This window comes from Cucurbita pepo, chromosome LG10, assembly GCF_002806865.2.
Source record: "Cucurbita pepo subsp. pepo cultivar mu-cu-16 chromosome LG10, ASM280686v2, whole genome shotgun sequence".
Lineage (NCBI taxonomy): Eukaryota > Viridiplantae > Streptophyta > Magnoliopsida > Cucurbitales > Cucurbitaceae > Cucurbita > Cucurbita pepo.
In genome coordinates, this window is record NC_036647.1 from 6,104,910 (window position 1) to 6,164,506 (window position 59,597).

At 36.9% G+C, this 59,597-nt stretch overlaps 8 protein-coding genes, 2 long non-coding RNA genes and 1 other non-coding gene across 12 annotated transcripts in view; 7 read left to right on the plus strand and 4 right to left on the minus strand.

Moving 5' to 3' along the window:
- The first annotated feature begins 2,455 nt into the window (after window positions 1-2,455).
- LOC111803298 (spermidine hydroxycinnamoyl transferase-like) lies at window positions 2,456-5,506 on the plus strand. The gene is made up of 2 exons (XM_023687636.1): window positions 2,456-3,131; window positions 4,650-5,506. Exons 1-2 carry the CDS (start codon window positions 2,469-2,471, stop codon window positions 5,355-5,357), a joined length of 1,371 nt encoding a protein of 456 aa, XP_023543404.1. The 5' UTR covers window positions 2,456-2,468; the 3' UTR covers window positions 5,358-5,506.
- A 557-nt stretch (window positions 5,507-6,063) lies between these two features.
- LOC111804363 lies at window positions 6,064-7,768 on the plus strand. The gene is made up of 3 exons (XR_002816507.1): window positions 6,064-6,588; window positions 6,708-6,765; window positions 7,603-7,768. It is a non-coding gene; the product is annotated as an uncharacterized LOC111804363 (long non-coding RNA).
- A 2,759-nt stretch (window positions 7,769-10,527) lies between these two features.
- Window positions 10,528-18,324, plus strand: LOC111803651 (importin-5-like). Its single transcript, XM_023688161.1, has 20 exons — window positions 10,528-11,751; window positions 12,051-12,254; window positions 12,614-12,718; window positions 12,958-13,023; window positions 13,103-13,267; window positions 13,471-13,545; window positions 13,641-13,792; window positions 14,107-14,242; window positions 14,326-14,395; window positions 14,505-14,632; window positions 14,779-14,835; window positions 15,462-15,647; window positions 15,760-15,852; window positions 16,259-16,344; window positions 16,410-16,476; window positions 16,564-16,630; window positions 16,725-16,861; window positions 17,304-17,395; window positions 17,486-17,552; window positions 17,662-18,324. Exons 1-20 carry the CDS (start codon window positions 10,528-10,530, stop codon window positions 17,824-17,826), a joined length of 3,342 nt encoding a protein of 1,113 aa, XP_023543929.1. The 3' UTR covers window positions 17,827-18,324.
- A 2,948-nt stretch (window positions 18,325-21,272) lies between these two features.
- LOC111804462 (ethylene-responsive transcription factor RAP2-11-like) lies at window positions 21,273-22,256 on the plus strand. Its single transcript, XM_023689269.1, has one exon. The coding sequence runs from the start codon at window positions 21,273-21,275 to the stop codon at window positions 21,951-21,953; it is 681 nt and encodes a 226-aa protein (XP_023545037.1). The 3' UTR covers window positions 21,954-22,256.
- A 1,381-nt stretch (window positions 22,257-23,637) lies between these two features.
- LOC111804408 (5'-adenylylsulfate reductase-like 5) lies at window positions 23,638-28,257 on the plus strand. The gene is made up of 4 exons (XM_023689202.1): window positions 23,638-24,348; window positions 25,685-25,866; window positions 27,461-27,585; window positions 27,660-28,257. Exons 1-4 carry the CDS (start codon window positions 24,181-24,183, stop codon window positions 28,028-28,030), a joined length of 846 nt encoding a protein of 281 aa, XP_023544970.1. The 5' UTR covers window positions 23,638-24,180; the 3' UTR covers window positions 28,031-28,257.
- Window positions 28,258-32,572: 4,315 nt separating this feature from the next.
- LOC111803976 lies at window positions 32,573-34,338 on the plus strand. The gene is made up of 2 exons (XM_023688605.1): window positions 32,573-33,731; window positions 33,862-34,338. The coding sequence occupies exons 1-2, from the start codon at window positions 32,994-32,996 to the stop codon at window positions 33,976-33,978; spliced, it is 855 nt and encodes a 284-aa protein (XP_023544373.1). The 5' UTR covers window positions 32,573-32,993; the 3' UTR covers window positions 33,979-34,338.
- A 985-nt stretch (window positions 34,339-35,323) lies between these two features.
- Window positions 35,324-35,415, minus strand: LOC111804596. Its single transcript, XR_002816559.1, has one exon. It is a non-coding gene; the product is annotated as a small nucleolar RNA snoR138 (small nucleolar RNA).
- Window positions 35,416-38,436: 3,021 nt separating this feature from the next.
- On the minus strand, window positions 38,437-44,208 carry LOC111803159 (glutamyl-tRNA reductase-binding protein, chloroplastic-like). Its single transcript, XM_023687446.1, has 12 exons — window positions 43,985-44,208; window positions 43,744-43,809; window positions 42,915-43,007; window positions 42,641-42,739; window positions 42,420-42,515; window positions 42,006-42,071; window positions 41,815-41,905; window positions 41,556-41,623; window positions 41,401-41,466; window positions 40,221-40,271; window positions 39,822-39,886; window positions 38,437-38,700 (listed from the first exon to the last, which is right to left on the minus strand). Exons 1-12 carry the CDS (start codon window positions 44,144-44,146, stop codon window positions 38,646-38,648), a joined length of 978 nt encoding a protein of 325 aa, XP_023543214.1. The 5' UTR covers window positions 44,147-44,208; the 3' UTR covers window positions 38,437-38,645.
- A 940-nt stretch (window positions 44,209-45,148) lies between these two features.
- LOC111803206 (transmembrane protein 18) lies at window positions 45,149-47,583 on the plus strand. Its single transcript, XM_023687511.1, has 4 exons — window positions 45,149-45,468; window positions 45,559-45,664; window positions 46,905-47,053; window positions 47,210-47,583. Exons 1-4 carry the CDS (start codon window positions 45,328-45,330, stop codon window positions 47,303-47,305), a joined length of 492 nt encoding a protein of 163 aa, XP_023543279.1. The 5' UTR covers window positions 45,149-45,327; the 3' UTR covers window positions 47,306-47,583.
- A 7,268-nt stretch (window positions 47,584-54,851) lies between these two features.
- On the minus strand, window positions 54,852-56,671 carry LOC111803502. Its single transcript, XR_002816383.1, has 2 exons — window positions 55,755-56,671; window positions 54,852-55,231 (listed from the first exon to the last, which is right to left on the minus strand). It is a non-coding gene; the product is annotated as an uncharacterized LOC111803502 (long non-coding RNA).
- A 1,278-nt stretch (window positions 56,672-57,949) lies between these two features.
- LOC111803501 overlaps window positions 57,950-59,597 on the minus strand; it is an 8,739-nt gene continuing 7,091 nt past the window's right edge. For both annotated transcript variants that reach the window (XM_023687935.1, XM_023687934.1), the window contains exons 10-11: window positions 58,644-59,189; window positions 57,950-58,533 (exon numbers count right to left, since the gene is read on the minus strand). In XM_023687935.1, the coding sequence (XP_023543703.1) occupies window positions 58,303-58,533; window positions 58,644-59,189 (777 nt within the window). In that variant the 3' untranslated portion in view covers window positions 57,950-58,302. The remainder of the gene's footprint in view (window positions 58,534-58,643; window positions 59,190-59,597) is intronic.

Consider the following 59,597-nt stretch of genomic DNA (forward strand, 5'->3'; position numbering starts at 1 on the left):
TGAAAAAGTTGGAATACATTATAATTATTATACCAACCCCTTTCAATAATAAATAATAATTTTTAAAAAATTGTATAATATAATTATGAGCAAAATAATTGAGATCATAAATCTGCCACATAAGTTTTGTAGTATTATTTTATTTTATTTTATTTTTATCTCCATATTTTAAAATATATAAATTTAATTAATATAATTACTATTATAAAATATATCCCGTGGAACGTCGAATCAATAAAAATAATCCTCGATTTTACCCTTTGTTTCAAAAAAAATATCATTATAAGATCGGATATTATCTACGATTTTTATTTACATATATTAATGGTAAAAAAAATTAACATGTATTTTTAAAATTTTAAAATTAAGAGTAAATAATTTTTATATTGAAAATTCAAAAATATTTAGAATATATTTTATTTGGGATAATATACAAATTTACTAATTTAATATTTTAAGTCTAAAATAAATTTAAATATTTAAAAATAAAATGGAAGCTAAGGGTAAAAAATTGATATGGGTAAGCGAATTAAATGGTAATAAAGGTGACAAAGAATTATTGATGGTCGGTGGAACATTATGGGGCCGCCAGCCGATCAAAGTACGAGTGTTGGTGGATTGGATGGGATCGGGTTAAATTATTTTTTTTCGATTCAATTTTTTGAATCAAATTTACTCTAACCATAAATTTCTTTGTTTGGATTGGTTCGAGTTGTTCGGGTTCGTAAAAACATCTATTTCTTTATTTTCAAACACCTCGCACATCGACGAAGTTAGGTTCAGGGGTATGTATACGAGTCTGCCTGGTGGATTCATGTGTGCGTGTGTGAGTCATGTGTAAGGAAGTACTACACATCCAACCCGTTCATGACAATGTTACAGTCCCATCATTATAGGTGTGTTATTGCATTATTAACTCTGCTGAGTATTTGTTAAAATACTCGAGCCACGTGCTACGGTTATATTTTTTAAATAAAGGTAGAACGTCCACCACGAATGACGGTGAATGCTGGAATGACCATAGAAGTCAAAATAGAACAATAATATGCATTAAATTTCGAATTAAATGTGTTATTAAAGGCATACATGTAGTGATCTTTCTCTAGTCTAGACAGAAAAATTTGGAACCTTACAAAAATGTATATTTTAAAATTAATAATAAATTCGAATTGGTATAGAAAAACCCGTTAACCAATTCAATCTGAACACGACCCAACCTAACCCAACTTAAACCACACGTATTTGGTCGGGATGGATAGGTTGAACAGGAGTTTCGAGCCATCGGGTTTTATGAACATCACCATCACAAAGAAAAGAACAATAAATACTTTTGTAATCGTGGTTGTTTTCTTCATATACAAATCAACGACAATTACATCGACGTTTAAGTCGTATCACATGCTCGTTAAACGTTGTTCGAGATGGAAAGCATGGACTTGGTGGCATTTTAGGCACCTCAAACTTTTTTAGACTTCAAACACGCCACCACCTCATTAAGTCCTGTTCTAGTAGTTTATAAACGTGGCAAATGGTGAAGCCACAAAAAAAATTAAAAAAAATAAATAATAATAATGATAATGTGTGGATATGGGCAGCCGTTGTACCATTGGGGCCCATGGAATGGAGCAAATAGGAGGAAATGGCTCGGTGACGGTTGCCATGAAACTCGAGCCATTAAAGATGCATTCTCTAATAGCTCAAGCTTATAAAGAATGTTTTGTTCTCCTCCCCAATCGATGTTGGATTTCACAATCCACCCCCTTTCGAGCCCCAACATTATCGTTGGCACTCATTTTCTTCTCTAACCAACGTGGGATGTCACAGATTGAGTTGATTACACAAGTAACCCGAATAGAGTTTGTGATGTCTCACATTGGTTTGGGAGGAGAACAGAACACCCTTTCTAAGGGAGTGGAAATCTTCCCCTACCAGACGTATTTTAAAGCATTGAGGGGAAACCAAAAGGGAAAAAGAAGACAATATCTGCTAGCGGTTGATCTGGGTCGTTACAATTGGTATTAGAGCCAGACACTGGACGATGTGTCAGCCTTCTCGCCCTTCCACCAAGTGGGGTAGACACGAGGCGGTGTGCCAGTAAGAACGCTGGACCCAAAATGGGGGTGGATTTGGTGGGGGTCCTGCATCGAATTGGAGAAAGGAACGAGTGCTAGCAAAGACACTGGGCTATGAAAGGGGGTGGATTGTGTGTCCCTCATTGGTTTGGGAGGAGAACAAAACATCATTTATAAGCAATCTCATCTCCTGACAGATGTATTTTAAGAGGACAATATCTCCTACCATTGGATCTGGGTGGTTACAGAGTTCGTAATCCAACCCAACCTTCTATTTTCGAGATGGGTATGTTGTCCGGTTTTTTTATTATTATTATTTAAAAAAATTACAACTTGCCACATCTCTATATATGGTGTAGAATTGGAGCTTGAAGTTTATGTGCACTAAGACTATCAATGGCTTCCTTAACCATTCATTCTTCCACCACCGTCTTCCCCGCCCACCCTACTCCCATTGCCACCCTCTCCTTCTCCGAGAGCGACCAAATCAAGCCATGGACTCACTCCCCCACCGTCTATGTCTACCGATCCCCCGCTGTCGCCACCTCCACCGTCGTCGAGTCCTTGAGAAACTCCCTCTCCCAAATGCTCGTCCCTTACTACCCTCTTGCTGGCCGCCTCCACTGGATCGGTGGAGGCCGTCTTGAGCTTCATTGCTGCAGCGCCGGAGCTCAGCTCATTGAAGCCTCCTCTACCGCCACGCTCGACGATTATGGCGATTTCTCCCCCACTGATGCTCTTCGAGAGCTCGCTCCAAAAGTCGATTATAGTACTCCCATTGAGGAGCTGCCGGTGTTTTTGATTCAAGTGACGAGATTTAGCTGCGGCGGGATTGTGATCGGTACCGGCCTTTCTCACATTCTTGTCGATGGGGTCTCGGCGATTACGTTTATCAACTCGTGGGCGAGCATTGCACGGAAGGAGAAGACGGTGGAGAGTATTGTCCAGCCATTTCATGACCGGAGCGTTCTACAACCGCAGAAGCCATTGCGGGCGCCGAGGTTCGACCACCGTGAATACGACAACCCGCCATTTCTTTTAGGTTGCTTGGATGCTAAGGTATGTTTAACTAAAAAAGCTGATAAATTATTAGAGAATTTGAACTTTTTGTCGTCACACATTGACTTATTAAGGGGTCGATCATGAGTTTATAAGTAATGAATACATACCAAAAGTAAAATCACGAGAGCTTATGCTCAAAGTGAACAATATCATACCATTGAGTAGAGTCGATTCCTAACATGGTATCAGAGTCATACTCTGGTTAAGCCATGTGATGTCCCACATTGGTTGAGAGGAGAACAAACCACCATGTATAAGGGTGTGAAAAACTTCTCCGAGAGACGCATTTTAAAGCCTTGAGAGGAGGCCCAAAAGGGAAAGCCTAAAGAGGACAATATCTGCTAGCTAGCGGTGGATCTGGGCTGTTACAAATGGTATGAGAGCAGACACCTCACGATGTGCCAGCCTTCTCGCTGTTCCCCGAAGGGGGGTAGACACGAGGCGTTGTGCCAGTAAGGACGCGGGGCCCCAAAGGGGGGGTGGATTTAGGGGCGGTCCCACATCAATTGGAGGAAGGAAAGAGTTCCAGCGAGACCGCTGGGCTCCGAAGGGGGTTGGATTGTGATGTCTGACATTGGTTAGGGAGGAGAACAAACCACCCTTTATAAGGGTGTGGAAACCTTCCCTTAGCAGACGCGTTTTAAAGCCCCTTGAGGGGAAGCCTTCCTTCCCTTAGCAGACGCGTTTTAAAGCCCCTTGAGGGGAAGCCCGAAAAGGAAAGCCCAAAGAGAGACAATATCGGGGAGGAGAACAAACCACCATTTATAAGGGTGTGGAAACCTTCCCTTACCAGACGCGTTTTAAAGCCCCTTGAGGGGAAGCCCGAAAAGGAAAGCCCAAAGAGAGACAATATCGGGGAGGAGAACAAACCACCATTTATAAGGGTGTGGAAACCTTCCCTTACCAGACGCGTTTTAAAGCCCCTTGAGGGGAAGCCCGAAAAGGAAAGCCCAAAGAGAGACAATATCGGGGAGGAGAACAAACCACCATTTATAAGGGTGTGGAAACCTTCCCTTACCAGACGCGTTTTAAAGCCCCTTGAGGGGAAGCCCGAAAAGGAAAGCCCAAAGAGAGACAATATCGGGGAGGAGAACAAACCACCATTTATAAGGGTGTGGAAACCTTCCCTTAGCAGACGCGTTTTAAAGCCCCTTGAGGGGAAGCCCGAAAAGGAAAGCCCAAAGAGAGACAATATCTACTAGTGATGGTGGATCTGGGCCTTTACCAGTCATGCCAATAAAATACTCAAATGTGCATTTACCAATCATGTCAATAGAATACTCAAATGTCGAACATTGAAGTTGTAAGTCTCGAAGGTGCAGTCAAAAGTTGTACTTTGTTCGAGAGCTCCAGAGAAGGAGTCAAGTCTCGATTAAGGGGAGGTTGTCCTAGTCAAGCTCGATTAAGAGAGGCTATTCGAGAGATTCCAAAGAAGGAGTCAAATCTCGATTATCAGAATTCAAACACCCGTCACTTTTATTTCAATATATTAATACATTTCTATATTCCCAACAGGAGGAGCGAAAGAAAGAATCCATACCCACATTGCTGAAACTTTCCAAAGAACAAGTCGAAAAACTCAAAAAGAGAGCAAATTCGAACAAAGTCAACCAACTCTACGAGCTACCATCACGACCATACACTCGATACGAGTCTATTGCAGGCCATATGTGGGTATGTGCATGCAAGGCTCGTAGCACCGGCGACAACTCCCAACCAACAATGGTCCGAGTCGCAGTCGATGTACGACGACGACTTGGAACACCAGTCCCCAACAACTTCACCGGAAATTCAACCCTAGTAGCCGTGACACCAAAGTGTCAATTCGGTGATCTAATATCTCAACCATTGAGCTACGCCGCAGGAAAGATTCGAGAAGGAACTTGGAAAATCACGGACGAGTACGCGAGGTCGGCGCTCGACTTCCTAGCAAGTCAAGAGGACATCAGCTGGGTCAGAACCTCGTACCACACAAAAGTTAAGGTTGAAGCTCCATTTTGGGGCAACCCCAATTTGTCTTTGGGAAGTTGGATGTCGCTGCCGTTGTATGAGGCGGACTTCGGCTGGGGGAAGCCGTGTTATGTGGGGCCGGCGACATTGAATGCCGACGGGAAGTCGTTCATCATGCCGGCGCCGGACAACGACGGTGGGTTGATTATAGCTATACGGCTGCAGAAGAAGCACATGGATGATTTCAAGAGACACTTTTATGAAGATCTGTGATTTGAATCAATTGGGAGATTTTATTGTCGCGTGTCGTTGTGTTTGAGGTTGTTTTTTGTTTTGTTTTTGTTTGAGAGTTTATTTTTAATTATTGATCATTAATATATTAATACCAGTGTTTTAAAAGTGTCACTTTTTTTCATCACAAGGATATGATATTGTCTCTTAGAACTCGTTTCTGTTAGAAGAACACGACTCTCCACAATGATATGATATTGTCCACTTTGAGTATAAGCTCTCCAGAATATACCAATGGAGATATATGCCTTCGAGGAGGCTTGACTTCTTTTATTTTGGAGTCATTTGTTGGACATTTGAGGATTTACCAATCATGATTAGGATTTTTATTTATTTTAGATTTTATGCTGAGATTTTATTTTTCCTCCTAAAAGAGATATTATACTAGCATTTATTATAGCTAGGAGGGTGCACGATTTTTTATCAGGAAATTACTGGAAAAGTCATAAACATCTTTTATATTTTTATATTCAACTTTTTTCCTTCTTTGTAAACGACTTTTGCTCACCAAACTTTTTTGGATTTTCGAGGGTGTCTGAGATGGAAAGTCTATTATCGCTAGGAGAGTGCACGATTTTTTACCAGGAAATTACTGCCTCGATGGAAAAGTCATAAACACCTTTTATATTTTTATATTCAACTTTTTTCCTTATTTGTAAACGACTTTTGCTCACCAAACTTTTTTTGGATTTTCGAGGGTGTCTAAGACGGAAAATCGAGAGGGTTAACCAGAAAAAACGTGCGGGGTGTTTCACTGGGTTTTTCTTCGGTGAGTGGCCGGAGGAAGAATCGACTGAAGCTATCGGTGTTGAATACCGTTGCGAGTCTGTCGGAATAGGTGAAGGGTGTCGTCGCATCGTCGGAATCGGGGTTGTGACGTCGTCGTCGGCGGCGCAGCAATGATTAAGGTTTTCGCGAGATTTCGGGTAAGGAAGACGAAGGAAATGGGTCGGGTTTCACTTTTGGTCTCTGAACCAACCCACGGAACGAACGCGGGCCTGGTGCGTTTTGGCCCAACACGGACGCGCGCTGCGGCCTTGGTCTCGGCTCCACACGCGTGCTCTCGGCTCGGCTTGTCGTGTACGGCGGCTCGGCTCCGTCAAAACCCACGGCTCGACAGCTCGGCTTGGTGACTCAGTATCTCTATAATATATCGATTCCAAGGTTTTCGACCCTTCCGAAGCCGTTTCTGTCCTTAGTTTTACCATCCGAGGTTAGTATGGTTCCTAAACGTTAAAGACAGATTAGGTCGGGGTTTTATTTTGATAAATAGCATGAGGTTTAGCTAGGATATGTTATGAAAGGTTCTAAGTTTTTATGTGGTTATCATAGGACGTATTTAACCGCTGGAATTAGCTCGTTGTGAGTGACTTCAACCAAGACCATCGAGGTAAGTGACCTTACTGTTGGAGTTAGTTTACTACGTGTTGTATGATGGTGCATGTCGTGTGGTCCCTGCATGCACCATGTTTTATTATGTGATATTGTGATATGACTATATGATGTATGAATTATGTGACTGTTTATGCTATGAAACGTAATGGGTTATGTTGACTGTTGACTGTTTATGTTTTGTAAAGTTATGAATGATATGTTAGTAATGTATGCCATGAAAATGTTAATCGATGTCATGGATACACGTAGTATTATTGAGTTATGTCATGAGTTGTTTATGCAACTGGAATGTACTTTCATGATATGTAATATGCCATATAATGTACTTTCATGATATGTAATATGCCATATAATGTACGTCATGTGAGATGCCATGTAATGTAAGGAACGTATATGCGATGTTAGCAATACTTATGTAATGTCATGTTAGATATGTTAAAGGACCTCATGCATATATGTATGTCACGTGCATCGAAATTCTTCCCCTTTATGATACGAAAGAATGAATTACGATATTTATGCTCGCCATGATATCATGCGGGCCCTTTTCTGTTCTGTGGTGTCCGGCGACGTGTAATACATTGTGCCCGACCAAGCTAGGCCCAGGAGGTATGTATATGAGCCTGCCTGGTGGGTCCATGTACGCATATATGAGCCATGTGTGAAGGAGTACCACACATCCAACCCTACCCGGAATAGAAAAGCGCCCAAGGCTATGAAAAGTTAGGTCCCGCTCATATGTTGCATGTGTTTGCATTCCTAACCCCAACAGTGGGGCGACTTACTGAGTATTTCATAAAATACTCAAGCCACGTGCTACCACATTTTTCAGGTAAAAGCAAAGTGTCAATGTACGGTTGACGGCGAAGATGAGGACACCATGGAAGTTGGAGATGAGATATTTTTAGAAGTTTACATTTATTGGACTGTTTTAAGTTATAGCATTGAGTATTGCTCTATTTAGGGCATGACTCTGATACCATGTTAAAAGAATATGACTTTCCACAATGATATGATATTGTTCGGTTTGAGCATAAGCTCTCTTGTCTTTGATTTGGGCTTTCCAAAAAGGTCTCGTACCAATGAAGAAAGTATTCTTTCACTATAAACTCATGATTATTCTCTAAATTAGCTGATGTGGAACTTTCATCATTCAACCGTTTCCCTAAACTTTGGCTATCTTTGTACATATGTTGTGTATTCCAGTGCATCTTCTTGGCTTGATCGGATCGTTCGCGACTTGTTTCCTCCAGGATCGTCCCAATCTTTTTGATCACCTTCGTGCAGCATCGATGTTCCATGGGGTCATCTTCGTCTCACCCTTGACCTATAATACAAGTTGTCTGTACAATGATGCCTTACCTTTAGATGAAAAAAAAAATAGCACGTAGCTGAGTATTTAAAAATACCGAGCGAGTAGTTCCAGTGTTGGGTCAAGAAATGAAATATAAGCAATCATGGTGGGACCTATGTTTTCTTATAGACTCTACTTTCTGGTCCAAGCACGGGATGTGTAGACTAAATACTTGAACCAAAATTTTGAAGAAACCTTACGTGCATGCGTGCTAGATTTTATAGGAAATTGAGACTCTAAATTACATTTAATGGAGTTTGCCTACAAACAACAGCTTTCATGAAAAATGATATGGCACCGCTCTAAGCTTAAAGACAACTATCGATATGATACCCTTCGAGGCCTTATACGAAAAATGGTGCAGGTCCCCCGATGTGCTATGATCAGAAAGGTGAACGGGAACTATTGGGACCAAAGTTAATATAAGCTACCAATGAAACCATGCAAAAGACACAAGGTGAGGATGTGCACGACTCAAAATAGACAGAAGAGTTACGTTGACGTGAGGCGTAGGAACCTGGAATTCAAGGTAGGTGACACGGGATTCTTGAAATTGGCTCCGATGAAAGGTGTCCTAAGATTTGGATGAAAGGAAAAATTGAACCCATGTTTCATCGGACCCTTCGACATACTACATCAAATCAGACAGTAGCGTACATACTAGCCCTACCACCATCCCTCTCTATGATGCATGACAAACTCCACGTGTCCATACTCCGAAAGAACCTGACCGACTCGATGCATATGATAAATTACGAGTCTCTACAAATAGACGAGAGAGATAAATAAAGATTTTAACCGTGATGTGAAGGTTCTACGTTCTAAATAAATATACAAAGTAAAACCTCAATTTCTAGGAAATTTTTTACTTTGGGCTGAATTTGAATTGGACTCAGGTAGGTCTTTGGGCCTTCGGCCCATGGTTAAAATTTCATGGTTTACCGTGATGCAACGAATCAACCCAAATTTATTTTTAAATAAAAAAAAAAATACTTTTATTTTCGATAAAATTATACAGATATATTTATTTTATTTTTATTTAATTTGGAAAATAATTTTTTATAATATATTCTAAAAATAAATAAATAGATAAAAGTTAGTTAACGGCTAATTAACCGCTAGTAGATATTGTCTTCGTGAGGTTTTTTGAAACAGTGTTAGATAAAAGTTTTCATACCATAATGTTTCGTTTTCCTCTACAACCGACGTGAGATCTCACATTTTGAAGAAAATGACTCGTGTTACGTGCTTGTTGGTAGGTTTTAGAAACCAGAAAGTGAAGAGAAGATGAGAGAGCAACCGAACAAATCGAGTTCAATTCACATAATTCGAGTTAAATTTTTATATTTGAAAATTTCGGGGTCGAAAATTTTCATTCGAGGGTTTAGTTTTTGGGTTATTGTAAAAAATAGCCCATAAATCTTTACATATATTTAAAAAGTATGAACAAAATTAAATGTAAAATTACGATTATACCCTCACTCATAAATATCGATTGAAAAGCGACCAAAATTGATTTTTCAGTTGGATCGCTTGAAATTCATCAATTTTAGCCGAAAATCATTGGAATCAACCGAGATTCAAATATATATATATATATATATATATATATATATATATTTATTTATTTATTTATTTATTTATTTATTTATTTATTTATTTTGTAAGGTTGAATTTTCGTTAAATTGAAATTTTTGATTGGTTGGTGGGTTGACTTTTTTTGTCAGGTCAATCAAACTAACCTAAAAATACCATACTTTTAAGATTGTTATGAAAATTAAGACTAATAAGGGTTGATATTAATAATACGTTGTGACCGGTGAATATTTGATATTTACATTTTATAAGATTTAATTATTAATATAACATATATACAACTAAACTCAACTCAAACTGTTTGGGTTGAGTCGGGTCTCAGGTTGTGAACTCTATTCGAGTTGTTCGAGTCACTAGACCATTTGGGTTGTTTGATATTTTATTTTTTAATGTTTGTTTTAGTTCCACGGACCATATATTAAAAAAAAATAATAATAATAACAAATTTTATTCCTATTTCATAAGGTAATTATCTTTTATCCTAAGATTAAACATTTAATTAATTTATTATCTTTTATCCATACCAAATAAGTCAACGGATAAACGATAACTACTTTCAGTCGCGTTGACTTCCGATATCCTCGGTCAAGATTTTAAAATCTCAACCGAACCGGACCGGAATTTGAACCCGAAATGGAAACCCGAACCGGAAACCCAAATAAATAAATAAAAACCCTTATTTTTCTTTCTCAATAAAGGTGAACTTCTTCCCTCCCTTTGGGATTCGTTTGGAGGCGCCACAAACCCTTCGTCTTCTTCACCTTTCTCTGTAATTCCATCCCAAAAACCTCCAATAATTCTCCATCCATGGCTGCCGATCCCGCTCAGCTTCATCAACTCGCCGTACTTCTGGGTTCCGATCGCACCCACTTCGAAACCCTAATTTCCCATCTCATGTCCGCTTCCAATGAACAGCGTTCACAAGCCGAGTCCCTCTTCAACCTCTGCAAACAAACCCACCCAGATGCGCTTGCTCTCAAACTCGCCGATCTTTTTCACCCTTCTGCTCACCCTGAGGCACGCACCATGTCTGCCATTCTCCTCCGTCGTCAACTCATTCGCGATGATTCTTATCTCTGGCCTCGTCTTTCACCTTCCACTCAATCTACGCTTAAATCTGTATTGCTTTCTTCACTTCAGACGGAGGAATCTAAATCTATTTCCAAGAAGTTGTGTGATACTATTGCAGAGCTTGCTTCTGGGATTTTGCCCGAAGGGGGATGGAATGAATTGATGCCGTTTATTTTTCAATGTGTTACTTCTGATAATTCTAAGTTGCAGGAATCTGCGTTGTTGATTTTTGCGCAGTTGGCTCAGTATATTGGAGAAACCCTAGTTCCGCATTTGGATACGCTTCACTCTGTGTTTTCGCAGTGTTTGGGTTCGTCTAAGACTGGCGATGTGAGGATTGCGGCTTTGGGTGCTGCGATCAATTTTATTCAATGTTTATCCAGTGCTTCTGATAGGGACAAGTTTCAGAATCTATTACCCTTGATGATGCAGACATTGACTGAGGCTTTGAATTCAGGCCAAGAAGCCACTGCCAAAGACGCGCTTGAGTTGTTGATTGAATTGGCAGGGACTGAGCCCAGATTCTTGAGGAGGCAATTGGTTGATGTGGTTGGTTCCATGTTGCAGATTGCTGAGGCGGATTCCCTTGAAGAATCCACTAGACATTTAGCAATTGAGTTCGTTATAACGCTTGCTGAGGCTCGAGAGCGAGCTCCTGGAATGATGAGGAAGTTGCCGCAGTTTATAAGTAGATTGTTTGGGATACTCATGAATATGTTGTTGGATATCGAGGACGATCCTGCTTGGCATACTGCAGATTCCGAGGACGAGGATGCAGGCGAGACTGATAATTATGGGTTCGGGCAAGAGTGTTTGGATAGGCTTTCTATTTCATTGGGTGGAAATTCTATTGTTCCTGTTGCCTCTGATCTGTTTCCAGTCTTCCTGGCTGCACCTGAATGGCAGAAGCACCATGCTGCACTTATTGCAATGTCACAAATTGCAGAGGGTTGCTCAAAGGTTTTAGCCCTTGCTTTGAATTTTCATCTTTTCCTTTGCTTTACCTTTTAAATTTCCTGAAGTTTGCATTTATTATACTAGCTTTATTTCATTGTTATATGTTAAAGGCATTGTGGATCAATTCAGTTTCTTACACATGAGGACTAAATGTTATATTATTGTATCTATCTAGCATCATCTGGGCTATTATTTGTTGTTGATTCCTTACAATCTGGTGATCTTAGAGCTTTGTTTGTTTGTCTTTCTACTAGGTGCATTGGTTTGTCATTCTAACCACATAGTTCTCTCTATTTGTGCAGGTAATGATAAAGAATCTCGAGCAAGTACTCTCTATGGTTTTGAATTCATTCCAACATCCGCATCCACGTGTACGATGGGCAGCCATTAATGCGATTGGCCAGTTGTCTACTGATCTTGGCCCAGATTTGCAGGCTAAATTTCACCATCTAGTTGTGCCTGCTCTAGCTGGAGCTATGGATGATTTTCAAAATCCACGAGTACAGGTTTGTATACTCTATCCTTATGAAATTGCTGCAGCCGGTTAGTCATTTGTTCTACAAATGTTTTATCTTTTGTTGTTCTATGTGGTCAGATAACATTTTCTTATGTTGAAACTTGTCACCACTAGATGATAAGCTACATTCCGTTTTTTTTTTTATGAAGTCCATTGGCAAATTGATCTTTTTAACCAGGTTAAGCGATGGATATATGCGATGTTTTGTTCCTATGGCTGTTTCGTTTTACTTGAATAAGCAGTCCCTCAATGGGATTTTTCTTGCTTTTTTCTTTTGAAAACAGTGCACAGTATATTACTTTTCCTCTGAGGTAACATTGCTCTATTTGTCTCTCTTTAATCTTACAGGCACATGCTGCCTCAGCAGTCCTCAATTTCAGTGAAAATTGCACCCCAGATATTTTGACGCCTTACCTAGATGGAATAGTGAGCAAACTCCTTGTACTACTGCAGGTATTCTACTAATGGAGGAAGCTTAGCTTCAATTTATAAGATCCAACATTTCACTACTTGTTCCTTCAAATAAATCATTTGATTGAAATTTCCTTTTCCTGCTTCTGATAAATGTTATTTGTTTGTTTTTGAGGTATAATGGTAAAAGCAACTACAGTTGCTTTTGTTGCAAATATGGTGCGATTTTAGTATTTCATGTATTTTTTTGTTAATGTGCCAATAATTTGTCTGCATCTCAGAATGGAAAGCAGATGGTTCAGGAGGGTGCTTTGACAGCTCTTGCATCTGTTGCTGATTCTTCTCAGGTTTGTTTACTCTTAATCTTTAAATATTTTATCGTTCTTTTGTTGTGGGTATGTCAAGCTTTATTTTTTGCATGGACAGGAGCACTTCCAGAAGTATTATGATGCTGTAATGCCTTACTTAAAAGCTATTCTTGTAAATGCAAGTGACAAATCCAATCGTATGCTTCGTGCCAAATCCATGGAGTGTATCAGTTTGGTTGGCATGGCTGTTGGAAAAGACAAGTTTAAGGATGATGCCAAGCAGGTTATTTTCGATAATATTTATCCATTGTTTGCTTACTCTATTTAGCCTTATGTTATCTTAAGTGAATTTTGTTATCGTGAATGTTGTTGTTGTGTCTTTTAAATCAAATGGCTGTTCCAATCAATGTTTCTGCATACACTAGTAGTTTCCATTCTTGGTCTCCATAGTGGACTTGAACATTTATCATCTATGCCATTTTGAAGGTCATGGATGTTTTGTTGTCACTACAAGGGTCTCCAATGGAAGCAGATGATCCTACAACCAGCTACATGTTGCAAGTATACCTTTTATCTCTAATTCGATTTGTTGTATGAATTTGGTTTAAATTTATTGGTCCAAAAAGAAGAAAAATAATTGCTTACCTCTTTTGCAGGCATGGGCTAGACTCTGCAAATGCCTGGGGCAGGATTTTCTTCCTTACATGAGTGTTGTGATGCCACCTTTGCTTCAATCTGCTCAACTGAAGCCTGATGTGACGATCACATCTGCTGACTCAGATGCTGATATTGATGACGATGATGATAGGTTCAGTTTTTAACTTTTTGTTTAGGTTTTAATACGAAGAAATCAATTTAAATTCTAGTGAGTGGTACCCTGCAGTATTCATCCATGTTTTAGGATCCTTTTTTCTCTTATTTATTTTTTTTAAAAATGGAATACATCCAAGACATTGTGGAAGCATACTTGTTATCTTATGTTAACTAGCATGTTTAATGTAATGTCATATTTTGTGCTACTTTTCTTTTGGGTGTGTTCAAATTTTCACCAGTTTTCAGTTAGTTCTTTGATCAAGGTGTTTTTTTATAAAAAAAAATAAAAGTTTATTGTCTTTATTTCAGCATTGAAACAATAACTCTCGGTGACAAAAGGATTGGCATCAAGACTAGTGTTTTGGAGGAAAAAGCCACTGCTTGCAACATGCTATGTTGCTATGCTGATGAACTAAAAGAAGGATTTTTTGTCTGGATTGATCAGGTTGCTTTAATGAATTACACTTTCGATCTTCTAATGTAGCCTGTTGTTTACTGCTGTACTAATGATTCTTCTATATTACATAGGTTGCTCCCACTCTAGTTCCACTCCTTAAATTTTATTTCCATGAAGAAGTTAGAAGGGCTGCTGTTTCAGGTAGGTATTTTGTTTTTTTTCTTCTGTATGCATTTGTTCTACTTCAAATTCATTGGAAGAGTTTTATTTAAATTACCTTCTTTACACTTGTTGATTATTATTTAAAAAGCCATGCCGGAGCTCCTGCGATCAGCAAAATTGGCTGTTGAGAAAGGGCAATCTCAAGGTCGTGATGAATCCTACGTAAAGCAGCTGTCAGATTATATTGTACCAGCTTTGGTGGAGGCATTACACAAGGTTCTTATTTATTAGATTTGTTCCTGCAGGGATAGATCTTTATACTTTCAAATTGAAATCCACCTTTTGTTATTTAGTGCTCTTATGTACTCGAGAGTGAGGAATGCTAAGTTATGATGTTTTTTTTTTCCGCAAATGGTTTACAGGAGCCTGAGGTGGAGATATGTGCCAGTATGTTGGATGCATTGAATGAATGCATACAGGTTAGTATGATGAAGTTGAGATGTATATCTTCATCGCTAAACAAATATAGTTGTCAAATATATTGTGTAGAAGTTAAATGAAGTTTGCAGTAATGATCATTTGAGTCAATGATCAATCTTTCTATATCTGTTACGAATCTAGTTTGGTGCTTCTGCAGCCTTATTCTTTTCCCTCCTCTAGCCTAGGAATTCACGTTGTTCGCTAAGAAAATTAATACTTTAGGAACTCCAATATCAGTCATTGAGTCTAAAAAACTAACAAAATCCATAAACCTTTACAGTTCATAGCCACCCCATACATATGTGATATGTAACTCCAATTTGATTACAACGCTTATGCATACCCATTAAATTGGTCTTAGTGTTCTATTTTCCCAATCCTCATTGAGCAAGGAAATGCTAATTGGTATCCTAAGAATTCAATTTAACTGTACCATGTTGTTGAGTTTTTCATTCTTTCTTTCATCGGTCTTGTTTCTTTTCTTCATTTATTTCTTTTCTCCTTTCTGCCTTTTCTGGTGGTAGTTGGAGGGATTTGGATGATACTCAGCTGAAGTTAGCTTGTTTCCCCCCGAAGTGCGAATCATATGCATTGCTGAACTAAATATAACTTTTTATTCTGTTAGATCTCTGGACCACTTCTTGATGAAAGCCAAGTAAGGTGCGTCGTGGATGAGATTAAACATGTCATCACTGCTAGTTCATCAAGAAAGCATGAAAGAATGGAGCGAACAAAAGCAGAAGATTTTGATGCAGATGAGAGAGAATTGCTGGACGAAGAAAATGATCTAGAGGAAGAAGTTTTCGATCAGGTAACTCATCGTGATGGATATGCCATCTTATGCTACTTGGTAGTTTTTTGAGGTCTATTTAAGGATCAGTTTGAGAATAAGGTCGTATACCTTATTTTTGTATTTTGATCAGGTTGGTGATTGTTTGGGAACTTTGATCAAGACTTTCAAGGCCTCATTCTTGCCTATGTTTGATGAGCTCTCATCTTATTTGACACCTATGTGGGTAAGTTTCTTGAACACTTTCATCTTTCTATAACGTTTCATAATTTTGATTAAAAAATAGCCACCATTCTGAATGTACACGAGTTTTTCATTCTCTACGATTTTTGTTCAATGACTTCTGTTTTAATATATTACAAAGGTGTCAAGTTGTGGGCACAAAGTAGTCAATCACTTCACTTGATAAAAATGACATATAATTTGTTTTTAAGTGGACGATTCCAAAATATGTGAGGCTTCTCGCATTTATTCCGTCAACTTCTTCATTCACTGTTTATAGCTAGAACTCAAAAGTGAATGATGTGTTCTTTTGATTTGCAACTCGTACATATTGGGTAGTGGAAACAAATTTATTTTTTGTGTATCTGAAAGTACTTGACCCCCTAATATTCAAGATATTCGGTGTGCAGGGTAAGGATAGAACAGCAGAGGAGAGGAGGATAGCAATATGTATTTTTGATGATCTTGTTGAGCATTGCCGTGAAGCGGCCCTCAGGTAATCATTTCGTCGTAATTTACTCTCTATGAGCATTTTATCTTAATTTTTCAAATGTGAATCAGGTATTATGATACCTACCTTCCTTTCTTGTTGGAGGCTTGCAATGATGAGAATCCTGATGTCCGTCAGGTTCGTTCTGCCTTCAAATGGTTGTAAGCGATGATTTTCCTATTACCTGACAAGCTTTATCTAATTCAGCCAGTATTCTATTTACAGGCCGCTGTTTATGGTATCGGTGTCTGTGCCGAGTTTGGTGGATCTGTATTCAAACCACTCGTTCAAGGTTGGATTCATTACATCCTTCGTTTTTTGAGCTGTCGAGTTCCCTTCATTATAAATGGTCGTTGAATTTGTTGTCTTCTCTTTCTTTTGTGAAGAGGCCCTTTCTAGGTTGGATGTTGTGATACGGCACCCTAATGCACAACATTCTGAAAATATCATGGCATATGACAATGCTGTTTCAGCTCTTGGAAAGATATGTCAGTTCCACAGAGATAGTATAAATGGATCTCAGGTTTGTGTCTGTCTTCAGCAGCATCTCTTTCATAGTTTTTAAACTAAATTCATTCATATTCATTTCAAATGAACTCGCTCTTTCTTTTCGTTTAGCGTAAATGTTAAGATAAAGATTTTATGATGGTGTTTTTTTGAGTTTATATTCATGCATTTCTGTGAAATATGCGAAACACGATAATCTGGAGTATCTGTTTAGGTTGTAACTCGAAAGAAAACGTTTTTATTTACCCCAAACTCTGTGAAGCTATCCAGTGAATTGATTTCTCGACCGAAATACCTCAAGCTTAGGATTTTCGTTGTGTTCTCGTTTGTCATAAAACATGCCAAGTTCGTAACTCGTATTCTATTTATTGCATCTATGGATCCCGTTCTGAACTACATCGCTTTCACGGTATTTGTACAAGGAGTTTGTACACTTATTTCTGTGTCTTATTTGGCAGTTGGTTCCTGCTTGGCTAGGCTGCTTGCCTATCAAGGGTGATTTAATTGAGGCAAAGATAGTGCACGATCAGCTCTGTTCAATGGTTGAAAGGTAGAAGTCTTGCTTCCACAAGACATTGTAGTATTCAATTTTATTCGCCTAATTCATTGCTGCTGATGTTTTCCTCCATTTAATTAACAGGTCCGATAAAGAACTCTTGGGTCCCAACAATCAATATCTTCCCAAAATTGTTTCGATTTTTGCTGAGGTATGTATATATGTATGCTATATCTTAAAACATGGTGAAAGCAATCGCCCGAGTACACAAATGTTTTGTATGCTTTGATTTCTCAATTCTTGGGATGCTGTTGATCTAGGTCCTATGTGCGGGTAAGGATCTTGCGACGGAGCAAACTGCGAGTAGAATGGTAAACCTTTTGAGGCAGCTTCAGCAAACTCTACCACCGTCCACGCTAGCATCGACCTGGTCGTCTTTGCAACCACAACAGCAGCTTGCACTTCAGTCAATCCTCTCATCCTAGTGTAATTTGGATTGGCAAGACAGGTCATTCTTTGTTCCAGATTGTGTCGAATCCTGAGTTGGATATGTCTCTTGAATTGGGTTGGCTGTGTGTGTTTTCTGGTATTTTTGGAAGCATTTTACCCCCAACAATGTCATCCCTTTTTGCATTGCTCAAGCACAGTGGTGGTCATCCCTTGAAGAAAGCTGCTGCTGCTCCTGCACTGGCGTCGAGTGTTTTTATCGTCCCGTCATTTATTTAATATTTATTTTTTGTGCGCATCGATTTTGCACGGTCTGTGAAGGCTACTACGTTATAGAGTTGATATATAGTTTGTGTATAGTACGAAATTATTGGTGAACCAGTTCCTACTCTTGAGGAAAAGAGTGAAGCAGCAAGCTAAAACAATGTCGAGTGGTTACTTATTATTGAGGCTTTGAAGTTTTGGAGAAGAGTGAGGTCGAAGCGTCGTGTCATTGAGATCCAAAAATTTAAGAAATTATTCTTTGTTTGCCATAATGTCTTGGTTTTTGTACCTAAATTTTTTATATCATTTGCTTATTAGGTTATTATAATGTGTCTCGTAGAGACTTGCCCTTGGTAGAATCTTTATTTAAACGAAGAATGGGGGAGTGGAGACCCGCTCACAATGGGGTATGGAATCCCAATTTAAATGAAGAATGGTGAACAGGGACGAGGACTTGCCCATGAGAAAGGAAGGTACAACTATAGCAGTACACTTGGAGTGCGTTAAGGTAGGAACTAGATCACTAACGTATTATTCCCTTGTTTAGCTTGGAACGACTCACTTCGGTTCAACCTTCCCTATCATAAGCCAAATGACGGCTAAGCCTCTCCAAAAGCACATTTTAGAACTTCATAATATTAAGTCGCACTAGAAGTATTGATTCATTTCTTTTCGAGGATGAACTTCGACTATTTCCTTCATACTCATACTATTACTTTACCAATCTCTCACTGTTGATATCAACTACTTAATATACGTGCATATGGATTCTAGCCAAAGCTTCCAAAAATATCTATTTAACAACTCCATTCATTTTAAATAAATTTCAAATATTTATGTTAAATAAAGTGGAAGATAGGCATATTGTAAGGAGACAACAACCAAATCCTTTTTTAATTACAAAAATTAATTTTTAAATTTTTTTTATTCCTTATTATTCAATTCTTTTATTTCTTTTCTCACTTAAAAAAAAAAAAAAAAGGGTAATTTATAAATTCATTCAATTATATTTAATAATTATTATATCAATAGTCCTCATCTTTTAAAAAATTTACTAGAAAATTAATTTATAGTCTTAAGTTCAATCGGTTAACCGTTAACCGCTCTACCACTGAGCTACTGAGGAACAACAGTAAATTAGGTTTCAGAGAATTTAATTCTCGTTCTCAACCCACAACCAATATGAGTTCGAGGTTTCCTTCGAAACTCCTGGAACTTCTTCGTAGTGGTTCCGTTCCATGCCTCATTTCATAGAGAACCTCAAAGTGGCTCTATTTCATTATATTCCATCCATATCTCAATTCCGTTCATTTAACATTTTTGTGGTATCATTGAGATAAGAGATGTCGTTTCTAGTCTATATGTTTATACTTCTATATTCGTTTGGCTCTATTTCTAAAGTATAACACATTAGTCTTTTAATGAAACGATTCGATAAACGACCCATTCAAGCATAGTTCAGTAGATAAAATTGTTATATCGAAAATTAATAGCTTGACCTTTTATCCCATCAATGTTAAACTCGAAAAGAAATTTATAATAAATTGTTAAATTTGTAATTTCATAAATATTGTGACATCGAGTAAAAGAAGAGTACATGAATGAATCGAGACCACATCCGAATGAGAGCAGTCTTGAGGATAACATGACTAAGAAAATCTTAAAAAGAAAATGAAAGTTACTACTTATACCAACAAAGTGCACGTCTCTTTTCGGTCGCTCAATTATAGAAACTTCATAGTTAAACGTACTTTACTTCGACCCATTCTTATTTTTCGGTCGCTCAATCTTAAAAACTTCATAGTTAAACGTACTTTACTTCGACCCATTCTTATTTTTCGGTCGCTCAATCTTAAAAACTTCATAGTTAAACGTACTTTACTTCGACCCATTCTTATTTTTCGGTCGCTCAATCTTAAAAACTTCATAGTTAAACGTACTTTACTTCGACCCATTCTTATTTTTCGGTCGCTCAATCTTAAAAACTTCATAGTTAAACGTACTTTACTTCGACCCATTCTTATTTTTCGGTCGCTCAATCTTAAAAACTTCATAGTTAAACGTACTTTACTTCGACCCATTCTTATTTTTCGGTCGCTCAATCTTAAAAACTTCATAGTTAAACGTACTTTACTTCGACCCATTCTTATTTTTCGGTCGCTCAATCTTAAAAACTTCATAGTTAAACGTACTTTACTTCGACCCGACCCATTGTTAAAGAGCCACCATTTTCTTTATCCTTATTCTCATCATTAATTTTTATTTAATTAAATTTTATAGAGATATTTTGAATTTTCATTCTTAGGCCTCCAAATGGCAGCATTTTGTGCATCCATGACTTTCTCTCTCTAATGCTTGACTTGGTTTCAGGTCAAGAGAGAGAGAAACTGTGTAATTACTTTCTTGCCCTTGTATTATTATTCTTGGTCAATCTTTGACTCTCCGACCATAAAAGCCATTTGGTGTTTACATCAAAATTATTTCGGAGAATACATGAGTTGTATGCAAAATTCTAGAGTTGTCCAAGGGCGAAATGGGAAATCCTAAATTTCGTCCGTCTTCTATTTCAATTTTTATTCCTACGATCTATATATATACACGTGCGTGTGTCATACCGTCTTTAGCCCAATTTCAGTAACGAGAATAAGTCTCTTCCCATCTCTCATTATTCTACGTTTAAATGAGAATTTTCACCCGTTTAGCGCGAGTCTTCAGTGGACATAAACTATTTGCATTCTCATCGATCAAATTGACCAATTTTTATAGGTTGAATGAATGTTTTTACGTCAATATGAGTTATATTTTGAACATGGTCAATAGTCGAAATCATATTATTTAACCGTAGTATAATAATAAATTTTAAAAACCGTTCAAAATCTAGAGCAAAGCACAACTTTTAGACTCAGTATTTAACTGAAAAATCTATTTAAAAAGTCAACCAAACATCAAAATGATTTATAACCGAACACTTTAAGTAGTATTCATAACTACAACGTTTTTACCCGGATAAAATACCTTCTAGAAGCCTTAGTCAACCCATAAAATNAAAAAAAAAAAAAAAAAAAAAAAAAAAAAAAAAAAAAAAAAAAAACTTTTAAAATTCAATAATTTTGAATTCCAAAAATTAAAAAAAAAAAATTAAAAGTCAAATCTTTTAATCTCCATTTCACATAAATCCCCAATTCCCAATTTTCCATCAAACAAATATTCTTCTTCTTCAATGGAAATTAACTTCCAGTCGCCGGAGACCCACGGCGGAGCCGCTGTACCAGTGGTCAAAACAAGCAAATTCAAAGGCAAAACCAGAGGGAACAACGGCAACAAGTTCGTCGGAGTCCGGCAGCGGCCGTCGGGCAGATGGGTGGCGGAAATCAAAGACACGACAAGAAAAATCCGAATGTGGTTAGGAACATTCGAGACTGCCGAGGAAGCCGCTCGTGCCTACGATGAAGCCGCCTGTCTTCTCCGAGGTTCGAACACAAGAACTAATTTCTTCATCCCACAAATCTCCACTAATTCCCCAATCGCCTCTCGAATCCGCACCCTTTTAAACAGCAAAAAGCCCCTCGAAAATCCCCCCGCCGCCGCCGCCTCCGCCGCCGTCCCTGCTCCAACAATTCAGGACGGTCGGATGTTTGACGGAGATTATAAACCAGACATGACGAATTGTTCGGAGAAAACAGAGATGGGTTCGTGTTGTTCTTCGGATTCTTGTCGATTTGTTGATGGGTTTTGGAATTCAGAGGATTTGGAGCTTTGTGATTTTGAGAGGATGAAATTTGAGAGGCAAATTTCAGGTTGTTTGTATGCTATGAATGGAGTTCATGAGTATATGGAGGCTGTTCATGAGGCCTCTGAATCCATTTGGGATATTCCTCCGCTCTGTTCGTTGTTCGGTTAATTTGTAGAACAATTCGAAAGGGTATATACGAGCTGGGTTCAGTTGGATTAGCTGGGTGATCGAGCGATTTGAATAGAGTTTACGACCCGACCCACCTTCTATTTTCTGGATTGAGTTGAATTGGGTTGTCCAGTTGTTTTTTTTATTTTATCCAATTTTGTATAGGGATTACGAATATGATCAAGGGCAACCCATGTAAATGGAAGAAAATACGGGCTTGGGCTCTCTGTTAGTTGTATGTAACGTCTCATGTTTAGGATTCATATTTTCAATATCGCTTATGATATGACCATGTTACAAATGGATGCATCTCCCTAACTTCACATCGTTTTGATTAGGGCCTTGTTTTAATCCGTTGAAGGACCCTAGAAGTTCGGGGGATGCTGGTCGAGATGGTGAGACAGCTTCTACACTTTGGTTTTGGAATATTCTTGAGAAAATAGACCCGTTTTTCCTCTTCCTTTTATGATATTTTAGCAGTGGTGTGTTTATCCGGGGTTATTGAAGTTTCCATTACAGATAGGTTGAGAAGTATCTTAAACGAATTACTTGTTTATTGATTCTTATTCAACGAGTTGTTCCCTCGATTGTACGTAAATTAGAGATGTCTAACAGGTGGAGCGAGATAGGGTCTTTCCGTCTTCGGCTCATATTTCAATCCCAATTCTCGCACATTATTTTACTTGTATACAAAATTATATGTAAAAAAATGGGGACAGGGAAGAGACGGGGATGGAGAATTGGAGCAGTGGAAAGTTGTTCACCTCACATGTATTTTTATTTGTAAAATTACCCTTTTGTTCTCTAAATTTTGTGATTTGGTTAGTCTTACTGTTTTAAAATTAAACAACCAACCTAAAGCTTACAAAAATACTCGATTTTATTTAGTAGGGGTATACATTGAACTCAAGAATTCGAACGAACCTAACCTAAATTATAAGAGTTGGGTTAGGCTAGATAGAATTTCAGGTTGGGTTGGGTTGGATTTTTAGAACCCAATCTGATCCGGTTTGGTTACGAGTACAATGTACAAAGGACCAGACCAACCCAACCTAACCCGATTACATAAAAAAAGAAGAAGAAGAAGAAGAAGATACCAAGTTGAGACGAGGCCCAACCTACAATCTTCTGCCTTGGACAACAACCCAGCGCAATATGTTTAGTACTTATGAGGCCAACCCGATTGCTTCTCGAGCCTCCCTGATAGAGCAAGTACACTATACAATACCTACTTGTACTTTCTTCCTTGCACAACGCAGTGAGACTGTCCTCATCAGACATTAGTAAGTACTTCTTCCCTGTCAACGACATGACAATTCCTACTTGCTTCTCGAGTACTTGCCATTGTCATTTGCCAGTCATCTTGCATCGCCACTCTCGTCGGTTGCACCCCTTTCTAGCTTCTACATCTTTTCCCTATTGCAAGTGATCATCTTTCTTTACTCACATAGTGATCCTCTTCCTTCCCGTTTTTTTTTTTTTTTTGTTTAGCTCAACCCGAACCCAATTTCGGATTGAGTTAAAATCTTCAAAGTTTACCGACAAAAAGAATAAGATTTGATATTTAATAAGAAAATAATAAAACATTCCTAGGCAAAGCTTTGTATTAATTGACACACCTTAATTCAACAAGATTCTTATCAAAATCCCATCACAATCAATGAATCATAAGCCCAAAACGAACAAAGTTCTTCATTTTCCAACCAAATTCTTTCAAGAAACCACTCCACATTCATAGGAAGACATAAACAAAGCATATTTTCAATTGGGTTCCAATCCTTTCGGATATTTTAAGATTAATCAGCTAACTCTCAGCTGGATGGATGTGTTGGAGGAGCGAGCTACTGTAATGGGTGATTTGGTTTGACTTTCTTCAAAAATCGTGCCTTTATTTGGAACATTTGAAGAACAGAAACCCCCCAAAATAACCCATTAAACGGAGATCGAAACAACGCCGGTTGAATTTTCAACAAAACCCTCCACCGCTGCCGCCGCCGCTTCCACCGCCGCTGCCACCGCTGCCACGGACACCGTATGATCTAGATCAAGAAGATCCAAACATACCCCCTTTTTTTAGTAACATTACAAATCTTTAACCCCACTTTTTTGGGGCTGTTTGTCTGTTCTTTCACTTTTTTCTTTCGGATTTATCACGAGTTTTGTTTAATCTATAATACCCTCTTTGTTCTTCTTGTTCTTCGTGTTCTTCGTGTGTTCTTCTCCAAACATGGCTGTTTTTTCCCTTTTTGTCTATGTTCTTGTCCTTTGTTCTTTAGGGTTTGTGTCCTCAAAATCCCTTTCCCGATCTTCATTTTGCCCTAAAGAATCTGATTTCTTTCTCTATGGTGTTCGATCTCAATGCCCTTTTTATGAGATTTCCAGCTCGCCGTTACAGGTATGATTTTAGCTGTTATCTTCTTGGTTTTGTGCTGATTTTCCTGTTCTTTGTCATTTTTTTTTTTTTTTTTTTTTTTTTTTCTTGTCGGAATTCCAACTTTTGTGGAGGCTGTTGATGTTTGTGAATCTTTGTTAGGATTCCCCTGTTGTTCTTATGTTTTTAGCTTTGGAAATCTTGGAGATTTGGTGTTTGGTTTTCCATATTGATGAACATGATGAACATGATGAACATGAAGCTGAAGGGAGGTGAAGAAATCTATGCAGATTTGTTCTTTTCTCTTTAGATTGTGAAATTTTCAAGTGTTAACTGAAAATCAATGGGATGGATTGATCTTGAATTGGTATGATTATTCGAGTTGACGGGAAAGTCGATCAAAATTACAAGAGTTTTTCATTCGAACTTTGAACAGATAAGGGTCGAGTTGGGTTGGATTTTGATTTCAATACAAAGACCTAATTTGATTTGAACGATTCGAGTTTCTATTTCGAATTATGTAGAAGACGGATTGAGTTGGGTTAGGTTAGTTTAGGTTGTTTCAATGAGTGTTCGAGTTTGCATATTTAAGGTGAATCAATATCAAATTTTGGCCTCCCCGTGCTTGTATTCAATACAAAGACCGAATCTAATTTCAACGATTCGAGTTTCAATTTTGAACTATGTATTTGAAGACGGGTTGAATTGGGTTAAGTTAGGTTAGTTTCGGTTGTTTCACTTAGTGTCGGATTTTGCATATTGAAAGTGAATGGATATCGAATTTGGGGCCTCCCCATTCTCGTATTCAATACAAAGACCTAATCTAATTTGAACGATTCAAGTTTCAGTTTCGAATTATGTATTTGAAGCCGGGTTGAGTTGGGTAAGGTTAGTATAGGTTGTTCCATCGAGTGTCGGAGTTTGCATATCTAAAGGGAATGAATATCAAATTTGGGGTCTCCCCGTGCTCGTAGTCAATACAAGACCTAATCTAATTTGAACGATTCAAGTTTCAATTTCGAATTGTGTATTTGAAGACAGGTTAAGTTGGGTTAGGTTAGGTTAGTTTAGGTTGTTCCACTTAGTGTCGGAGTTTGCATATTTAAAGTGAATGGATACCAAATTTGGGGCCTCTCTGTGCTCGTACAAAGGATGCACGTACCTCTAATCTCGGTAAGAGGTTCGAATCTCCCACCTGCTTGAACTCGAAAAATCATTTTGCACGTAGTTTCGCCCGTTTTGGAACTATTTCGGGTAGCTTTTGTTTAGATCGAACTAAATGGGCAGTGCTGAGTGAACCCCTTTGCCTCATATTTGTTTCTTCTGATATTGATTTCTTTTTCCCTCTTCTGGTTTATAGGTTGATGGGAACTATATCGATGGGACGTTGACCAATTACGAGACGATCGGCTACACCTCCGTGTTCTTTTATGCTTCGTGGTGCCCGTTTTCTCTCCGTTTACGACACACATTTGAAGCTCTCAGTTTCATGTTCCCTCAAATCGAACACGTGCTGGTTGAGCAATCTTCTACACTACCAAAGTAAGTAGTCTGTGACTTTCTTTCTCATTGTAAATTCTGTTCTTGTGCTCTGTTTTTCTGTGCTGAATGCATTCAATCTCATTTCGATGAACGATTGTCATAATTGTGCTTGAATCGTTTTGGAAATTTTTATGATAACTATGAGATCCCACATCGATTGGAGATGGGGACGAGTACCTGCGAGGATGTTGGGCCCCGAAGGGGGGTGGATTGTGAGATCTCACATCGGTTGGAGAGGGGAACAAAACGTTCTTTATAAGAGTGTAGAAACCTCTCCCTAGCATACACGTTTTGAAAACTTTGAGGGAACCCCGAAAAGGAAAGCCCAAAGAGGACAATATTTGCTAATGGTGAGCTTGGGTCACTACAAATGATATCAAAGCCAGACACTGGGCGGTGTGCCAGCGAAGACGTTGGGCCTTGAAGGTGGGTGGATTGTGAGATCCCACATCGATTGGAGAGAGGAACAAGTGCTAGCGAGGACCCTGGGACTCGAAGGGGATGGATTGTGAGATCCTACATAGATTGGAGAGAGGAACGAGTGCTAGCGAGGATGTTGGGCCTTGAAGGTGGGTGAATTGTGAGATCCCACATCGGTCGGAGAGGGGAACAAAATATTCTTTATAAGGGTGTGAAAACCTCTCTCTAGCATATGCGTTTAAGAACTTTGAGGGGAAGCCCGAAAAGGACAGCCCAAAGATGACAATATTTGCTAACGGTGAGCTTGGACCATTACAAATGGTATCAGAACCAGACACTGGGTGGTGTGCCAGCAAGGACGCTGGCCCCAAAAGAGTGGATTGTGAGATCCCACATTGATTGGAGAGAGGAACGAGTGCCAATGAGAACTCTTGGCTCTGAAGGAGGGTGGATTGTGAGATCCTACATCGATTGGAGAGAGGGACGAGTGCCAACGAGGACACTGAGCCCCGAAGGGGGAGGGTGGATTGTGAGATCCTACATCGATTGGAGAGAGGGACGAGTGCCAACGAGGACACTGAGCCCCGAAGGGGGAGGGTGGATTGTGAGATCCCACATCGATTGGAGAGAGGGACGAGTGCCAACGTGGACACTGAGCTCCTGAAGGGGGGGGGAGTGGATTGTGAGATCCCGCATCGATTAGAGAGGGGAACGAGTGCTATCGAGGACACTGGGCCTCGGAGGGGGGTGGATTGTGAGATCCCACATCGATTGGAGAGAGGAACGAGTGCCAGCAAAGACGTTGGACCCCGAAGGGAGGTGGACTGTGGAATCCCACATCGATTGGAGAGAGGAACGAGTGTTAGCGAGGACCCTGGGACCCGAGGGGGTGGATTGTGAGATCCCACATAGATTGGAGAGGGAACGAGTGCCAGTAAGGACGTTGGGCCCGACTTTTCCGAGTGTTATTTTCACACTACTATCTTCTTGACTCGTTGAAATAACATTATTAAGAAACCGGGGTTCAAAATTTTTTCTCTCCTTGATGCAATGTAAAAGTCTCTTGAATTTTTTTTGCCCGACTCCTTGTAATAGCTCATTCGGGTTTCGAGCAATAAATTAAACGTTGGCTTCACATTATCTTTACTTATACATTTATGTTTTCATGTTATAGTGTACTCTCAAAATATGGAATCCACAGCTTTCCATCTATAGTGCTGGTGAACGGTACATCACGTGTTCGATATCACGGTCAAAAAGATATACTTTCCCTTGTTCGTTTTTATAGCCGAATAACAGGTAAGGTTCTCGTGTTTTCATATATGGTGGGTGTGTGTGCTCTTGCTAAAGCGAGTCATGTTTGGTTATGTCAGGATTAAAACCGATACCGTACTATAGCGACCGTGACTTAGTTACAATAGAGAGTGTTGGAAAGCCAGTTATCCAACGACAACATATCGAAGACGAACCGTTGTTGATATTCTCCTTCGTATTCATCTGTCTCCGTCTAGCAATCTATAAATTACCACATTTATTGCATCACTTAAACAATCTATGCAGATCTTACATACCCCACCTAAACTTGGAAATATTCGGCGAAACTCGACAACTAATAGGACGCATCCTTCACATGCTCGATATCAGAAGGGCGTGGGCCAAGCTAAGGCTATACAAGACGAAGAACTTCCACAAGGGAGCAAGGAACGCTCGTGTTTGGGCATCGTCTCTGGCATCTGTCTCGTAGGGTGAATCCTCGTCTTCGAGATCAACATAAGTTCACCCAAAACCTTGTAAAAACAAAAAAAAAACGAAACTTTTGATGTTAGAATCGTCTTACTTTCTTGTCAAACACGTATTTTTCTTGCAATTAGAGGTAGTAGAGCGTAGCGGGTAGGCTATTTTGTCTCCTCTTTTGAAGGCATGTACAAATTATCTTTTATTATATTGTATGATTATACGTTACACACGATCGAAACATGTCTAAATTCAAGTTAGCTGCTTCGTTTGTTGAATGACGGGTCGGTTCATAGTCGGATCATAACAATATCGTTGTCGAAATCGGTCCCATCGGTTAGAAAGCTTATGAATGTGACTGATGATATTTGGTGTAGAAGAGGCCAAATGCCAAAAGCTTATTCAAATAGTGTTTGTATTTTGGGAGCTTTGACTTGTTACCATTGCCATTAAATTGTGGCGATTACGAGCTCGTTCTTCGGTAACGTTTCTAAAATTTCGGTTTGTTAATATTTGGGTGAATAAATTTTCAAATTCGATAATTTAACACATGAAATTTGTGCGAAGTTATTTGTCGTTTTTTTTATTAATTAAAATAAATTTTTAATTTTTTTAAAAAATATATATTCTTTTCTTTTTTTCCCTCCTCGCGTTTTTTTCTCATCTTCTAATTTGAAATATGGNTTTTTTTTTTTTTTTTTTTTTTTTTTTTTTTTTTTTTTTTTTTTTTTTTTTGTTATAATAAAAGTAGTGATGGATTATTACTATAAAAATGAATTTCCTCCAATTATTTCTCGTATAAATAATAAAACGAGTCAATCCACTGAACAATTGGTGATATTGTTCCTTTAAATTCTTGAAAAGTGACATCAGCCTCTAATCATTGAAATTAGAGGTGTACATTCAACCCGACAACCCGGACCAACCCAACCCGAACTACAAGGGTTGGGTTGGATTAGCATTTCGAGTAGGGTTGGATTCATTACCCGACAACCCGGACCAACCCAACCCGAACTACAAGGGTTGGGTTGGATTAGCATTTCGAGTAGGGTTGGATTCATTTTTTTTAACCCAAACCGAATCGTGTTAGATTCTTACAGTCAAATATTAACCCACTCAAATTTAAGCAATGGAAATATGGAAAATAGTAAAAATTATTATTTTGTAAAAGAAAAATCTAAAAATAACAAATAATGGAGTAAATTTGGGAATTATTATAATAATGATTATTATTTTAAAAGAAAGTATGAACAATTCAAAGGGTGTGTTTAGTGATTTAAAATGTGTTTTCCATTAAATTTAGAAGTTATTCAAATTGACTTAATAAAATAATTTGTCCCAATAGACCTTTTTTTTTTATTTTTTTTATTTGTTTATTTTTTGTTGCACAAGTAACCCATAGAAAAACTAAACATTAATTATTAATAAAATTTAAAAAATAAAAATAAAAAGTTCCATGAAGACCAACCTAGATACGGTGTGAAATTTCCGTTTAAATGGAAAAGAGGAGAAAGAGTGGGAAAAGATAAAGATTTTTCTTGTTAGCCAAATAGAGGCAAGTACGAGAATTCATTTATATAAAAAAGAGGAAAAAAATTCATTGTGCTCACGACCAGTTGACTGACTCTAATTTCATTTGTAACAGCTCAAGGACACCCGCATTGTCTAGTGACTGACTCTGATATCACTTATAACAGTTCAAGCACACCCGTATCGTCTGATGACTGACTCTGATATCACTTATAACAGCTCAAGCACACTCGTATCGNTTTTTTTTTTTTTTTTTTTTTTTTTTTTTTTTTGTTATAATAAAAGTAGTGATGGATTATTACTATAAAAATGAATTTCCTCCAATTATTTCTCGTATAAATAATAAAACGAGTCAATCCACTGAACAATTGGTGATATTGTTCCTTTAAATTCTTGAAAAGTGACATCAGCCTCTAATCATTGAAATTAGAGGTGTACATTCAACCCGACAACCCGGACCAACCCAACCCGAACTACAAGGGTTGGGTTGGATTAGCATTTCGAGTAGGGTTGGATTCATTACCCGACAACCCGGACCAACCCAACCCGAACTACAAGGGTTGGGTTGGATTAGCATTTCGAGTAGGGTTGGATTCATTTTTTTTAACCCAAACCGAATCGTGTTAGATTCTTACAGTCAAATATTAACCCACTCAAATTTAAGCAATGGAAATATGGAAAATAGTAAAAATTATTATTTTGTAAAAGAAAAATCTAAAAATAACAAATAATGGAGTAAATTTGGGAATTATTATAATAATGATTATTATTTTAAAAGAAAGTATGAACAATTCAAAGGGTGTGTTTAGTGATTTAAAATGTGTTTTCCATTAAATTTAGAAGTTATTCAAATTGACTTAATAAAATAATTTGTCCCAATAGACCTTTTTTTTTTATTTTTTTTATTTGTTTATTTTTTGTTGCACAAGTAACCCATAGAAAAACTAAACATTAATTATTAATAAAATTTAAAAAATAAAAATAAAAAGTTCCATGAAGACCAACCTAGATACGGTGTGAAATTTCCGTTTAAATGGAAAAGAGGAGAAAGAGTGGGAAAAGATAAAGATTTTTCTTGTTAGCCAAATAGAGGCAAGTACGAGAATTCATTTATATAAAAAAGAGGAAAAAAATTCATTGTGCTCACGACCAGTTGACTGACTCTAATTTCATTTGTAACAGCTCAAGGACACCCGCATTGTCTAGTGACTGACTCTGATATCACTTATAACAGTTCAAGCACACCCGTATCGTCTGATGACTGACTCTGATATCACTTATAACAGCTCAAGCACACTCGTATCGTCTGATGACTGACTCTGATATCACCTATAACAGCTCAAGCACACCCGTATCATCTGATGACTGACTCTGATATCACCTATAACAGCTCAAGCACACCCGTATCGTCTGGTGACTGACTCTGATATCACCTATAACAGCTCAAGCACACCCGTATCGTTTGGTGACTGACTCTGATATCATCTATAACAGCTCAAAAACGCTAGTAGATATTGTCTACTTTAGCTTATTATATATCATCGTCAACCCCACAATGGAGAGGGTCCTTGCTAAATTCCCATAAAGTAGAGAATCAATCTTGCCTTGCTCTAACCCCATAAGTGAAAAATTATGTGGGGAATAGGTTAAACTAGGAAGCAAAGAAGCACGAATACCATCACCATCTCCAAACTCGTCCCATGGACGTTTCTAATTTCAAAAGTTTAAAAACCAAATAAAAAATTCAATACTAAATATAGAGGTAACCTAAAAGCACCGTTAAACTATCAAAGGTAGTGTAAAGAGAAGAGATAAAAGAATAAAAGAGAGAAAAAGAAACCAATCAATAAAGGTAATGTGAATGAGAAGATTCTTAGGCCTTAGCTATGGACAGCTGCGTTTACACAAAACCTCTAACTTTCCTCTTCCTTCTCATCAAAAATTATATTTAATAAACTGAAACTTATCTATTTTGCTTATGGTTTCTAGACAATCCCAGCAAGCAACCGACACCCTTTTTTAATTGTTTTGGCTCCATTCCTCTGAGGCTGTGGCATCTTAGAATCATCACCTCTTCTCAAAATTCACCTGCAATGGTCAACAATTCATCTTTATTCCTCTGAATTGAATGAAAAACATATTCACAAATGAAGAACAGAAGAAGCTAGAATCCAAGAAGGTTTATCATTTGAGTTCTTGGTGGGTCCCTAACTGACCCATCATCCCTTTTGTCATTACTGTTTGGGAGAAATAAAAAGGATAAGCACTCAAAGCAATATCAAGTTCTTTGCTTTTGGCAGTCCCATGTCCAAGAGCTACAAGACACCGGAGGGTTTGAAGTTTTGATTCTTCTTCCGTATAAACTCACCCTCTGTTGTGGAAGGAAGAGAAGAAACAAAAAAAAAATGGATCTCCATGACTGGGAAATCCTCTCTGATGNCGTATCGTCTGGTGACTGACTCTGATATCACCTATAACAGCTCAAGCACACCCGTATCGTTTGGTGACTGACTCTGATATCATCTATAACAGCTCAAAAACGCTAGTAGATATTGTCTACTTTAGCTTATTATATATCATCGTCAACCCCACAATGGAGAGGGTCCTTGCTAAATTCCCATAAAGTAGAGAATCAATCTTGCCTTGCTCTAACCCCATAAGTGAAAAATTATGTGGGGAATAGGTTAAACTAGGAAGCAAAGAAGCACGAATACCATCACCATCTCCAAACTCGTCCCATGGACGTTTCTAATTTCAAAAGTTTAAAAACCAAATAAAAAATTCAATACTAAATATAGAGGTAACCTAAAAGCACCGTTAAACTATCAAAGGTAGTGTAAAGAGAAGAGATAAAAGAATAAAAGAGAGAAAAAGAAACCAATCAATAAAGGTAATGTGAATGAGAAGATTCTTAGGCCTTAGCTATGGACAGCTGCGTTTACACAAAACCTCTAACTTTCCTCTTCCTTCTCATCAAAAATTATATTTAATAAACTGAAACTTATCTATTTTGCTTATGGTTTCTAGACAATCCCAGCAAGCAACCGACACCCTTTTTTAATTGTTTTGGCTCCATTCCTCTGAGGCTGTGGCATCTTAGAATCATCACCTCTTCTCAAAATTCACCTGCAATGGTCAACAATTCATCTTTATTCCTCTGAATTGAATGAAAAACATATTCACAAATGAAGAACAGAAGAAGCTAGAATCCAAGAAGGTTTATCATTTGAGTTCTTGGTGGGTCCCTAACTGACCCATCATCCCTTTTGTCATTACTGTTTGGGAGAAATAAAAAGGATAAGCACTCAAAGCAATATCAAGTTCTTTGCTTTTGGCAGTCCCATGTCCAAGAGCTACAAGACACCGGAGGGTTTGAAGTTTTGATTCTTCTTCCGTATAAACTCACCCTCTGTTGTGGAAGGAAGAGAAGAAACAAAAAAAAAATGGATCTCCATGACTGGGAAATCCTCTCTGATGATGGGTTGCTTGATTACAAAGATGATCAGAAGAAGAAGATCGTCTCGGCCAACAGAACTGCAGCTTCTGATGCCAAAATTGTGTTCGACATGAACTACTTCCTGTGCCCATCAATGGATTCTAAGCATATCACCCAACCGCCAAGGAGTTCTTCAGGGTTCTTGCCTAAACAGCCGATTCCTGTTCATATTCAACTGGACACCCCAATTATCAAAGTCCCAGATGATTTAATGGCCCTGAAAGAAAAAGACAAGGAGCCCATGGTGATCGGTGTTGTGCCATCATCCATGAGTGAGAAGCATCAGAAAGGAGGTGTGGAAACCACCGATCAAGATCCTGTTACTCAAGTTTTCTTCAAGAAAATGAAGGAAAATGAATTCGTCGACATGAAAATAGACTCACCCAGATCCAGTAACAAGGGAACAAAGTCTCAAATTGATGTTGGACATTATCAATTTGATGATGGGGGCGAGGGTACAGAGAACAACATGACTAACTCCCCCAGAATGAATTTGATGAGCCAGAAAAGCAACAAAGACGAGATGAATTGGGATGGATCCAACGGTGGGCTAAACATATTCAAGTGGAGCTTAAATGGGATTGGTGCCATTTGCTCCTTTGGTGTTGCAGCTGCCACTATTTGTATTCTGTTTCATGGAGGCAGCCAACATAAGCTGAGAATCCAGATCTATACCCATGATAAGGTCAGCAATTCAAAACTACTATGAAACTTTTACCTCACAGAGTAATGAATAAGCAATATTTTCTTAGGAATTCAGTAAAATGTTTACCCATAAACTGCGGAAGAGCTTATTTCATGACATCTGATTGCAGAAATTAAAGCAGGCAGTTCAGCAGGCTACTAGATTAAATGAAGCGATCACAGCAACAAGAGGTCGTCCACAGATATGGGCTCACATAACCTGTGGGGGCCACTACGATGAGATCTAAGGAAACCAAGAGTTCAGAGTCTTTCTTCAAGGAAGAGCGAAGGCCTAGTTCTATCAATTTATGCAAATATTACCATGTCTGTACATAGAGATTATAGCTTTAAGAACAAAAAAATAGTTTAGGAATGCTACTTGGATGAAATTGGATGGTTTCCTACTGTGTCTGAAAATACTGAGTGTTGTTCAACTATGAACTTTATGGGCTTGTATGGTTTTGTTGTGTCTGCCATTATGGTCATTCTGGAGAAGTGGAACAATATTTATTGCTTAGAACACCATTTTAGTCCGTATACAGTGATTACTGTAACACGGTTTATAACCTTTGTCCTACTATAATAAATGTGCCTTGAATCTGAGTTTACCTTCAAAATTCGCTGAAATCCATTGTTTCCTGACGATCTCAGCAGTACAAACCACAATCGCAGGACCAATTTCCAGAATTTAAAGCATCAATAACTCAATTACAGAGACCAGAGATTTCTTGACCATAAGAAAACTTGCCATGGGAAAGAAAATTGAGATATGACCGAGTTAAATTTAGGTACATGGGCAAGAAAGATGTTGCTATTGTTACCCATTTACTCATCTTGGTTATGAGTTGTTGAGGGGCAAGAAATCCCTTACAACCAATAATACTGACCCACTGAAGCGAAATGCTAGGCAAAATATTGGAATTTAATTGACAGACTGACCCACTGAACGATGGAGCAAGTAAAAATCTAAAAGAGAATCATCTCTCTATTCATTTTTCAAGATATGAATAGGGAACAATAATACTAAATACATCAGATCAAATAATTCAAGAACTCTGGAATACAATGGAAGGGAAAGAGATTCAAGAATCATGACCCACTTCAGAAGGTGAAAGATCCGTGGTGGGTTTTGAACTAGTCACAAAATATCTAACCAAGACTCGACAACTTGACAACATAACAAAGCTTGGCCACTTATATTACTGACGAAACACCAATGTATCAAACAACGCAAAACATTTACGTAATCAACACCGTATATCACAATCATATACGCGCAGACTATCAAATTCTTAGGGCAAATCCAACTACAGAATACCAGTATGACTAATCTACAAAGCTTTATTTAATCACTATTCGGTTTTAAACATTCGCAACAGATAGATTAGATTCACCTAAAAAAAAAAGAAGATCCAATTCAGATAGCTTAGATTCGCAAAAAGCTAAGAGAATTCACATCAAATTCGTTACCAGAAGAGCTAAAACGACGCAGATTCAAAAGATATGGGGGGAGGAAGAGATATGTCCGAAGCTATCTAGGAGAGGAACGAAAGAAAAAGCGTTCGACTCCCTCAAACAGATTCGGAAACGGAATAATATTAATTCCAAATCAATTGATGTAAGCCTTTGTCTGAACCAGACGGTGTTGCATAATAATTCGCACCTTCTAGTTATTCGAAGGCTGATTTGAAACGAAAACCATTTCAATTTCCATTTCCATTTCCATTTTCATTTTCTCCCCCAAATCGAAGAACCGAAAACCATTAGCAAAATTAGAAGAAAGATCTTGCAGAAACAGGCGACGAACACAAAATGTGAGAGAAAAACAGAGAGAATTAATTCATTGCTTTGAAATTTTGCAGTGAATCCACGATGTGTGTATGAACGGGGGCGGGAACAATTTAATGGCGACATTTGGTTTAGGGTTTCTAATGTAGGGTCCGATTTGGGCTTTTCGAATCGGGTCTGGATCCTAGATGGGCTGGGCCGGACCTTAGTCTAGAAAGTGCGTAACATGAAATTACTATATTACCCTTCTATGAAAATTCATCATAATAATTCGGAGTAAAATGGAATGTATATTCCTAAATTTTTGGGTATCAATTTTTATCATAAAAAAAAAGAAAAAAAAATTACAATTTTAACCCTCGGATACGATCGACAATATTGCCAAAGCTCATGTAGGTAAGATGAATGGACTCTCGAGAGCTTGTAGGAGAGTTGGTTTAACAGCATAAACTATCGTGGAATATTTTCGACTATTTATCAACGATATCTTCCATTTCTTTCAAGCAGGATCTATAGTATCCCCATTACTGGGTAGAATGTCTTTGGTTGTGTGGGTTAAAATCGACTCTTTAATACTGAAATGGGTTCCTTACGGTAAAGAACTATTTCCATAAGGAAGGGTCCATAACTTCTATCCAAGCAGATTTAAGCTCTCCGAAACTTTGTGTTAAAAGTAGTATGAATTCAGGTATGACATATGAATGTAAAAGTTTTCGAACTTTTAAACTTTTGGTCACGGTATGCTTATATTGACATTAATTTAAGCATTAATCAAATTTAATTTTGGATAAATTTTAATTTTTTTAAGGGTAAATATTTTAACGTAAGTAAAGTAATAAAATTAAATTAGAGAGTAAAAATTACTAAAAAAAAAATTAGATTAATAGAAATTAAAATTTTAAAGTGGAAATTGAAAAGGGTAAAAATTGAAAGTTACCATAGTAATAATGATGGTGATGAATGGAAGTAAAATTTTCCATCATTAAAGGATTTTATAAAATGTTATCCTATGACTTTTTAAAAAAAATATTATCCTATGAAAAAAAATTCTTAAATTTTGAAAGTTATTAATAAGTATTCAATAAATTTCGAAAGTAAAACTTAAAAAATATCTTAATTTTTTAAATTAAATTTAAGAATATACCGTTATTACCAAGAATACCATTACATTACCACGTTTTAAAAAATATGTATGAACGGTTAGTACCACGTTTCAAAAATATATATAAAGTTTAAAAAATAACATTATTATAAGGTTTGGAGGAATTTTTAAATTTTTTTTTAATAGAGACAAAAGGTTAATTGTGGTAAAAATATATTTTTAAATTTCTTAAAAAATGGAAGGAAATTAATAAAAAAAATTAAACTAGATGTATTTTTATTAATTTAGCTTATTATATATTATAATTATTTTTTTATTATGAAATGTATCATAATTGATAAATTATAGAATTGACTTAGACTTTGATTCATTTAGTTATTGGCATACCTATAATTATATCATATGCTGATTAAGATAGATATTGATTAGCTATAATAATTATTAACAACTGGTAATGCATTTTTTTACATATATAATTTTTATAATATTTTATTATGATTATGTTCAATATGTATATATTCTTATAAATTATACCCATAAAATGTCCCTATAGATTGTATGATTTATAATTTTCCAGTTTTCCAAAATATTAGAACCAAAATTAAACGATTCCATTAAATATATAATTCAAATTTATATATTATATATAAATTAGTTTTTGAAAGTTTACAATCTATTAAATTTTTTGAAAGTTTATGAACAAAATAACATTAATCTCAAAATTCAAATACGGCACAAAATTAAAGTTTAGAGACCTAAGGTGTTTCGAAAGTGTAAGATCAATTATACACTTTTGAAAGTTCACGAATCGAATAAACATTAATCTCAAAATTTAGGTACTAATCTTATAATGTATGCAAAGTTTCTGTGCCTTTTCTCCCTCTCGAGATAGGATAAATTCCCCAAAACAGTTCAACTCGTATCGAGATTTTAAGATGACTCCAATAATCATGAACTTTGAAGTTGAATATAAGAAAAAACACAAGTAGATAATTAAAGAATAACTAGTGATGCAAAGATATCACTCTCTTAAACAAGTTTGAATTTGACATATTCAAGTTGATTCAACTTTATATTCTATTCAAGTAAACCCGACCGAATCCCAAATTTCAAAATATATATTTGAAGTTAAAATTTGTGTTTATTTGATTAGTATATTTTAGAAAGTACCTTATAGATCATCGAACTTTACATTTAAGTCTTTAAAAATGTTTAATAGATTTCGATACATTCCAAAATTTTCTAAAAATTTACTAATTAATTGATATCAAATTAACAAGACAATAAACTTCTAATTTGCATATCCTGCATCTACAAATTTTAAAAAATATAGAATCTGTCCACAAATTTTTAAAAAAAGGTAGAACACGTCCACAAATTTTAAAAAATGTAGAACACGTCCACAAATTCTAAAAAATGTAGAACACGTCCACAAATTCTACAAAATGTAGAACACGTCCACAAATTTTAAAAAATGTAGAACACGTCAATGATATGTTAGACCAAAAATTAAAAAAATCATATAGGACATCAAATTAAAAATTTAAGAAATTATTAATTTAAGGGACTTATAAGATATAAAATTAAAACTTCGAACATGTAGTTTTGAAATTCAACCTAATCAATTTTGAGATATTTCGATTAATCTAATTGCTCAACTTTAAATCAGAACTCAGATTTGAGTAAAAAAAGGTGTATCAAACAAATGACTGAACAAGAAAAAAAGGGCTGGAGAATCCTTACATGATTATCACGTTTGATGATCATCATGGCCCCTCCTCATCAAATCTACCCTGCCATTTCATTCACAAAAAAATAAAGTGAATTTAAAAGTGATCATTTAAATTTGTAATCAAATTCTACATGTATGGGTTGTTTTTCAGATGCCATGTATAACTTAAAACTACTTTATGAGAGGTATTGTTAAGGCTTAAAGATGTCAAGAGCAAGCTCAGAAAAGTTGTGACAAGTTTAATATAAGCATTAGACAGAGAACGCATAGTGGACATCTTCCTGTGACGATGGTTAAGCTTGAGGCTTAGCAGCTTCTAGCATTTCCACCACAAGAGTCTTCACATCTCTAGAAATGTGGAATAAAATAAAGTTAGTAGAAATTTTCAAATAACAATCCTATTATATCCACAAATAATCGAGTCTTGTTTGATAACGATTTCATTTTTTATGTTATAATTTTGAAATTTATGTTTGTTTCTTCCTCATTTCTGGACTATGATTTTCACTTTTGTTGAAGAAACACTTGAATTCTTCAGTAAATCTTAAAAACAAGAACCAAATAGATGAAAAGATGTATCTCTACATCCAAAATACAAGAATGGTAAAAAAAAAAAAAAAAAAAAAGTCAAAATATAGATGAAAAGATACATCTCTACACGAAAGTGCACTCTCGATTTAGATATTTAAGATTTCCAAGTCATAATTTATTGATTCAACAATCATTGATTGCATTACCGTTCTCAGAAATTTATGCTCTTCATAATGTTTCTTCCAGCATATTGTATGTATTTTGTAATAATAGCCTTTTATGCAATGTTACATGGAGAAAGAAATTCCATATATTGATACAATGCTCACAACCATTAGATCAACACAAAACATATCCAATTTCCTAATGGGTGAGAGTCAATTCCAACATAAAATTTTAATTTCACCAAAAGAAAGTCTGAACTTGAATACGTAGTGAATCTAAAACCTTTAATTAGTTGAATTCTATCCTTGTAGAGATATATGGCTAGATGATAGTATTCTCGTAATCTGTGACTGCCAAGGTGCTAGTATTATGGTTGTGAACAAGAATTGTGCCTTCATTTTATTATATTAGGTATGGCCATCATGGCTCTGAGTTTGGTTCTTTTTTTATTTTGTTACTTTGCTTTTTTGGTTGATTTTTGGGTGTTTTCGTGGTTAGGATTTGGTGTTTTTGGAGTAGGATTTTGGATGATTGGTTGTTTGATTTTTAGTTAATCTTCTAACTTGGCCTTGAGGGAGTTCAGGATTTAAACAGATAAAATTGCAAGGAAATTGAATCATCCCTAAAGTTTAAGGAACAATTATTTCTATAGAAGCAATTGATCGAAAAAATAGTAAATTCAAGGATGCAAAGAACCATACAACTGCACAAAAAAGCACGCAACAGACAACTTTTTGCCTTGGCACTGATAATTCAAGGATAAGAAGTCTCACTTTCTATTTTCTGCTCGTCTTGGAAACGGTACGCGAAGCTTAAATGAACTCCCCTGATAACCAGCCTAAATGAACAAGATGAAATCATATAAGCAAAACAAGATATGGCCTTTAGAAACTAGAACTGAAATCAAAACACCTTCTGTTGAAGTATATATTATCAGCAAATATTGATTTAATAGCTCGATAGATTGGACGCGATTCGATAAATATAACAAAGCATAAAGGCTAGAATTCCTGCGTCCAATTATCTATATTGTCATTTCTTCCAGTCAAGATTAATGGTTCACAACATCGTGTTCTGCTATACTTTAGATCGGAGAACTTGAAGGATAATATCTTTTTGTGAAATTACAAGGAAAAAAGGTTTACAAATAATTTAATTGGTAGTATCAATACCTCAACATTAAAACCAAGGCTATCCAAATCCAGCATGATGGCAGAATCAACCTGCAGATAGAATAGTAGTACGGTCTCATATGGATAGTTCATCATCATATGTACACATTAATTATATGCTGCAAACACATTAGAACAAGAACATGGTGGGACATCGTCTCTCTCTGTCTCTCTCTTTCCCTTAGAAAACTATATGTTGTGTTCCTATGAATTCTAAAAAGACAAAAAAACAATAGTTATTTTGTAGCGATGCCCTAAACCCTTAAAACTGATATACAAGTATATTGGGATGTTGCTTATTCACAAAAGCTACCTGTTCACTCTCGAATTATGTATTNCTCTTGCTTCTTGGTCACCACGGAAGCAGAACCAAAGCAAGCGAGGAGGGCCCACACCTTAGTTGTTCTATACCTTGCAGGAGGGAGAAGGGTGAAAGTACCCATTCGGGGATTAAGTAGAATATTAGCCCGGAAATGCAACTCTAACAGCTAGGTTTCGAGAGGGCTATATCGATCTCGGAAACAGGGGAAGAAAGGTAGGAAGGAATGAGATTCTTTATAGCCCAGAGACCTTATGTAATTTCCTTCGGTTGGGTTAGCTTTTTGGTAGGAAAGCCGGTAGTAGAGTTGCGTCAGGTCCTTCTGACTCTACTCTTTGTTTTCCAGGTGGGGATGCCCATTGTTCCCTGCTCTAACTCCTCTTCCCTTTGCAGATCCACTCTTTTTCCTATTCAAAGATCCCCAGAGTGAAAGAAGCTCGACTCGAGACAAATACATTCTGACTGACTTCTTTGGCTTTTTTCATAAAACTCCAGCCGTAGTGTTCATATTTGATTCTTTATGACACAATCAATAATTCGCTTCATTTTCAATTAGAAGAGTATAACTACCCGAATCTAATGGTTCCCACAAAATCACAGCTTATACATCTTCCCCACAAACAGCCCTCCACTTCACATACTTACATTTCCTGACCCTTGTTTTCTTCCTTTCTTACATAAGTACACCTTGGTAATTTGGGGTCGAACATTACTCTAGAGTTCTAAGTCTAATTTAGACCCAGTCGCCTACCCTGATTACACAGTCCAGAATCTGACCAAAAATTAAACTAACCAAATATTAAATCGTCCCAATAAAGATGAATTAAACAAAAACATATATCTAGATCATATTAATTTTACCGGAATAGATGTCCAGTGTCTCACAATGTTCTTTGTATCTTCAGCATGATCCCTATTCATGTGAGACTAAAAAAAATACAGCATCTGATTCAGAAAATATGTAATTCAAAGTTAAAATTTAAGTAACAACCAAGATCTTGAGATGATGCTATCACCGTTATAGGCTTTGAAAATTGAGCTACCGGATCAACTTGTGCTGCCTTGTACTCTTCACCGCTTAGTTCTTGGATTAAAAAGGAGGAAAAGTTAGATGTCAGTGTGACAAGAACACGACTTATATAAAGCAATAAGACATTTTAGAGTTAAGCACAGTGTGAAACCAGCTTCAAGTTCTCTTCTTTGTTTTGAATGAAAAATATATGCCAAAGCTTTATGTGCAAAAGAAATTAAAAGGGGAAGACTATGTACACAAACCTCCTGAAGCCAAAGAAGCTGTTGCGACTCCAGACACGTATCGTATTACTTTTGGTTTGATGTACACGAATTGGAAGTCGCCGAAGTCAACCTTAACATAGGTTGGAAGTAGTTTATTCATCTTTTAAGTGTAGACTGGAAGAAACATCTGATGAAAAACATAAAGTATTCTGGATATTAGTATTAGCTACCCAAAATGCATTTGGATGCTTGGACAAATATGCAGCACGAACAGCAAGTCTATCTTCTTCAGGAACCTAAACGGTAAACAAGAACATTATTTAGATTGACATGCCAAAGCATCAACCAAAAATAACACTTGCCTGTAAGACACAAGAACAAGACACATATCTATGCGTTTCTGTTGACAGTATACAAGCAATGAGATAGACTGTAACGGCCCAGATCCACCGCTAGTAGATATTGTCCTCTTTGGGCTTTCTCTTTCGGGCTTCCCCTCAAGGCTTTAAAACGCGTCTGCTAGGGGAAGGTTTCCACACCCTTATAAAGGGTGGTTTGTTCTCCTCCCCAACCAACGTGGGATATCACATAGACTGAGACATGGAAAGAAGAAATAAATGGTAAACATAAGCCATATATCTTACAGCCACAGCATCACCATGAAGAGTGACCACTAAAGTTCCCCTATCCTCAGGTTCTTTTGCTACAAGCAACGAGCACTTTGGATTAGTAGCCAAGTTCTGCACAGAAAAGAAAGACCAAACTTATAACAATTAACGATTACTTAAACACATAAAATCCAATGAAGTATACGAATTGCTAATAATACCTAACTTGTCAATGGGTGCATAAGGATAAATGATACCTTAGCGTGCTCTGCTAGGCTGCTCACAGCAAGTATAGGAGTACCATCAGCATCGCATGCAAAATCAACAAAAGATCCAGACGGATAACCTTCAAATCTCTGCACAGGAGCAGATCTTATTACTTAGGAATAAGAAGCCAATCAAATGTAAGTGACTAAAAAGAAATCAGATTTCAATGTACGCTAGGAGTACGAGTCACAATTCTGTGGCAAACAGTTATGCAGCAAATTCCAATGGAGATAACAGGACTAAAGATCAAAAGAGAGTGAAAACCCGGGAAAAGGTGGAGAGCATGCCGCGCACTCTCTGATCCATTAGTGTTCGAATCTCTTCAGCTGGTGAAAGCGAAAACCGAGCCGCTTTTTCCTAAAACATTGATTCACATTCAGCAAGAACTTGATAAATACACAAAACACATCAAACAACTAAACTCAATCATAAAATCTCGAGAATGAAAAGATAATCATCACCAGCGCCAATCTTTGCACTAACGAAACAGGTTATACATCACTGTTAGATGAACACGACTCTCCACAATGGTATGATATTGTCCACTTTGAGCATAAGCTCTCATGGCTTTGCTTTGGGCTTCCCCAAAATGCCTCATACCAATGGAGAGAGTATTCTTTGTTTATAAACCCAGGATCATAAAGACATGATCATTCCCTAAATTAGGGGATGTGGGACTTTCATCATCCAACACTTCCCCTCGAACAAAGTACACCTCCCTTTAATCGAGACTCGACTCCTTTGTAGTCTTAGTCATTTTTTACTGTCTTCGAAGAGGCTTGACTCTTTTTCTTTTGGAGTCCTTTGTTCGACATTTGAGGATTTACCAATCTATTGGCACCACTAAGTTTAGGGCATGGTTCTGATACCATGTTAGATGAACACGACTATCCACAATAGTATGATATTGTCCACTTTGAGCATAAGCTCTCATGGCTTTGTTTTGGGCTTCCCCAAAAGGTCTCATACCAATGGAGAGAGTATTCCTTGTTTATAAACCCATGATCATTCCCTAAATTAGCCGAGGTAGGACTTTCATCATCCAACAATCACTACTCGCGCGACGAAGCATAATATCAAAAGAAATAAATACCTGATGAGCTTGAATCAACTTCGAGACATCAATTTGTTCCCTGTTAGCATCGCCAGACGCTACAATCTNAAAAAAAAAAAAAAAAAAAAAAAAAAAAAAAAAAAAAAAAAAAAAAAAAAAGAGTGAAAGACAGTAAATATCTTTCCTATGTTTCAAAATTGTTCCCGCACGAATGCAATCAACAAGAAACTAGAAATTAAACAGCGAATCGATGGCTGCAAAAAAGGAGATAAAGAGGTACCTGAGGAGTGGACTCCGTTGACGCAGCCATGGAAAATGAAAGACGAAAACGAGGATTGAAAGAGGAGATCAAAGAACGGGGAAAGTGAGAGGCAATTCGGCCATTCAACGCAGTGCGAGAACAAAATCGGAGGGTTAAGGAATGCGGCACCACAGTCGCCATTGTTCACGGTACTCCCTCGCCGGCCGACTAAACGAACTCCACGCGGCTCTTGATTTTCGAAATAAAAGAAAATAATTTTCTTTTTTTATTTTTTGCAAAAATATATTTATTGGAAAAACTTTTCAAATTTTTTTTTTATTGGTTAAATATTATTTCTGAAATAATAATTGGAGTTAATTTATTTATTGAAATAAAATAAATCGAAGGCATTTTATATTTTCATATATTTTAAGATACAAATTTTTAGTGTTTAGTGACGTATGTAGTCAGTAAGTATACGAAAAGTCGGATCATTACCGAGTCAATTGGCTAAAAAAACACATGAAATATTCAAAATAAAGTAAGGACGGGAAGCAGTAAACAGATGGAAAAAAAATGAAGTTTCCGACAACTTCTTAGTTGTGATCTTATCGGAGTAGGGCAAAGGACTATAGGCAGACCACAAGTGTCGCCCCCTCTCTATGTCATCTTCACGTCGTGATATCACTAGGGCTAGACCGACTACCCTATTAATTAATCGGTAACAATAAACAGACTACACAATGCATAATAGTAGATTAGAGTTAGGATCGGGTCTGAAGCGTATTTTACAGACTTGGGTAGAGCTGTGTGACTACAACGATGATGAACTCAAACGGTGAGGAATTAGAGCCGTATGAATAGGTCCAAAGTTACGTTGCGTATAGTTATACTTTTTATGACATAGTTTTGTCGAGATGTTGACTATTGCACGTTTCTCAAAAAAAAAACTTTTAAATGTCATTAGTATGTTATAATAAAGACACGGGTTTGTCTCGGTTAACCGATTCGACTGAACCGAATGACAAACTATTAGACTAAACATACGAACCATTAGGTAATTGGTTCGAGGGTTTGTCTCGACTTTTCATTTTATTTATTTATTTATATAATGTGTTAACATATATAAAAATTAAAAAATTTACGGGATATTTTTAATAATTTAATTTTTTTAAAAAATAAATATTAATAATGCTCAAAATTGGGGAAGATAAATTTAGGCGTTGAACGCCGTCGTTTCGTGCCGTGATTTCAGGTCGAGCTCGAGGCTTTGGGTTTGAACGATAACCGAAGATCGAGGAGACGAAATTTACAGTCCTCACAGCTGAGAGAGAAGTGTGCACTCCATAATCGCATTTGACTCTTCAATTTGATTTCTATCAATGGAGGAGCTGAGATCTGCAATGGAAGAACATATGGATCAAATGGCGGATCTGGTTCAGAAACTTTCCTCCGAACTCCGATCTGGTCTTCGTCCAGCTGTTGATAATTTTATCGGTTTCTTCCACGCTATTGACTGGAAGGTAAAATTCAATCGAAATCGAGAACTCTCATCGGATCTGGTGTGTGAATTTTTATATTATTTTTATGTATTTTTTTGTTTAATTTTGCAGGAACCTTGGTTGATCGGATTATTAGGTTTTCATGGATTGTTGCTGATAATTACCATCTTTACCAGGAAGCACACGAACTTTCAGATGTTCTTGTTTCTTCTTGCACGTATGATTATTGCTTTTATTTCTCGTTATTCATTTATATTTTTCTGAAATGTATTAGCATTGTTCATGGATGTGCAATGTTGAGATGTTTGATTGCTGTTCATATTGCATCCTCTGTACTGTCAAAATAGTGAGTTCTAGTCTAGGAATTTAGGTTTGAAAACTTCACGAGCTTAGAGATGAATTCTGAGGTTCAAATATCCTTTTGCAAATGATTTGCTGCATCAAGGCTGCAATTATAGATAATTACATTTGCAGATTGGAATTAAAGTCGGTGATCGATGTTTATGATTTCCAACCATAAAGCTTTTTTGATGCTTGTATACATGAATGTGGATACAATCCATATTCACATTTTGCATGTTGATGTGTACGTATTCATGTATTTCTTAATTGCTGGTCCTTTCATTCTTGGAGAATACCCTTTTTGCATTTGTAACGGCTCAAGCCCACCACTGGCAAATATTATCCTCTTTGGGTTTTGCCTTTCGGGAATGCGTATGCTAGGGAGAGATTTCCACATCCTTATAAAAAATGCTTCATTCTCCTCCCAACCAATATGGAATCTCACAATCCACCCCCCCTTCGGGGCCCAACGTCCTCGCTACTACTCGTTCCCTCCTCCAATCGATGTGGGACCCCCTAATCCACCCCCCTTCAGGGCCCAACGTCCTTGCCGGTACATCGCCTCGTGTCCACCCCCCTTCGGGGTTTAGCTTCCTCGCTGGCATATCGTTTGGTGTACACCCCCTTTGGAGTTCAACGTCCTTGTTGGCACACCGCCCGATGTTTGGCTTTGATGCCATTTGTAACGGCCCAAACCCATTGCAAGCAGAGATTGTCCTCTTTAGCAAAAAATTGGCATTCCAATCAACAAAAATATTCCTTTTCTTTTTACTGTGAGATCCCACATTGGTTGGGGAGGAGAACGAAACATTATTTATAAGGGTGTGAAAACCTCTCCCTAGCAGACACGTTTTAAAAAACGTTGAGAGGAAGCTCGAAAGGGAAATCCCAAAAATAGTAATATCTGCTAGCGGTGAGTTTAGGCGATTACTGTATTCTACAAAAACCCTTAAAAACCCTTTCATGTTTGTTATACATTTTCCTATGTTCACAATCATATTTTGCAAGTCTATATGCACATTTTTTTTCATGGATTTCTCAACTCCAATTGTTCTTCATTTCAAGTACAAGAAATCCTTATTTGGAGTACTTACATACTTGTATTTGTAATGCAGTAGCTGGTGTATATTTTGCTGAAAGAATCAATAGAATCTTGAGCAAAAACTGGAAGAATTTTGCCACCCAGAACTATTTTGATCCAAATGGAGTTTTCCTTTCAACACTCTGGTCTGGGCCACTGCTCCTAATTTCAATGATAATTCTGGCAAGTACTCGTTATTACTTCTTTTCCTCATGTCCCGGATGAACAACCCCATACTATCCAATTGCCCCATCACATTGAAGGATAATTTCTCTGTCGTTTGTTGTCTAGTTTTCCACGTCAAGAACACTTAACTGAACTCTCATTTCTGTATGGCAGATAAACACACTTTTTACCTTATGCTATCTAGTAGTCAGGTGGAAAAGAGCTGAGCTTCGAAATCGAGCACGACTTTCACAGTCTAAAGAAGACTAATCCCAAAGGTGAAGCTTTTTTAGCTTTGATATCTTTTGCTGGTAGTTTGTAGCTGTGTATCTTATCCTTCTCAGAGATCGTTGGACCGATGCGAGTACAATGCGAAGAGCGGTTTTGTTTATTCCCTTTTTCTTATTTATTGAATAGCCTCCATAGATATTATTGTGATCAACTTTATACAACATTCACTCACTTTTTTATGTATCTGGAATTCCTTCGGCCAGAAATATTTTGTCATTACTGATTTCATTCACTGAATGTCTTGGACTGTTATAGGACTAAATTCGACAGTTATTTCCATTAAAAGGCTCAGCATCACTATAAAAGGAAAATATATGCATCACTATAAAAGGAAAATATATGTAAGATCCACTTTGGACTTTCCCTTTTGGGCTTTCCCTCAAGATTTTTAAAACTAAAGAGTCCACCACTAGTAGGTATTGTCGTCTTTAGGTTTTCCCTTTCGGGCTTCCCCTCAAAGTTTTCTAAATGGGTATGTTAGGGAGAGGTTCTACACCCTTGTATTGCCCACTGTTAGCAGATATTGGCCTTTTTGGGTTTTCTCTTTCGGCCCTCAAGGTTTTTAAAACTAAAGAGTCTACGGCCCTCAAGGTTTTTAAAACTAAAGAGTCTACTGATTGTCGTCTTTGGGTTTTTCCTTGAGGAGATAAAACTAAAGAGTCCACTGATTGTCATCTTTGTGTTTTTCCTTTTGGGCTTCCCCTCAAGGTTTTTAAAACTAAAGAGTCCACCGATTGTCGTCTTTGGGTTTTCCCTTTTGGGCTTCCCCTCAAGGTTTTTAAAACTAGAGAGTCCACCGATTGTCGTCTTTTGGTTTTCCCTTTTGGGCTTACCCTCAAGGTTTTTAAAACGCGTATCCTAGGGAAAAGTTTCTATACCCTTATAAAGAATGGTTCGCTCTCCTTCCCAATCGATGTAGGGTCCCACAATCCACCCCCTTTGAGGCCAGCATCCTCGGTGGCACTCGTTTTCTTCTCCCATCGATGTGGCACACCGCCTCATGTCCACCCTCCTTTGGGGCTCAGCCTCATCACTCACATCGTTCGATGTCTGGCTCTGATACCATTTGTAACATCTCAAGCTCATCGCTGGCAAATATTATCTTTTTTGGGCTTCCATTTTGGACTTCTCCTCAAGGTTTTTAAAACGTGTCTTTTAGGAAGATGTTTCCACACTTTTATATAGAATGTTTCGTTCTCTTCTTAACCGATGCGGGATCTCACAATATCTTCCTCATATCTCTTGAAAATGGAGATGGAATGGCTGTATTGAAGTTATTACATAGGACAGGTTCAAACTAGTCTGCTGTTACATGAGAAGAGCTCACCTCTGTTAAAAAGTACTAATTTGTTTGATTTAGTGTTGTTTCAAAGGAAGCTACAAAGGCAGTATTAGCTCCTTTGTTGAGAGGAGGAGCTTTTGCAACATGCCTCTTATTGCCTTAAATTTGGCAAGCTGAACACTTAGAAAATTTTCCTTTTCCTATGGTGTTCAAATTTTTGGTGAGCCGAGTCGTTAACTTCTCACTACCCGATAGTTATATGCAGTAAGCCGTTGTTATTGCCTTTTGCTTACATTCCCATATAACGCCAATTTTAATTTTTCAAATCTTGCTTTCAAAACTTTCTTTCAAAATCTCTCTGCCCCCGTTTTCTAAAACTTTCTTCTTAAACCGGGGCTAGAGGTTCGAGCATACGTCGTTTGGCCGTAGGCGACACAAGAACGAATAGGCTTAACTCACTTGTTGTTGCCATCAAAGTGCGATTATCTATTTTATGGGCTTTGTCGTCAGTTTTCAAACAAATGTTTAATATTCTTTTTTATTTCACATGTTATCATATTTTAAAATTTGAGATCCATTAGAAACAAACTATGACAAGGAGATGCTAGCCTAAACGAATAAAACGATGAAGGAAAGCCGAAAGTTAACTTCTATGACAATTAGAATTCGTTCGTAGGAAGAATTTTCTTAATACAATTTTAAAAGTGGTACACTCTCGTAACTCTCCAAGTTCATAATTTTAAAATTAAAGTGCTCACACCTATAGATTCAAGTTCATAACTCTTATATCGTGAATAATATGAATAGGATTCTATGCCATTTGGATTAAAAAAAACACTTCTAGCATCTCTAAATGTTTTTAGGGGTGTATATGGTCCGAGTTAGATTGGGTTGAGTGATTTTTTTTTTTGACTCAGCCCAAAAGTTCGGGTTTGTTGGATTGGTAACCCAACCCAAAACTTTTCACAACCCAACCCTAGGTTGGGTTCGGTTGTAAAATTTATTTATTTATTTTTTAGTTTTATTTATCCACAATTTATAAACATTCAGAATAAAATATATTAAAAGCCTCACCAACAAACACAAATCAATTTATAATTATTCACACCAAAAAATACAAATTAAAAAAAAATTTATAATTATTCACACAAAAAAACACAAATTAAAAAAAAAAAAAAAAGCAAAAATGGTTGAGAATCGGTTAGAATAATAAAAATAATATCATGAAATTAAATAAACAAAACAAAAAAAAATGATAAAAATGAGTAGTTTAAAGGTAATAGTATATAACAAAAGTAAAAAATATATAAAAATATTGTAATTGAAATATGTTTAGTGTTCCTACTAAAAATATATATTCAAAAAATAAAAATATATATATTAAAGTGTAATATAATAATATTCAATAAATAGATAATAAACCTATTAGAATTTAGAATATGCTTCAAAATTATATATATATAAAATTTATTCAATCATGTTCTTAAATGAAATAATTATTTATATTATATAATAAATCATATATTTAAAAATATTATAAAAGGTGTGAATAATTATTTAAAAATAATATAAAATGTATTAATAGTTATGGGTTAATTTATTTTAATGTGTTTTAAAATAATATGAAATAAATTAAATAAAATAATAAAAAGAAACGCGTGTATATTATATAAACACTAGTGTCAAACTCGGGCATGAGATTCCTTAGACCGGCCAACGTACAATTCTGGCAAATCCATTAATACCGACTGATTCTTAATATATTTTATATATTTTTATTTGGCTCGGATCAACTCGAAAGCTTTGTCCCACGAACTCGAAACCGAACCGATTCAGTTTGGGTTCAGAAAAATGAACCCAACTCTATCCAAAATGTTAATCCAACCCAACCCAACCCAACTCTTATAGTTCGGGTTGGGTTGGTCCGGGTTGTTGGATTGAATGTACACCTCTATTCTTTATGTGATAAAAAGAAATGGGTTGGACGTGTCACTACCCAAGATCAAAAAATCAAATTATTAGTCAGATCAATCTTTTATTTGAGTCTTATCGACCCAAAATCAGATCTAATAGTGAAATTCAACCGCATCCAATATATGATATAGAGTAATTTTTAAACAGTCGAAAGATTTTCATATAGGAATCTGAAACCGTAACAAAAAAATTACTCAACAGTAATAAAAAATAAATACTTGCAACTATACTCTATATACAAAAAAATAAAAAATGGATTCTAACCGATCAAAATTTATTTTAGAAAAAGAAACCGGAAGAATCTTTGTTAGATTTCAAAATTTTTCCTATAAAAGATATTGTTAGTGTCCGATTCTATTAAGATTTGCTTTAGGATCGATAAGACTCGAACATAAGATTGATTTGACTAATGATTTGATTTTTTGGACTATAGAGGTATGCTTTATCGACCACGGCTTTGGATCTTTTTGGAGCCTCTCGTGGAGCGGTTTGCAAATGGACATGATATTTAGAAAAAAGAAAATTCTAATATGAACCAATGTCAAAGAATTGTCATAAGAACGGAAGCCAAAAAGCTACAATAAACTTTAGTCACTCATATTTCGATGAGCTCGTTAAAGGAACTTTTTGAAGACGTTGGAGTCTTTCCGTGTATGTTGTACACAGTTGAGCTTCAAGATAGAGATACATTAAATGCATTTTAACTTATATTTAATAAATTCATAGTTGAATTTATTGAGCCTAATTCATGGATGGACTCGACACATTTCTTTTATTATATTATTTTAATTATAATTTCAATTTTTGTATAAAAGTTAACGGTATATTGTAACTCACATAAGTTACTATATTCATGTGTTAACTAGTCATTTTAATACGGAGGTTATACGTTAAGTTTGTCAAAGACTATATAAAGTTTTCTCTTGTTTTACAGTAGACATCACATTTTGAATTAAAAAAAAATAGAGTTTCTAGTTTAGATTCGTTGAGAGCTAAGTTTTCACTTTGCAAATTCTTGTGTTTTAGAACTTGCATGTTAGCGTCATTCAAATGGTGTTAATCAAATCTCTTGTGAAGTGATATAAATCACGAGTTTAGAAATGAGTTTTCTTTACTCTTGATCATCAATGTCGTCCATTCCAAAACTTTCTCTTGTGTTGATTATTAAACGTCTAAAGGTCTTGTTTTTTTAACAAGGTTATTAGATCAAATCCCAAGAGTTTCATAATATTTGATATGAACCCGAACATTCAATCATGCAATACTTACTTCAATGAAGATGTGATGTGATATTCCACATTGGTTGAAGAGGAGAACAAAACACTCTTTATAAGGGTGTGTAAACTTTCCCCTAGCAGACGCGTTTTAAAGCCTTGAGGAGAAGCCCGTAAAGGAAAGCCCAAAGAAGACAATATCTACTGGCGGTAGATCTAGGTCGTTACAAATAGGGTATTAGAGCCAATAAGGACGCTGGCCCCAAATGGTAGATTTGGCAGGGGTCCCACATCGATTGGAGAAAGGAAAGAGTGTTAGCAATAGAGCCCGTAAGGACGCTGGCCCCAAAGGGTAGATTTGGCAGGTGTCCCACATCGATTGGAGAAAGGAAAGAGTGTCAGCAATAGAGCCAGTAAGGACGCTGGCCCCAAAGGGTAGATTTGGCAGGGGTCCCACATCGACGCTTGCCCCAAAGGGTAGATTGGGCAGGGGTCCCACATCGATTGGAGAAAGAAAAAAGTGTCAGCAATAGAGCCCGCAAGGACGCTGGCAGGGGTCCCACATCAATTGGAGAAAGGAAAGAGTGTCCGCAATAGGGCAGGGGTCCCACATCGACGCTGGCCCCAAAGGGTAGATTTGGCAGGGGTCCCACATCGATTGGAGAAAGGAAAGAGTGTCAGCAATAGAGCCAGCAAGGACGTTGGGCTCTGAAGGGTAGATTTGGCAGGGGTCCCACATCGATTGGAGAAAGGAAAGAGTGTCAGCAATAGAGTCAGCAAGGACGTTGGGCTCTGAAGGGTAGATTTGGCAGGGGTCCCACATCGATTGGAGAAAGGAAAGAGTGTCAGCAATAGAGCCAGCATGGACGCTAGGCTCTGAAGGGGGTGGATTGTGATACCCTTTGGGGCGAGCGTCGATGTGGAACCCCTGCCCTATTGCTGACACTCTTTCCTTTCTCCAATTGATGTGGGACCCCTGCCAGCGTCCTATTGCTGACACTTTTTTCTTTCTACAATCGATGTGGGACCCCTGCCAAATCTACCCTTTGGGGCCAACGTCGATGTGGGACCCCTGCCAAATCTTATCCTTTGGGGCCAATGTCGATGTGGGACCCCTGCCAAATCTACCCTTTGGGGTCAGCGTCCTTATTGGCTCTATTGCTAACACTCTTCCCTTTCTCCAATTGATGTGGGACCCCTGCCAAATCTACCCTTTGGGGCAAACCCTAAACTTTTCCCTAACGCATTTTAAAGCCTTTAGGGGAAGCACAAACACACCCTTTTCAAGGGTTGGAAACCTTTCCCTAACAGACCCGTTTTAAAGCCTTAAGGGGGAGTCCGTAAGGGAAAGCCCAAAGAGGTGGACCTGGGTCGTTACATGTGAAAATAAACGTTGTTCAAATTAACACAAGATAAACTCAAGTTGCAATTCATGGTACACTAAAAAAGTACATAGTGATTAATTATAATCATAAAGTATGAAAGTTACAACTCTTGAAATGACTCCGAGAATGTGAAAATTTTATTTTAAGACTATATAATGTTATCTATGTTTTCTTTGTAAAGTAGACTTGGAAAATGTAGTAAAAATAACATTTGTGCTTTTTCTTAACGAAAACGCTAAGTTTCTTTGTAAATCTACATAGGTTGTATGTTTATAATCCTTCAAACTTTTTTGTGGACGGAATCGAATCTCAAACAAATGTTCTTATCTTACTACTGTTTTTCATTTGTAAACTAAGAGTTTACATATCTCGAATTTACGAGGATTCTATTATTCAACTTGCTACAGTTTCCATATCAAACTCAGACACATAATTTAGACATCCAACAAATCTCTGAAGTTCGGTTTTATAAATGTTTGAGTTGACATGACCAACCCTTTTCTTTTGACCACGTTGAGAAACTTCGGAGATCTTTGAAGTATTATTGATCAATGGTTTTTGAAATATCAAATGGAGCGTTTTTTCAACTCAAATGACGTGACGTTCCGTTTGTATTGTCCAAAAAAGACATCTTAAGGAGTTTTGTATTTGTCTTTCTCAAAAATTTTCCAAACATTAATATAAAATGACAACAAATTTAAAAGTAAAAATTGATTTTTTAAAGCATATTTAAAATCTACCAAACTTTAATTATTAAAAATAAAAAACTATTAAGAAAAATCATCAAATTATAAGACTTGATAAATGGGTTAATAATCCAAACGAGTTGACTTTGAGGGTTAGATATTATAATTAATCCAAGTGACTTCGAACGTTTTATTAGTAAAGATGTAATTTTCTCTTAAATGCAACCATCTCAAACAAAGTACGCCTTCCCTTAATCGAGCCTCGACTCATTTGGAGTCTTTAGTCATTTTTTACTGCCTTCGAGGAGGCTTGACTCGTTTTCTTTTGGAGTCATTTGTTCGACATTTGAGGATTTACCAATCTATTGGCATGACTAAGTTTCAAGCATGACTCTAATACCATGTTAGGAATCACGAGTCTCTACAATTGTATGATATTGTCCACTTTGAGCATAAGCACTCATGACTAGCACTCATGACTTTGCTTTGGGCTTCCCCAAAAGACTTCATACCAATGGAGAAAATATTTCTAGTTTATAAACCCGGAATAGAAGATCGAATCATCAACCTACAAAAGGGTAACTATACATACGAACGCCTAAACTTAATAAACATTAAAAATATATATATATACAATTAATGAAAGAAATTACAATAAATTCAATGATTCGAAAAGAAAAAAAAATGACCAAAATCAACATAATCATGAACTTAGTTTGGATTGGGTTTAAATAAACAAAAATTTTATAAATCAAGTTGGTTCGTAAATTTTTTTGTATCGTGACATATAACCCTAGATTTTGCAACTTTAAATAATTGATTCTTTTGTCCAATTATCTCATATTATAAAAACCCGAACTATTTTCAAAAATATATTTGAGATCTTGAATAATATTTTTAGTTTCATTCCATAGTTGATATAGCTCTTTGATGCATATCTGAAATCATACCCATTATTTGTATTTACAGTTAAATCAATATCGCTCAGTAAATAAAATATTAATTATCATCTAAAAAATCGATAGTTTGATCTATCACCTAAATAAAACATACCACCAGTTCATCAAACATCGTGTACCAAAACAACCATATTTTCTCGAAATAATTTCTAATGCTATCCCATGTTCACAAATCATCCTAAGAACAATGAAACCCTAAAGAAAGAGCCACAATAGATATAATATATGTCTATATATATATATATATATGATCCTCATAAGAGATTCAAGAGAGCTTACCAGAAGTTGATCAAAGGTCTTTCATCTTTCCCATATCCAAAACTTTCCAAGGAAAAGCTACGTGTAAGGAATGAAGCCTGGTCCGAGATCATTTTTTTCATTCAATCCACGAAACGAACGAACGAACTTTTCAAAGACGAAAAGGAAGAAGAAGAAGAAGAAGAACACAACTTTTAGTTGAAAAAACCAACATAGAATAACACAATCTTCAACATCATAAGAAAGAACTAAATCAGAAACCTTGCAAAGGATAAAAAAACGACACAAAATAAACGAAAAAGAACGACCCTTTAAACGAAGAAACACACAGATTTCGGAACAAACTCCATTCCAAACACCCCTTTGCCTATCTCATTGCAATAATCAAAAGAGAACTCTTCATGTTCTCTTCTCCCATCTGCTCAAAATCAGAAGCTTAGAGAGAAAGAGAGCATAAGAGGTGAAGGCAGCCATGAAAAAAGGGGAAGAAAGAAGATAATTGATGCATTATTATTTCATGGTGGGAAACACATGATGACAGACAGGTCATTGAAAAGCATAAAAAACTAATAATTAAAAAAGGGGTTTGGTGGTTTTTGGAGTCATCACTTTGTCTTCTTCCAAACCTTTTTATATGCTGTGTGGTAATATATTTCTATACTTCTTTTACCTTTTTTTTTTTATTTATTGTTCTTTAAGCTCTGCTGCTATGGCTTCTCCTCTCTATCACAGAGTATAAGCACTGAAAATCAGGGAAGATAATATCTCAGAGATGGCCTAAAAGATAGGTTTAGGAATGGAAAAGGAAGGGGACATGGGGCTCCACTACCACCACCTCTATACTATACACCATTATTATACATTTGAATTATATTACATGGTCTTATTTTCAAGCAAAAAACCAAACTGGAAGAAAGAACTTGTATGTTTCTGATTTCATTGACATTATTGTGATTTGTCACTTTCTTAAAATATTGGTTATGAAGATTAGATTTTGTTTTTCGGATGTTTGTTTGTTGATAGTGATAGGAATTATCGGTTGTGAATTGATAAGACGGGATATAAATGAGTTTATCTTTGTTTTCTGCCTTCTATAAATGTTTTGTAGTGATATTACGTTCTTGTAATTATTTGAACGTTGGACTTCTGGTTGATGATGTTGTCTTAACAAGTTGAGATGTATTTTCGGCCAAGTGTTTGGGTATATCGTAGGCTTATTTGACTCTAAAAATATGATTAAGCGTATAAATGATTTTCGATCTTTTTAGGTAACCTGAGTGTTTTGGGTATCATAGAAAAAGTGTAAAAAGCAAAAGAACAGGTGTGATACTTGAAGCAAACTTATAATCCTTCAACCTAATAGTGAAACCCACCAAGTTTGTAAAGAAAAGACTTTGAATTGAAAAGGAATATCAATTCAAACTTTAATGTGATATCTTCTCTTGAATCTTACAAAAGAAAAATTAAAGATTCACAATCCTTAAAAGATAAGAAGAGGCGTACACACCATTCCAAAATAATATCGAGAAGTAGTGTAATGGCTCAAGCCCATTGCTAGCAAATATTGTTCTATTTGGGCTTTCCTCTTTGGATNCCTCGCTGACACTCGTTCCTCTCTCCAATCGATGTGGGATCTCACAATTCACCCCCCTTCAGGGCCCAACGNTCCTCACTGGCACTCGTTCCCTTCTCCAATCGATGTGGGACCCCCCAATCCACTCCCCTTCAGGGCCTAGCGTCCTTGATGGCACACTGCCTTGTGTCCACTCCCTTTGGGGCTCGGCCTCCTCGCTGGCACACCACCCAGTGTTTCGCTTTGATACCATTTGTAACGACTCAAACCTACAGCTAGCAAATATTGTCCTCTTCAAACTTTCCCTTTCGAGCTTCCTCTCAAAGTTTTTAAAACGCATCTGCTAACCAACCGATGTGGGATCTCACAAGTAGTCCTAACCGCTAGAACAGAGCTTTGTTTTTTTTTTTTTTTTCTCTTTTTCTCCCTTTCTCCGTCTTCAAGCTTTCCTTTTTGGGCTTCCCCTCAAAGTTTTTAAAACGCATATGCTAGCCAACCGACGTGGGATCTCACAAGTAGTCCTAACCTCCTAACCGGTAGAACAGAGCATTGTTTTTTTTTTTTTTCTCACTCTTTTTCTCCCTTTCTCAGTTACCAATGGCATCTGTTCTATTCACACCCTAAAAAAAACATCTCATTCATTCTCAACCATTCCATTCTCATTGATCTCTCATTCCTATTCAAGTCCCATACGACAAGATAATTCAATTCTGACCAATTAATCTCAAGGAAAAGTGGGGTTTCCTCTCTTTTTCACAAATCACAAACTTTTAGACTTTTCCCCTATAAACTGACCCCACAACCTCAATGTTCCCGTCATCTTTGTTTCCTCTTTTTCTTACTTTTACTTTTTCCCTTCCCATTTTTTCTCTCTTTCAACTGTGTCGCTCATTTCCCCCTACATTTCAGTTCATTTCCATGCAAAGATAGCAGAAAAGAGAAACAAAAGGAAATATAAATAAGCTAAAAGACTAAACAAGCAATCACTTTTGACCACTCACCTGTCTAGTCATCTGTTGATCAGACGGTAGACAATCACATGCTGGAAGATCAATGGTCACCACGCAGCTCTCATGCGGGGTCCACCCACATGGGTCAGAGTCTACGAGGCCATGCATGACTATGATAGTCTCCCCTGTGAAATGGCATCAACATGGGTTCATGATTAATTTTAACAATCTATAAAGAATTAACTCAGACAAATTTCTATCATATTTCCCTACCAAGCCAACCCCATTAAGAATACAATAGAACCTTGCAAACAAACAAACCCAGAGAGAGAGAGAGAGAGAGAGAGAAACAGAATCCTAGCATAGAAGCAGGATGGGCAAATCTTCTTACAGTAATCCTTTATTTTTTTTTTAGCTAAAGCAAAATGAACGCCATAAATACCTTTTCTATATGCCCCATTTTATTACAATTGAATGAACTGAATTCATGGGGTTGGAACTCCATGATGGCTGCAAATTACACCATCAGGGCAAGTATCTACACTGTCAACTACTTTGAAAATCAAAAGGAGTTGAGTTAGGACTGAGGATGTACAGTGAGCTCATTTTGTACAGTTACATTTACAGCAGTTAATAGAAAGGTAGAACCCACACAACCTAAATTGCTACCTGACTAACCCAGTTTAGTAGCAATTTCAAGATGGGTTCTTCACAATCTTAACATTGCTGTAGAAACGTTTCAGGTCCTTTATAGCCTTCTCCTCTATTTGAATTGAACGAATCGAAGATGGTGTGTCAACTTCTGGTTTGAACCAGCGATTTACTCCGTTGGAATCTGAGGGAGAGCCTTGACCAGAAGCAATCGAAAAGCCAGCTGTTCTCACCTTTGGACTGTTCGGTAATAATACCTGTTGTTTTTTTCCTTTCTGCGGGATGAGAAAAAAAATTGCAGTGTCGGTTTCCTTCTTGAATAAATTAAGAATTGCCTTCACTTTGAATTAATCCAAAAGAGTAGAGAGGTGAAAAGCTGGCATACCTGCTGCATCTGAATGTCCCTGAGAGATGGCCGAGAAGGCGGAGGAGTGCCAGATGCACACCAAGGAGGAGTGTTTCTGTCTCCATCCGTAACTTGAAAAGCTTGAGTCGGGACTACGGGTATTGGTTTGGAAGACAAAAATGAAGCTAAGGGGATTTTCCCTTCACTTTTACAATCCAAGAGATCAGCCTGATCTTTACACTCATTCGGCTGTTTCCCTAAGATTTTGCGCTGCTCATCCTGAATTTCACGTAGTGTTGTAGATCCTTTGGCAACCTTAACCCCACCCCAGGCTGGACCTTCTATTTTAGGCGTTGGTGGTGGTGCAGCTACCTCTTTGGGCGTATCATCAAGAGCGCCACTCAAGAACATCGACAGCCCACCCTTCCTATTCTTCTTCTTCCTTGTAGCTGTTGGATATGAATTCCTATCCTTCGACAAGTCTGTATCTTTCAACAAACTTGAATTACTTTTCATCAAAATACAAGTGGATGACTCGAGAGCATCAGAATTGTTAATTGTTTCTTCAAAGATTGTGTTGTCCCCCTGTTGGATATAATCAATCATTTTTAAATATATGAAAGAAATCAGTGAAAGTCGTAATCAAGGAAGTAAACACAATGCAGTAAAAAGGTAAGACTGGAGCACCTTAAGAGCCAGGTAAAGAGCAATGGAAGACCAAAATCATTACTACAATTAGGACAACGTTGTATCCAATCAAATGGTTGTTTTGAGTAGTCTATTAAGAACTACTTTATGCTTTTTTCTGTTAAACATTTGAATCGAGTAATTATTTCAAAAGGTTATTTTTAGTTGTTTGAGCTATTTAACAACTACTGAAGTTATTCTTACTTCAACCAATACAATCACATCACAATTCTTTAGAACAGTTCTTAAAACCAGAAAATTGTTGTAAAAAACAATAGTCATACATAACCTCAAATTAACGGGGGG

Bases quoted from the DNA above. Each gene is read 5' to 3' on its own strand.
- LOC111803298 (XM_023687636.1), top strand. From the start codon at position 2,469: ATGGCTTCCTTAACCATTCATTCTTCCACCACCGTCTTCCCCGCCCAC. The intron at 3,132-4,649 runs GTATGTTTAACT...TATTCCCAACAG, and splicing joins TAGGTTGCTTGGATGCTAAG to GAGGAGCGAAAGAAAGAATC.
- LOC111803651 (XM_023688161.1), top strand. From the start codon at position 10,528: ATGGCTGCCGATCCCGCTCAGCTTCATCAACTCGCCGTACTTCTGGGT. The intron at 14,396-14,504 runs GTAGGTATTTTG...TTATTTAAAAAG, and splicing joins TAGAAGGGCTGCTGTTTCAG to CCATGCCGGAGCTCCTGCGA. The intron at 16,631-16,724 runs GTTGGATTCATT...TCTTTTGTGAAG, and splicing joins ATTCAAACCACTCGTTCAAG to AGGCCCTTTCTAGGTTGGAT.
- LOC111804462 (XM_023689269.1), top strand. From the start codon at position 21,273: ATGGAAATTAACTTCCAGTCGCCGGAGACCCACGGCGGAGCCGCTGTA.
- LOC111804408 (XM_023689202.1), top strand. From the start codon at position 24,181: ATGGCTGTTTTTTCCCTTTTTGTCTATGTTCTTGTCCTTTGTTCTTTA. The intron at 25,867-27,460 runs GTAAGTAGTCTG...TTCATGTTATAG, and splicing joins CAATCTTCTACACTACCAAA to TGTACTCTCAAAATATGGAA. The intron at 27,586-27,659 runs GTAAGGTTCTCG...TGGTTATGTCAG, and splicing joins TTTTTATAGCCGAATAACAG to GATTAAAACCGATACCGTAC.
- LOC111803976 (XM_023688605.1), top strand. From the start codon at position 32,994: ATGGATCTCCATGACTGGGAAATCCTCTCTGATGATGGGTTGCTTGAT. The intron at 33,732-33,861 runs GTCAGCAATTCA...ATCTGATTGCAG, and splicing joins AGATCTATACCCATGATAAG to AAATTAAAGCAGGCAGTTCA.
- LOC111803159 (XM_023687446.1), bottom strand. From the start codon at position 44,146: ATGGCGACTGTGGTGCCGCATTCCTTAACCCTCCGATTTTGTTCTCGC. The intron at 43,008-43,743 runs GTATTTATTTCT...TCAATGTTTTAG, and splicing joins AGTTGATTCAAGCTCATCAG to GAAAAAGCGGCTCGGTTTTC. The intron at 42,740-42,914 runs GTTTTCACTCTC...GCTCCTGTGCAG, and splicing joins TGCTCTCCACCTTTTCCCGG to AGATTTGAAGGTTATCCGTC.
- LOC111803206 (XM_023687511.1), top strand. From the start codon at position 45,328: ATGGAGGAGCTGAGATCTGCAATGGAAGAACATATGGATCAAATGGCG. The intron at 45,665-46,904 runs GTATGATTATTG...TTTGTAATGCAG, and splicing joins GTTCTTGTTTCTTCTTGCAC to TAGCTGGTGTATATTTTGCT. The intron at 47,054-47,209 runs GCAAGTACTCGT...TCTGTATGGCAG, and splicing joins TAATTTCAATGATAATTCTG to ATAAACACACTTTTTACCTT.